The sequence below is a fragment of the Lactuca serriola genome, chromosome 6 (genome assembly GCF_051521515.1).
Source record: "Lactuca serriola cultivar US96UC23 chromosome 6, Lser_US96UC23_V15, whole genome shotgun sequence".
NCBI classification, from domain to species: domain Eukaryota; kingdom Viridiplantae; phylum Streptophyta; class Magnoliopsida; order Asterales; family Asteraceae; genus Lactuca; species Lactuca serriola.
Window position 1 is genome coordinate 19,649,897 of NC_136413.1, and position 72,089 is coordinate 19,721,985.

The following is a 72,089-nucleotide window of genomic DNA, read 5'->3' on the forward strand; positions in this document are numbered from 1 at the left end:
ACGAGTTGTTCATGATCCTAAGAAGATTGCCTTGGACTCGCCGAGTTGTATGAACAACTCGCCGAGTCCCTCCATCACTGAGTCTACCCTCAACTCGCTGAGTCCACTCTCTAACTCACTGGATTCACTCGACACTGATCAAAATGAAGGACTGGGGAACTCGCGACCCAACTCGCCGAGTCGTTCTTCCCGACTCGCCGAGTTGCCGCCATGCAACTGATTTTTACTCGATTTTGTTTGAATCCAACACATACAATTGATAGATCTGAGTCCAATAAGTTGATTTACCACGTAAAGTTTCCAACTTTACGTGCACAACCTCATGAATAAGGGAAATTAGGCTAAAAGATGCATAAAATGGGTAGATCTATGATTAATATGCAAAGTAACTCCAAAAAGACAGTAGATTTGGGCTCTACAACACCCCAACATCCAGATCCAAAGGTATTTCGACTTATTAAGACATTCATGCAAACATAAGGCTTGGAACAAACATCAAATAGCTCTTAGAAGAGCTCTAATGGAAGTTTAAAGCATATAACAAGAAGGGAACTCCGAAAATACCTCAATAAACTCAGATTTGCCCTTGGATCTTTGCACTACAACTCGTTTCCTTGCTTCTTTCTTCTTCTCCTTCTTCACACCTTCACAAAATGGCACCAAATCACTTATAAGCTCTCAAGGGAGGATTAGGGTTTTCTCACTGTGTTCTCAGGGTGAGGGAGGCGAGAATGGGGCTATAAGGTGGTTTAAATAGTGGGCAACCCGGGGATTTAGGGTTTCACCCAGACGGATGGACTCGCCGAGTCCAGGATATGGACTCGCCGAGTCCCCGGCTCACGCGAGCTCGCAGCCGCGACCCTACTCGGCGAGTCAGGCTATGAACTCGCCGAGTTCCTCTTGCAAAACTTACAACAATTACCAAGGAATTAACATACCGGAAACGGGTCGTTACACCTGGTGACCAGTTGAACCCCGGTTTCGCCACGTGTCTCGGTGACTTGCCTCATGCCACGTCGTGGATAATCTTCTACTACGTCATGGGGATTAGATTGTCATGTGTTGCTCTCCGGTTGACACATGTCACCATGACTCACTCATTGCCACGTCGTAGTAAGCATACCACCATGTCGTGGTGATTAAGAGTTGACTGTTGACTTGACTTCTATTGACTTTCTTAAAATAGCAACGTACTTTCATCTCAATCTTCAAACGACCATATCTTTTTAATACGGACTCCGTTTTCGATGATCTTTACTTCCATGGAGACATCTCAACAAGATCTACAAATCTCCTTAACTATCTTTTGTTGAATAGCCTTTCTCATTTTAAAGAAACTCTATGCTTTATTTAATCTACTCATCTCATATAATTCACGTCTCGTGAATACTACTTGTTATAAAAAAAAACTAGGACAATTGGGGGAGATTGGGAATGATTTGCTTGTTGGTATGAGTTTGATGAGGAAAATTAAAGTTCAGAGTAACAAACTTAGTGGTCGGATTCTTAAATCGCTTACACATATAAGCATTCTTGTTGATTTGTAAATGTAGGATAATGAACTTGCATGTGAGATACCTGATTTTGAACATAAAGGCTTAGTGTTGTCATGTTTATGAGCCTGCGACTAAGTGAGGTTGAGAGGGAGTTTGGTAGATTTTTGTTTATATGGTAAAAGAAGATCACAAGTGTGGTGAAAAGAAGATCACAAGCAGCGGTGGGAAATATCACATGTTTGTGTTTGTGTGTTTTTATGAACATGGGGGAAGATTTTTGAAGATGAAGAGAAAAAATAAGGTAGGGCATGGTTGAGGTGGGGTATAGAGCCAATTTTTTTCTTTTTTTAATTTTTAATTAATAAAGTATTAAAATAAATAAAAGGAAATGAGAAGGGTAATATTGGCCTTTCAAGTATATCAGGGACCAAAATTGCCAAAAAAAATCCTAGTTTTGGACTTGCAAACTTTTTGGACCACATCCATAGTTTTTTGACAAAACTGTAAAATTGGTCCTTGTGGTTTGCGAAAAACTTTGGATAAGGTCCAAAAAGTTTTCAACTTCCATGGAAGGTCCAAAATCCAAAACTTCCTGTGTTTTAGGTCCAAAAAAACTTGAAAAGACGGTTATGCCCTTTTGTTTTCTTTTTGTATTTTCTATTATTATTCTAATACTATTATAATACTTTCTTTTTTCTATTTTTTACTTTAGAATTAATAAGAAAAGAAAATTTTATCCCCCACTCCCACCCACCCACCCACCTACCACTCCTTTTCTCTCTCTCTCACTCACTCACTCACTCACTCACTCTCTCTCTCTCTCTCTCTCTCTCTTTCTCTCTCCTTGTAACCCACCTTCAACATCATGGGGAGCTCGAACTCCAAAATCCAAAACCACAAATCATCTGATAAATTTTCTCTAAATTTGAAAACTTGTTATGGGTACCTAATGGGGCTCGGATTTGGTGGTAATTTTGAGTTTAATTTTGGTTTCGGAATGAGGAATAGAGTTAGGGCATTGAAGAATGTTGATGATGGGAATTGGTGGAATTTTCCGATGGTGAATGTTGTGAACATTTCACCACAAGTCACGGCAACAATATTGGCTTCGGGAAAGGTAAATAAAACTACGGTGGAAAAGAAGTAGAAGAAAATGGAGGAATTAATGAAGAGGATGGAATCGGAATTAGAGTAGGGGAATTCGAATCAAGGAGAGGAAAATTCAAGTTCTGAAATTGGGTCGAGATTGCTATTGAAATGGAATTACGAAGAGATGATGAAACCTACAAATCATACCTGCAGATCGGTTTTTGGTAAGATAAGGGAGAACTGGATAATACAACAGACAAGGAGTTAAGAGCAAAACATTGAAGTACAGATGTGGGTTAGTAGCTATCAAAGAGGGATTTGCGAGAGGGTATTCCACCGAACATGCTTTCAAATCCATCTCCACTAAAATCGGACAATGAAATTCCTATTATTGTTCTCCTCTAAACATGGACAGAGGAACCCTAATCAGAGTTGTCCCTGATGCACACCATTGGAGTTGGAATCACCAATTTGATCTTAGTCGATCTTAGAGAAGAAATTCAAGGTGAAGAAACACGATGGGGAAGAAGCGTGAAGTGAACAGATTGAAAATTCTACACAAAGTGAAGTATTTGTGATGTCGTGTCGCCTCTGATTTATGGAAGATAAGCAAGATTGGTTGAAGATGAAGAGTGGGGAAGAATATCTTAATAGAAAAGGTCGTGTGTATGTATGAGAGAGAGAGCGCGCGCGGTGGGGGTGGGTGTGATAAATTCTTATTTTTTGTTTTTTAAAAAAATCAAAATAGCATTAAAATACTTTTCGAGAAATGAAAACGAAATCAAAAGGGCATAACCGTCTTTTCAAGTTTTTTTGGACCAAAAACCTATAAAAACCATGATTTTGGACCTTTCATGCAAGTTGAAAACTTTTTGGACCCTATCCAAAGATTTTTTAATAACACAAGGACCAAATTTGCAGTTTTGTCTAGTTTTTTGAATGTCATATAGACCAATTTTGCATTTTTTGTCTTTAATGAATTAACTGTAAACTATTCCTAGGTGAAATGAGAAGTAATGGGAGAAGTGTTGTGAGTGATGTGTGAATGGCTCGATGTAAAAATGTAACAAGCAACCACACCCGATAACTTATAGTTGCTTTAGTATCTATAAATACTTATAAAAAATATATTTTTACTTGCACCACATGTATTTGAAACCTTCTTGACTTTTCAATTTTATTTAATAATTACTAAATTGTTTAGTAATGTTAAATTAATATAAAAACTAAATTATAATCATAAATTAACTAAAGTACAATATTAAAATATCATATTTTACTTATGTTTATAAAATTATAACTTTAACTTTTTAAGATACTATAGTTAACTTATTAGTTTAAATATGTTGATGTATGTGAGCAATATTCATTTTTAAGTCATAACTTTTGTATAATTTATAATTTTATACAAAATAGTTAAATTATTAATTTCAAGATAATGTTAAACGGTTAACTTAAATCAAAATTTCAGTTAACCTTGAAAAAAAATAGAGAGACTATTTTATAAATATTTAAAAGTTATATAATAGTGTTAAACCTAAACTGTAATCCTAAATTAACAAAAAAAACCATGAAACCATTTTTTTATAATCATTGGGAATTTTCAAATAAATAGCTTATAAAGAACTTACAATAAGAATATTTAAAAATAATATTATATATAAAATTATAATGTTATCTTTAAAAATAAAAACAACATTTTTAGTTTTAAATAATTACAATCAAATAAACTAACAATATTCATCAAATAAATTATAAATAAAAAATTAAATTTCTGAAATCAAATTAAAATATTTAAGAGTTTCCAAATACGTTATTTTAAATAACTTACAACAATAATAGTTAAAAGTAACATTATATACAAAAACTATATTATTACCTTTAAAAACAAAAACAATGTTTGATTCTTTAAATAATTACAATGATACTAATTAAAATCTTAAGCAAATAAATTTTTTAAAACTAATTAATGGGATAATGACTTAAAAGGGTAATATATTTTTCGATTTTTACACATTTAGTCACTGAGTTTTTTTTTCGTCCACATTTACCCCTTCAACTTGTTAAAATGTACACATTCAGTCCTTATGACCGGCTACTCCAGGTTAACCGGTAAAAATGAATTAATAGGGTAATATATTTCTCATTTTCCACACATTTAATCCTTAATATTTTTGTACATATTTAGTCCTTCATATTTTTTTTGTAAAATAATTCATTTTTGTTTTTGTACTCATTCAGTATTTATGAATGATTTCTTTAGGTTTTTCTAACAATATTTTATGTGGAACAATCATTAATAAGGTGTTTGGAGCTTTGATGTTAGTGTCTATCGTGATCTCGACTACTTGGTTGATTAGGTCATGTGTTCTGAACGTCAAAACTTTTACACACGATTTCAGATTTTAACGATCTTTATAACCATGCATTCGTATTTTGGTCTGCTACAACTTTCGTTTAGATTATTTCTGTTAAATAGTATCGTAAGTAAAAATATATTATATTTAACGGTAGTAATCTTAACAAAAGTTATAGTAGACTCAAAAAAACAAAAACATGAATATAAATATCGTTAAAATATTATATCGTATGAAAAAGTTACATTGTTCAGAACACAAGACCTAAGACAAACAATAAGACCTACACAACCAAGCAGTCGAGATCGTGATGGACATAAGAATCAACAATCTCAAACACATCATCAATGATTGTCACACACAAGATGTCGTGAGAAAAAACTTAATGGAATCATTCATAAGTATTGAATAAGTACAAAAACAAAAATGACTTATTTTGAAACAAAAAGTATTAAGGACTAAATATGTACAAAATGAAAAATATATTCCCCTATTAAGTCATTTTTTCCGGCTAACCTAGAATAACTGGTCATAAGGACTGAATATGTACAATTTAACAAGTTGAAGGGGTAATGCGGATAAAATAAAAACTCAGTACCCAAATGTGTACAAATCGAAAAATATATTACCATTTTAAGTCATTATCCCTTAATTAATATAACAACTATAAATATCATTAAACCATATATTATATTTAATTTTATTCATTACTAAATTGCAGATAGAAGTATGGATGAGCATCAGAACCGGGTACCCACTTTAGGAACCGAAACTGTCTCGGAACTGTTGGTTCTGAAATTGGAACCGCCTTAATATATATATATATATATATATATATATATATATATATATATATATATGTAAAGGTTCAAATGAGAACCAAAAAAGGTTAAGAACCATAAGAACCTCAAATTTTAGATGTTTATAAAGGGTTTAGGGTTTAGGGTGTTTATAAAGGGTTTAAGGTTTAGGGTTTAGGGTGTTTATAAAGGGTTTAGGGTTTAGGGTGTTTATAAAGGGTTTAGGGTTTAGGGTGTTTATAAAGGGTTTAGAGTGTTTATAAAGGGTTTAGGGTTACCCTAAACCCTTTATAAACATCTAAAGTTAGAGGTTCTTACGGTTGTTAACCTTTTTTGGTTTTCATTTGAACCACTTTCATATATATATATATATATATATATATATATATATATATATATATATATATATATATATATATATATATATATATATATATATATATATATATATATATATATATATATATATATATAGGAATAAGTTCAAATGAAGATAGTAAATAAAGTGAGGACGCGAAGACATTATATTTATGTTATTATTCTGCCATGAATCTTATATATATTGTCTTATGTCTTTATTCGGTAATGAATATATGAATAATTATATTTTAATATTAACATTATAACTTACTACAAATAAATATATGAATAATCATAGGACAAATATTCACATTAGAATTATAACAATAGAACATATATGTAAAATTCTTAGCAGAATAATAACATAAAAGTAGTGTTTTGACATCCTTACTTTATTTACTGTCTTCATTTGAACCATCATATATATATATATATATATATATATATATATATATATATATGTGTGTGTGTGTGTGTGTGTGTGTGTATGTGTGTGTGTGTGTTATTTAGACCGGTTTATAATATATTTGTTCGATTTTATCCATCTTTGGCCCAAATTTATTCGATTTTGGTCGGACTAAATTGCATTTTTATCGATAAAAGTTAAATATAATCGAGTTATCCGCTCCCAAAACCGGAACTCCGAGACTGGTTCCAAAAATTTAAGAACTGCCTAGAGCAGTTCCGGTTCCGATTCTCGCCTAATGTTGCAGGTACCCGCCTATGCTCATCCATATGTATTGGCCTAATTAGCCATTTGTAATAGTAAAACTTATGGGCTTAAACACACAAGATATTGTAAAATAATAGAAATTAAAATGAAAACTTATGTTATGGGCTTCAAACACACAAGATATTGTAAGATTACAAAATCCTCATTTCAAAACTCTTCAAATTTTAATTTAGACAAACGAATTAAAAACAGGAAATCATCAACTCCAATTACATGCCTTACTACTTTACACAAACCTTGTTGAAAACGATTATAGAACAACAAGCTGTTGAACTTAGCAACAAACTCAGAAACAATACAATCAATCACCGTCGTCATCTCAAGCATAGCAGCTTCTGTTCCTCAGCTTCGTCAGGTTTTTCTCCATTCGCATGGGCTGTGGTCTAGACACAGATAAATTAACCGATGAAGGTTCAGATAAATTGCTGCTATTCGAGTCGACATTACACAGCACCCCTGAGTTTTTAAGAAACTGAAAGTCATCCATGGACTGCCTGTAGATTCTGGGAGATGGGTTTCTTTGCTTAGCCTTCGTTGACTCAGTCAAGCTCATATAGCTTGGCTTACTCTCTTCTGCTCTTTCCATGGAAACTGGAGTTGTGGTCGATGTGCATAAAGATGATGAACCAGAGCTCCCATCATATCGATACTCAGAACTTGGACTAGAAGTTGAACGAGTTCGTTGACCAACAATCTGGGGTGGTTTTGCTGAGATTCTTGTCGTTACATTGTTCCTTCTGATCTTAACCAGATCCGGTTCTGATGATTTTCCGGTGGTTACTTTGTGGTGGTCGGCAGAAATCTTGGATGGTGGCGGAGTTGTTTCCGATGGATCGTTCTGGCCTTGCTCCATTAGACGATTCTCCCATGGCTTTGCTGACATCCATCGTTCTAACCAGCTCCATCCCCAGCTACTTTTGTCAAATTGTTGTGTTTTAAGAGAAGTTAAAGAAACTCTCGTTTTTGAGTCCAGTCCTTGATTCGATTTCCATTGCTAAAAATTCAAAAAGACAAAAACTTAAGCATTTCAATTTGAAATCTGATAAGAACGACGAAACGAAATGGAAAGAAGTTACCTTTTGAGCAAGACCATATGCTAGTGCTCTTTCACGTTTAAACGCTCCCTCCTGCCTCATTTGAATCTTGGCTTTAACTTCTTGTAAAGTTCCTCGATGATCACACCATCCTTCTTCAGCTTCTTTCAAGAGCTCAGCTTGAGTGCGACGCTCATTGAGCATGTTTTGAACAGCTTGACCTTCAATGGACATGCGAACACGACGAGCCCTGACTCTAGCTTGAACACGAACAAGAGCCTGCATGCATCTCAGGGTCACCGCGGCCTGTTTTCTGACCTGCCGCCCTCGGACTAAAGCTTGAATCCTTACCACTGCTTTTAAGGCTCTCAATGCTCTTCTTGCCTACGAAAATCGAACCTTTAGAGATCGTGTAAAGAATCCAACAAGTAGAAGATGAAATCATAGAAAAAAATTACCAAAAACCCACGAAAGGCGGTTTGGATGCGAATGGCGGCCCATTCTTGCCTGACAGCTTTGAAATCTTTGGGTTGAGCTCGAACAACTGTAGCAACAGCAGCGGAGAAAGGATCGGAGCTGATAACAGAGGATGAATCTGATCCATCAGATGCTGTCCCCCTGTAGCTTCCTTTGAAACCCTTCCAACCAACACTCATCTCCCCCGATGAACTCCTAAATAGCTTCCATTTCTTGCTGCTCTTACCTGACTTATCCTACATGAAAACGATAGGATCAAAATCGATTCCGTTACTATAAACGAAAAGCGTCAGAAAACAACAGATCTGAGGAGATGAAGGTAATGACGTGTTACCTGATCAGCTTTTTCTGATTTTTTGAGTATTAGGGCTTTCATCCATTTTCCTGAAGCACCCATTTCTGAAAATCGAGTAGATTAAACCTTCAATTGCGAAAAGGGTTAGATGGTAAGGAGACGATAGTTATCAGATCAGATTCTTGATACAAGAGAGAATCTGAAGTGGGTTGTGCTGAATTGCAATCGCGAAGAACCAGAGAAATGGGATTCGGGAATTGAAGTGGTGGTGGGTGTCTTGGGAGGAGTAGTAGAAGAGGCCAAGAGGGTGGTTTTTTTGTCTTGTAGTATTTGAAATTCAAAAAGAAGCACAACGGGCAAGAAGGGGAGAGTGCGATCGTGATTCCCGCTCGAGGAGAGACAATAAATGTCAGGGGTAAGATAATGCCATTGTGTTTTGGGAAAAATTACAGAAGTGCCACACAGAGAGAGTGGTGTCTGTTCATAAAAAGAAGGGAATGGCCTTGTCGGTATCATGAAAAGGTCCAAACACATGGACCTAAAAGTTTTAAAGCCAACAATCAAAAAGCAAATCCCACATCACAATTTAAACAAGTATCAAGCTTTTGAAACATGGCTTTCACCTTTTCAAATAATATTTATTTTATAAAATTAAAATTAAAAATATTTCATTGATTAAGGAAAATTAAATTACATAACATAAATGTGAATATTTCACCTACTCGGTATCGTTCACCTTTGCTGATTTTGTATATACGTTTCAGACGATAATAGAAATGATTTGTATATAACATGTTTTAGCTGTATATAACAATTTATATTTTATAAAGTTAAAAATTATAATACACATTTTAAACGTAACCTATTGTGTATGGAGAAAAAAAAATTGTACAAATTAGCTCCTACAAAATAATGGTTATTGGTGATTTTTGTATCACCAGGTCATTTTGTGTAATTAGAACTTACATGTGAGCTTAGGGTTTCATAATTTGTACACTAATATATGTGTTGGATATGTACGGAGTGCACGCATGTATAAGATCGAATTAGAAGTCGGTTCGACGACAAGTCACATGTTCGGGGGCAACGGCCCTGGGTTCAGGTTTCCAGAGGGGTAGTGCCCATTTGGCAGGGTCTAGGGGCAGCGCCCCTAGCGGGGTCCAAGGGGCAGAGCCCCTAGTTGGGGTCCTACGGGGTTTGGGGCAACGCCGCAAAAACTCTTCGTATTTTACAAGTGGATACATAATGGAAAAATTGAATTCTTTAGGGGAAATATGGTAAAATTGACTCAGATCATCAGTTTTGGAACCCTTGATTTCCTCATTAATTCGGAATTCCCTTGACTTGTTCCTTAAGGAACACCCATGACGGCCAACCCTAGAAGAAAACCCTACATCTCGTTTTCTATATAAACAACTTTCATCTTGAGGAGAAAGATCACCTTTTAGCTCTCGTTTTTCTTCATACGAACTCAGAATATTCTAGCAATTTGGCTTACATTTTCTGTGTCTAGATTCGTAAGTGCTCCCTTAGGATTATACTAGGCTGAGTTTCTTGTAACCCGGACATAAGGTAGAAATATCAATTCAGAAAGTGTTTACACGATTCATGGGTATCTAAAATCTCTAATATAAAACCTACCTAATTTCTGACAATCGAACTGATATTTCATGTTTCTAGAAATGGGTAAATCAATCCATGAGATGACCACGAAGTTCGCATAACTGGATAAGTTTAAAGGTGTTGATTTCAGGCATTGGAAGAAGAAAATGCACTTCATGTTGACCACTCTGAAGGCAACATACGTGTTAACTACTCCAAGACCACCTGAAGCGGAGGAAGGTGTTGAGGAGACACTTAAAGAAACCAGGAAGAGGAAAAAGTGGGACAACAACGACTACATCTGCAAAGTCACATCTCGAATGGTATATTTGATGCTCTATTTGATATCCATGGAGATTTTTTAACTGCTACGGATTTATGGGACACCCTTAAATTGAAATACATCAATGAGGGTGCTTCTAGCAAGAAGTTTATGGTTAGTGATTTTAATAACTTTAAGATGGTCGATTTAAGGCATGTCACTAAACAATACAACGAACTCCATGGTATTTATGATCAATTTAAACTGCACAACATGAATATGGATGAATCCATTGTTGTATCAAGTGTAATTAACAAACTTCCACCATCTTGGAAGGATTTCAAAAATAACCTAAAACATCAAAAGGAGGAACTGTCATGTAACATCCCAAAATCGGGACCCAAAAAATTTTGTTTGAAAATATATATTACTTATAAAAATATTCATCGAAAACAGCATTACAATTCCTTTTACCAAAAAATCATAAGTCATAAGTTTCAAAAAGATTCCAACGAATAGTATAATATCAGAGTACAAATCTCAGGCTTCTCAAATGTGAAAATCATGTACAAATGTGTGGTGCGCTACTACACTGCCGATTTCTTCCCCTTAGATGAAGAGGTACATGAAACCAAAATTAAAAACCGTAAGCACAAAGCTTAGTGAGTTCCCCCATCATAACCATGCCAAATAATGCATAATCATCGGTATCTTTCAACCGGTAACTGTCAGGCATAGCCGGGAGCTGGACTTCCCCTCGGTATCTTTCAACCAGTAACTGGGAACTAACCTCCCCTTCGGTATCTTTCAACTGGTAACTGGGAGCTAACCTCCCCTTTGGTATCTTTCAACCGATAACCAGGGACTATTTCACCCCTACTACTACTAACACATATTAAGCACAATAATCATATCAAGCACATTAATCATATCAAGCACAGTAAGCATATCACATGTCAATCCTAGATAATTATCACAAAGACAATCATCTATCCAACACTCTCACTTGTGGGCCGGCATTGCGGTCATAGACCCACCCCTACTAGAAGGAAACTCACCTCGAAGTCGTGTAGTGTCTGCACTGATCTCGGTATGGAAATCGACTCTCCCCGATTTCTCAATCCCTACACGAGAACTCTTCTAAGTTATCAACTCATACTCATAACCCTTACAAGGGTCACTTAGTCCAAGTCAAAGTCAAATTCAAATCCATGGTTAAAGTCAACATCTGGTTTACTCGACTCGTCGAGTTGGCCCGTCAACTCGTCGAGTCCCCATATCCACAAAAGTGCCATAATCTCGTCCCTACTTGTCGAGTCTAGCCAGATCTTGACGAGTTCGCCTTCAACAACACATCGGACAATCTTCAACCGACTCGCCGAGTTCGTCCTTGAACTCGCCGAGTTCATCTTCATCCCTAAGAAGATGTGCAGTCTATGACTCGTCGATTTCCCCTTGAACTCGTCTTGTCCGTCTTCATGTGGTTCAGACATTGCCTTGAACTTGCCGAGTCCGTTCATCTACTCGTCGAGTCCTATGATTTCTAGGTCCCTAGTGAACCTAAACAACTGGGGGAACCTTCGATCTTACCAACTGGTACATAAACAAAAAGGATTTGGTGGAGAATACACACCGACTCGCCAAGTCCCTCTATGTCCAAAACTTTACAGTCGATTATAATTGGTCTTAACGCGTCAAAACCATAGATTTGGCCTCCTAAGGTCCATTTCATACGTAAAGCTTCAAACCTGATGTACATGCATGGGGCCTTTGGCTCAAAAAGCCATGAAAAGAGGTATGCAAGATGCATAGGTCTCCCATTGCCATAAAGTTGGCACCTTTATGCTATAGGAACCCTCCATGGTTCCAAATCTTAAGCACAAACCCACTTCTACACCCAATCCCGAATATAACTTCACTAATACTTAGAAAAATATAGAAAATAGCCCCAAATCAAGATCTAAGCAATGAGTAGCCAAGGTTTCAGCTTTATACATCAAATAAGCTGGAAATGTGCCCAAAACTCTGGATCTTCTTGCTTCATTTTGATCTCACAAGCTTCCTTCTCCTTCTCAAACTTCAATCACACAAAAATGGCACCACAAAGCTCAAGAACACTCAAATAAGGCTTAGGGTTTCGTGAACAAGGTATGGAGGTGATGGAGGCTGGGATGGAGTCCTCATAAAGTGTTTAATATATGGTGCAAACCCTCAAATTTAGGGTTTCACTCAAACAACTCTTACTCGCCGAGTCGGTCTCCCGACTCGTCGAGTAGGTCTCCCGACTCGTCGAGTAGGTCACTTAAACCCCCGATAAATGACGAGTCTACTCGACGAGTCGGACCTCCAACTCGTCGAGTCCCAGAGTAAATTGCAACATTTCTTGAATTTAAATACGTACTAGGAATCGGGTATTACAAATCTCCCACACTTATTTTAGACTTCGTCCTCGAAGTCTACTGCTGAATCCGGAAAAAGCTCGGGGTAGTGCTCCCTCATCTCGTCCTCCGGCTCCCAAGTCCATTCCAAGTCCTGTAAAACATGCATGCTTACAAAAGTGACAAAACATCCCTTTCCTTGTGTCACTAAAAATTCGGATATTTTGGAAGTTGTACACAGTGACCTGTGTGATTTTCACTCCACTCCTTCCTTGGGAAATAAAAAGTATGTAGTCACCTTCATTGATGATTGCACTCGGTTTTGCTATGTGTATTTGTTACATTATAAGGAGGAAGCCTTAGATAAATTCAAAATATACAAAATCGAGGTAGAGTTGCGATTGGACAATCTGGTTAAGTGTCTTAAGACTGATAGGGGAGATGAATATATGGATCCCATATACTTCCAATCAACGGGTATAATTAATAAAACTACATTACCTTACTCACCCCAACATAATGGAATTGTTGAAGGCAAAAGTCAAGTTTTAGAGGAAAATGGTAAACTCGATGTTGTCATACTCGGGATTGAGCAATGGATTCTGGGGAGAGGCCATGTTAAGGACCTACTATTTATTAAATAGGGTTCCAAATAAAAAGAACAAATATGTCCCATATGAACTTTGGTTCAAGAAAAAGTTGAATTTAAGTTATTTTCGGGTTCGGGGATGTCAGACAGTTATAAAACTAACTGAGCCTAAAAGAAAAAGTTTGGGAAATAATATGATTACGGATATCATTTAATATACATACAATTATAGATATCATTTAATTTCTATCATTATTTGATTAAATAATAATTTATTTTTTACTACATTCTTATTGATCCATTCTAGCATACAATAGATGTGTGAATCACATGAACACATATATATATATATATATATATATATATATATATATATATATATAATTTTAGTTATTTATAGTTTTTATAATATTTTTTTTATTCAAATAAATGAAAAAAACTTCAATTTAAAATTTTGTAACAACATTTTTTTTGTAGAATCTGACTCTTATTATTTTTTTATTCTTTATTTAGTCTATCATCAACTTAAAAAATACTACATTGAATTTAAACTATTGGATATCCTATATAGAAATAAGATTTAATTTAAAAGTTATATTTTAAAAATATTAGCTAGTTTTCCTATTTTAATAATTATAAATCGCAAATATCATACATTGAAACATTAATTCTCAATAGACAAACCATTTGATTTTTTAATTTTAATTTTTTGTAGTGTATATAAAATAATCACTAAAGAAGAAAATAATATAAAGAAAACAAAGTTGGACAAAAACTACAAATATAAATATAACTTTTTTATTTAGGGTTTAGGTCATTTTTAGTCACTTAACTTTTGGTTTTTTGCTCATTGGTCACTTAATTTTTGGTTTTTTGCTCATTTGGTCACTTAACTCTTTTTAAGTTTTAAAAGGTCATCAAACTTTTGGATTTATGCTCACTTAGTACCCTTAACTTTTAAAAGGTCATCAAACCATTCATGAAAATTGGCAAACCATATTTTACAAACCATATTAACCAATTATGAAATTTTGTCTAAGTAAGACTATTTTTATAGAGCAATGCATCATCGCTAATTCTTGATGTTTTTTCATAGATTTCATGACATACTTGAAATAAAGATCTTACACCCATTTTTATAGTATTTTTGCGTTTGGTTATCATTATTGTTTATTGAAAGCTAGGTGTGAGACTGATGTATTACATAAGTTTATTTTAAAGAAAAACTAAATACAAAACTCTATACATTTGAGAAGTATGAATTTATAAGAAAAAAAAAGAGAAAATATTGAATTATAAAAATTAAAGTGTTTTTTTTCTCTTTTAAATTTAAACAAATAATTTAGATAAATAAATAAAAAATAATAATGAATCTTTAATTTAGTAATTTTGAAATTTGAAAAAATTCATTAATGAAATTGATATACATTTATTATCATATTTAAATACTATCTAGAATTTAATAAAATGAAAAAAACCATAAAATGATATGTGGAATAAACATTAATTTAAAATAACTACAAAATTACATGTGACAAAATAAATAAGAATGTGACATGTGGCAAAAAGATGTTTACTTATTAAGAAGGATTTGAAATAAAGATGTTTACTTATTAAGAAGGATTTGAAATAAAGATAAAAAAAATATCATCTTATTGTTATGCATGTCATCCATTTATGTTTATTTTAGTGAACGTATTGTTTTAGTAAAGAAAAAAAGGAACTCATATTTTTCTAATAATTAAGAGGGAGAGTGAAAGAAAGAGAAACTGGTGAGGCTGGTCTTTTTCAACAATCAACAATTTGGATAATTCAAAAAGAATAAAGTTGATGTATTTGAAAAGCATAAAGCTCAAAGATAATTATATACTTTTTGGATTTGTTTTATTTAAGTTATTATTTTTTATAAATTTAATTATTATACTTTCAGAAATATTCTATTTAAATTATTGGGATAGTAATATAAAATAAGTATCCATATTTTTATATAAGGTCGGACGGTATCATAGCGGGAATCGGAAGCGGGGCTCTTCCCGCACGACGAAACATCGGACCGTCGGTACGGGGAAAGGTGGTGTGGGAACGGGAGAGGAAATCATTTCCCGCGATCTCTCTCCAACGATTATTGGGTGAAATGTTTTTTTACCTTTTTTTTCTGAAGTATCCGTTAAAAAACGGTAATTATTTTTACAAACGGCTATATACATTAATATTCATTTTTTTGATTTTTTACCCTTTAGAACATCTATAAATACTCAACTATTTACCTTCAATCAACATTCAAACAAACCCTCTACTCCCTTGATTTTCTTCAAAAAAAAATAAATCCCGACAATCAAACTCCAACCTCCGATCGAAGGAAAAAAAACTCATTTTCGAGTTTAAGCACCCCCACTCGAAATATTTTGCTATCGATTCATCATCACAAGCAGTTTATCGTCCCCAACTCGATGCTCACATTCAATCTTCACTACAATTTCAATACCAAAATGTTAGACAATATTAACCGGTTCAAGTTCCAAATGTTACTCCGCAAATATTTTCAAACTTTGTTGTTTTTCAAGATCAACATTCTCCAAATCAACCTCAAACCCAAACCCAACCCCAAACTCAAACCCAAACCCAACAACAACGCCAATTTGTCGATGAGTTGGATGATTCAGGAGAAGAAGAGATCGTTCCCGAAACTTAACCCACACCACCCCACAAACGACGTAAAGGGAAAAAACAAGCACGCGAGGGTGTCGCACAACCGGGAAGACAAAAGCTGACAGCATGACTTCCACAAGAAGAGCTAGTTTTGGTAAAAACTTTAGTTGATATTTTTGAGGATTCGATTCATGGATATACACAACCGGGAGAGCATTTTTGGTTTCGCATTTTAGAACGGTTTCGGGAGGAGCTAGAAAAAGGTGACGACTACCGTATGAACTCAAACACCTAAGCTCAAAAGAAGGCCCAACTTGAAGCCTAACATAATTAAGGTTTTCACATAAAATGATGATTAGGGTTAAGTGAGAGCACATAACCCATAAGGGTTTAATCCATTAAGTCCATCACTCTACTAGGTCAATCATATAGTGTGATCAGGCATAAGTCATAACTTTAATCCAATGGTCCAAACACGTTATGTTTATAAGATTAAGCATAATTCTAACACTTCAAAAAGTTTTCAAAGTGTAATAGAACGAATAATAATAATTTGTTAGGCAGAAAGATACAGGATTCTCCAATCTGAAAGGAAAGGATAGTACTTTAATATCATGTTTTATGATCATCTTAATGATTATGGAACCATGTCACAAATGGATCCTTGAAGAATATCTTAGTGCAATTGTTTGACTAAGAAGAGGAAATTGATATTGGTGAAATGGTTTGGTCAAGAGATGGGTCATAATTCGTTTCCAATCAAATTTTAGAGTCATACTCTAGTAACTATAAATCGTATCTTGAAGCTTGTTTCGTAATAAACAAGTTTATAACACCTCAAAAAAATGTGGAGTAATAATGTTTTCTTACTTTGATACATTTTGAATTGGTAGTTGTGATGTTTTTGGATTTAAAAACAAAGGATGAACTAAGACCAATTTAATAAAGTGTTTTCTTGACAAGGTCCACACTAACTTTTGAATATTTGTTTTTCTCTTCAAGGAATGCTCCTTGTGAGAGAAACCTATATATCAAGAATTCAGTGGGAGTCTTATTAATCTTGAAGACTTTCAAGAGTCAGTCAAGAATAAACATTTTAGTTATCACTAGCACACGACCTAAGGTTGATAATCTATCGTGTTCAGTTGACATTCTAGTTTCTATGCACCTTTATATTGTGTTGGCAATGCTTATGAGTTCTATGATTCTCATTCGACTGCAAAAGGTAGAGCACGTTGGTCATTGATAGTACATTGGTCAATATGGGTGAGCTGCTTAACAACACAGAAGCACTGGTAGGCCCCCGTGTTACCAGAGGGAAAGAAATTAAGAACAAGCAAGTTCAGTCAATGAAAGGAAAAACCTAAAATTGATTTTGGTTTTATCCTTAACCTTATCTTATGATTGTAGGTTGTAATTGATAAATTCACATGGACAGGAACACATACACCATGAAATCTAGGTGGCAAAAGGTTTCGTTCTAATTCATGAAAATGATTATGAGGAAACACTTTCGCTAGTAGATTTTAAATCTGATTAATATCATTAAGGTTAGTGATTGTGATAATTGCGTTCTCAAATTCGCAATATGATTACGGCATCCCTTTTCATGGTTTGAATTGTAAGAAATGGAAAGAAATAGTTTGAAGTTCATGACTTATAGCTATAAGTTATGAAATGGTTTAAACGTACACATATGCTATCTAATGAAGGTGCATGAGCTTGAGAAGTCTAGTTGAAGACTTATCGAAGCATTACGTATCATAAATCTACACTTTAGTAAAAAGTCAAAAAGTATTGATTTCTAGAAGTCCATTTGATTTTTGGGTGTATGACAAAGCTAGTGGGATCATAATTGTTATGGTAAGTGTTGCAAGTTGGCAATAATATTTTTAGGAAATAAAGTTTACAAATTTGCAAATTGCAAATTTTGAGAATTGTTTCACTACAAAAAGATTTCTAATTTGCAAATTGCAAAGTTTGGGGGAGAGGACATTCATACTTTATTTCAAATCTAAAAGTTTAGATTGAAGGATTTAATAAAACTTAGTCTTTGACATATATGAATATCATGTTAAAATGATTCAACATAGGAAATTTGATATATGGAAATATTATAGCAAGAGACCGATCATATATCATGCCTTTATGTAAGACATTGTGTATCGAATCACATATGCTTCGGATATAGGATTTATTACATATGCTATAATATTCACTTGTTCTAATTTTACAAATGCCTAGGGAATTGAGACGGAAAAAGGACTAGAACTTGATGTGACTAAAGTTGTTAAACAACTGTCAAGAACACTCTAAGGTTTACTGAAGATTAGTTGCTTGTGGATTGTTGGAAGTATAGTATTAATTTGGATGGACCATGTTGACATAATTCTGAGTGGAGGTAAGTCTTGTTCAGAATTGATGGTCATATGGGAATAATGAAATGTTTCCATGGTGGAAGTTGATGATAAAAATCTATATGTGACTTAGGAACTTTAATGCAAGGAAGGTGTTCAAGGGGTGTATCTTGAATCTGAGACTTCGTTACCATGAAATTATTTTAAGTTATAAAGTTTCAATGGATCCTTTTTGTGGCATCGTTGGCTAAGTCTCGGTGACTTTGATGCCACGTTGTCACAAAAGGATATTGCATGTAAGGTTGGAATCTAACATATTTAGAAGTGACAAGAACTTAGAATTCTTACACGTAAGAATTTGGAATTGTGAAATAAGCATCGTTGGAATAATGTCCATTCAATCTGTTTACAAAGGAAGGACCGTCGATAAACATAGTATGCATGTTTATTACATGGCATGACTGTTGTTTAATTCAAGTGTTCAGGTTATTACTCGAAACATTATACAATAAATAAAGTCTAATTGATATGGTGATTAAATAATAAGAGTTTTATTTATATTCAATAGTTTTGAGACCATAGTTAATTAGGTTATTATTGTGTTTCACTTCGTATGTTTTACTTCCCGAATAATTGGATTATTCAAAGCTCCACAATCGCTCATACTTTTGGAAGTAAGTATCGAATCAAGACTATCATGAATTAAATTGTAGATTGTCAGGGTTTAGACATAGCAATAGTTTTGCTATAATGTTCATGAGTACTTGGAAATAGGGATTTTAAGTATTGGATAAACTCATGCTCAGAGAATTACTTCATGGATTTTATCACGAGTAATTTTGAGACGATAATATATTATATTCTTGAAATGGAGATATATGAGTTGTTGTTTACAAGTCGGTTGTGCATTGATAATACGTAAACGCATCGGTAACTTGATGTTATAAAATGTATTGTTGTGCATGATTTGATGAGTGAATAGTGCAAGCATATAAGTCAAATTTTATCCATTCCTTTTGACCTAACGGTAAAAGCAATATCCGTGCGACCCTCGATGATTTGATGATGACATCTAAAGTGCTAGGCCAAGCCTGGAGTGAATTGATGTGTTCAATTGGTAGTCTTATTTCAGTCGTCATAAATCAGAAATCAGGAAACAAATCTTAGACATGGAGATTGATTATAAATACCTTGTAGAACGCAAGAACATTTGATCACTTATCTTAGGACACGTAACTGACTCGCTCAGAGTTCGACAACGGCTTTTGGTAGCTACAATTTGCTATTCAATTCAGTAGTTATACTAGCAGTTATATTTATTAGACTTATCCAAGTGGGAGACTATTGAATTAGGTGTCTAAGCTCATAATTATAATTGGTATATACTTGAATTGATAGCAACACCGTTCTTTTTGGTTGTCTTCAAATCTAAAAATTGAATAGGATGACTTTTAGAGAGAGAATAATTATTTACTAATTTATTACTTGGTTAATAAGTTAATTAGAAATCAAACTAAATGATTTATTAATGTATTACGGAAATAATATATTAATTAGAAATCATATTGTTTAATTAATATTTAATCAAAAGTTAATTTGGAATTAATTTTGGGGTTAAAGGAATTAATTAAATATGCAGGGACTTGTGGTGACAATGCTCAATAGTTGATCATTAGGCAATTCTAGAACCTCCCTAAAGAGGGGAACGAAATCTAGAGTGTCTCTAGGGTTTCCTTGGGCTCTAAGGGTGCCTTGGATGCCTTAGGGAGGAAATTAAGGGATTAGAGTTATCTGTGAGATACCTGCCTTATCCAATACATTCCTAACACCTATATAAACCCGCCTTAGGGTTGAATTTTGTCTATGCCATATTTCTAAGTGCCTTGGACGAAATCTTGGCTCCTTCTCTCTCTCTCTCTCTCATCCTCCTCCTCTCTCTCTTTATAGCTTTCCTTGGTTGCTAGGGTTTGTTTGTGAACCATTAGAGGCGCGACACTTGTGACGCTTTCTACCAAAGGTCTTTCAACCAAGGATTCAAGATTGTTTACAATAACAATCTTAAAGGTATTTATCATTACCCTTATCATGTCATTTTCTATTATATTATATAGAATTCCTAGGGTTTACCGATTGATGTTCAAATACTTGTATGTTCAATTAGAGAAAACATAGATAAGGACAATTAGAGTTGCATGCACACATAAGATTGTTTGTTTTGCTCATAACCCATCATTAGGGGATTCCATGTTAGGTTCCTTTTTAGGAATTGAAACTGGATCAACATTAACATCACTAGGGTTTGCATGCTTGGTTTAGAAACAAGGGGGTTCAATTATGGTTGTGTCAATCCATTCGAGCCGACCCATCATATCATCAATGTCATCAATTAAGAACAAATCACTGTCGATTAAGTCAGAGCCGAACCAATTGGGGGGGGGGGGGAGCTGCAAGGTAATGACCTAGTGCATCATTGGGCTAGGGGGCATCAATCTTTGAAGAGGTCTAATGGGTATATACAATTTAATTAGGCCAAAAATATGATTCTTAGTCTATTACCAGACGAGAGCTGAACGCGGGAGAAAGATATCCATATTCACATTTTCATGTTTCAATATCAGGAATCACCGAACCAGTAAGTTTTTTTTAGTAATAGTTATCAAAGGCGTTGATTGGAATGAGGATAATTGCTATTAATCTGCCATCGATCACGTCATCATAACCAGTCCTCCAATCGACTTGCAAACTACAATTCGTTAGGCATTAGCGATTCTCCTTTCTCCCTTTATACTTCTCTTCTCTCAATTATCGATCAGGTCCACCTAATCTGCCAACCCTTAAATCGATTTTGGCATATTGATATTTTTTGGAAGATTCTGATACAAAGTCGTCACTAATTTGAACATCTACACCAATCACCGATTGAGACCTGAGATAAAGAAATGTTTTTGTGAAATCATACAATCGAAAACAATTTTTTGAATGAGGTTAGTTTTATTTGAGTTTCTGGCTTGCTGCGTTTCTTTAAGATATTGAGATTTCTTGAAGACTTTTTAATATTTATTGTAATCCATTTATTGATTTATTCACAGATTTTCTGGCCTCTTTCCCTCTTGGCTATGATTTATCACTTCTCAGGTTTTGATTTCTGAAATCTGATGTATATTAGCTATTTAATTTTCTGATTTTTATAAGTAATTACTTTGATATTATGATTGTGAAGTATACAAGCATAAACTAGTGAATTTGTTTTTGAAGACCGGAAAGTATTTTGAAGCAAATTTGATGCCCTAGTCTCCAAATTGAGGTAATTTCTATATAATTGAACTTTTCCTATTTTAATTTCTGATTTCTGCTAGAGTAATTTTTTGTTGATTTCAGTTTTCAAAATGCATCCTTACTAGTACTATCTCAACAGCCTCACAATCTACTACATCACGTTGTATCTTTCATTGTTACATTTTTATTTGTTAAATTTATTTGTTTAATTATGTTTCCATGTAAATAACCATTGGGTGCTCAAAATAGAAAACGAAAAAAAAAAGAATAAGAAATTGTTAAACAAATGCATTGGTCTTTATATAATTATTTTCCTTGAAATGAAAATGTTGTGGAAAATGATAACGAAAACAATTCTAATGATGACTCTGTTGATAATTCTAATGACCCCGTTGATAATTCCAATGAGCCGGTTGATAATTCTAATAATTTTGAAAATGATTTTGTTCAAAAACCAAGTAATTTTAATATTTTTGATCGAACAGTATGGGATGAGTTAGATTTGAAATTGAAGATTTGTTTATAGAAAAATGTCCTATTAGAGAAATTGAACTAACAAAAATTTTCCAAAAGATGCACTCGGTAAACATTTTTCTTGTGAATTTTATGTTTGTAAATTAAGAAATGGTGATACTCGTGACAGAAAATGGTTGGTGTATTCAAAAGAACTTAATAAGGTTTTTTTTGTAAGTTGTTTTAAACTGCTCTGTTTAGAAGTAATTTGGCAAACCGTGGAATTAAAGATTGGAAACATCTTAGTGAAAAATTAGGTGAATATCCTACAATTTATCTTCAACGAGTTCCACGCCCTTCCTTTATGATATTAGACAAACATCTAACAAAATATTTCTTTATATGAAAACAAAATCGAACTTTTAGGCTTATTTTTTTTTTCAATAACCAATTTCTATCATCACGAGGAACCAATTGAGTGCATATCCTACAATTTATCTTCCTCTTCGCAACTTCCATTACTAATACATTTTTTTAGTTATGATATTTCTTCGACGAGTTCCACGCCCTTCCTTTATGATATTAGACAAACATCTAACAAAATATTTCTTTATATGAAAACAAAATCGAACTTTTAGGCTTATTTTTTTTTTCAATAACCAATTTCTATCATCACGAGGAACCAATTGAGTGCATATCCTACAATTTATCACCAATTTCTATCATCATGAGAAACCAATTGAGTGCATATCCTACAATTTATCTTCCTCTTCGCAACTTCAATTACTAATACATTTTTTTAGTTGTGATATTTCTTCGACGAGTTCCACGCCCTTCCTTTATGATATTAGACAAACATCTAACAAAATATTTCTTTATATGAAAACAAAATCGAACTTTTAGGCTTATTTTTTTTTCAATGACCAATTTCTATCATCACGAGGAACCAATTGAGTGCATATCCTACAATTTATCTTCCTCTTCGCAACTTCAATTACTAATACCTTTTTTTGGTTATGATATTTCTTCGACAAGTTCCACGCCCTTCCTTTATGATATTAGTCGGATTCTCAATGTCTACAACATTCGTAACTATAACACACAACATGTTCTCATACCGATTATTTTTGTTGTCCGTTTATCCCGTAGAACTTTCATGATTTATTTCTAAATTATCTTATAAAATTCTTATTAGAATTAAATGCAACTTTTTGTCAAAAAAAAAAAAAACTAAATCATTTTTTATGAAAGAATCAAATGTAATAATTTAACTGTTATACTATGATATTCAAATTTTCAACATTGATATAATGATTAAAATCATGTAACATCTCACGTAATTTATATATCTTATAAATAAATAAAAAATCAATAACTATGACTTTTAATTATTCTAAACAAAAATTCATAATTTTTATTCTCCGAAAATAAAACAAATTAGTTGGTAGTCGAGACTAATAAATAATGAAAAATTAAATTGTCTCATGTATTTTATACTACAAATATTCTTACCACCAAAATTATGATAAGCATTGTCATTTCACCATTTTTTTTAAATTATCTAATTAGGCATGAAGGAATTGGTGGCAAAAAAGCTCGAAATTTGTTTGACATGTCATTCAAACACCACCTCTCAAACATGGCATGACAAAATGATATCTTAGTATCAAATTACCAATGAGAGAGATAAGAGAGAATGTGTATGTAAGTGTGTTTAAATAAAATTAAATTGAATGGTGGAATGATGACACTTGTCATTATTTTAATAAATAGAAATATTTATATGCATAAAAATGTAGGGGTATGGATACTTCAATGACACTCTTAGACTGCTGAGTATTGGCAAAGCGTATCAGGACGTTTTGGGGTGTTTTTAGGCATTATAATGCACAAACACCACCTTCCTTCACCCTTTTTGGGCGTTTATACGCCTTCGTGTTGCTTCTCGTTACCACCACAACCTCCATTTAACGTTGTTTTTTTTTTCTCTAAAAACGTCGGTATGAGTGCTGCACACACCTACCACCCTTACCATAATTAGTGAATTATGATATGGTTAGTAAAGTCGTTTTCATAGATACTCAAATTAAACAAAAAATATGTCCAAGACCAACTAAAAGAGGTGTATTTGTTTTTGCATATATATATATATATATATATATATATATATATATATATATATATATATATATATATATATATATATATATATATATATATATAAAATAGTAGAAAGAAAAGCTAACACATATTAATTGAAAAAACATATAATATGTTGATAAAATTATATTTGAAATTGAATATTGTTTACTTTTTGGTAGTATAATTTAAAAGATTAAAGTGTCTTAGGTCTGACAACTGACATTAAATGTGTAGATTGAAGAAACGGAAGAAATCTACCGTTGACCACAATCTCGGTTTCATTCAAACTAAAAGTATGTTCAAAGCAAGACCATTAATGTCTATTTCAAATACATTCCTTCTTTCTTAAAATATAAAGGGAATATTTAGGATATACAGTATTATATTTTAAATTTAACTCTTTTTACATGTATATATATATATATGATTACTTCTAAAATTTGAATACAAGAAATCACAACATATTTATATTGTTATCGAATTATTTTTTTAACTACTAAAGGGCTTTTAACCCGGCGGTATCCTGTGTTTCCTTTTTCTTTTTTTTTTTTTTTTTTTTTGAGATCGAGGGTCTAAATTTAATCGTGAACATATATGGAATAATTTAATATATTTATCGTTTAAAAAAAATATCAAATTACTTTTTAAACTTTTTTCTTTAATTTAATTTTACACTTAAACAAATATAATCATATATTATGATTAATCGTATGTAAAATAAACCTTCAATATCACCAAATATAAAAATAAACAACTTACTTTTAAAGATTCTTTTGTTATTAACCAAAATTATACTTTATGATATACTCTATATTATATCCATTTATAAAACATGTGAATGATTACATGCAACTCAAATGCGTGGGTGCTGACTGCTGACATACAGTTGAGGCAACAGAACCAAGATTGATTCCATTTCTATGTTAACTTAGAAGGTGCAATTGTTGATAAATTATTATACAATAATTATTTATTTTGTATAGTTTCACCATAAAAGGTTTTTTTTTTTTTTTTTTTTTTTTTTTTTTTTTCATATGTTCCTTAAGTCGGTCGTATAAAAATATATTTGTAAAAAAAATCTCTAAACAAATATACACATATGAAAACTGCATATATACACTAACCTCGTAAGTGCTTATGTTTGTAGAAATTAACTTTCTTATGTGCATATTTTTAAAATTTTTTTTTTTTACGAATACACTTCAAATGACTTATTTAGTGTCTTAAATCACTTTAAAAAAAGTTAAGGTAATGCTAATAAGACACTCCTTAGACACTATTGACTACTTTATAAAAAATTAACTTATAATTAACTACTTATAATCAGTTTTTTGAGAAAACAAATGAAATTTTAACCAATGAAAATATTTCAAAATTTAATTAGGGTGTCTATTATGATAAAATGAGATGTTTTTTTAGCCAACCTAAAAGTTAACATGAAAAAGTTCATGGAGTTCGCAGGAAAATACGAGTTCACAAACAATCATGACTCTCTTTATATATATATATATATATATATATATATATATATATATATATATATATATATATATACACACACACACACACACTCTCAAATACCGAATTTTAAAAGGTACAACTCTTAAAGTATCATATACAACAAATTTATGCATATGAGAATAATAAATCTTATCCAACATACTAGCTCTTATTATATCTCACTCTCTTATTACCAAACGAACTCAATTCGCCCAACTGAAACAATAAAAGTTGAATCGGTCATCCCTTAGCTTTAAAGTTGAATCAGTCATCCCTTGAAGGAAGCTGATTGAATCAGAATCATCTCACTCTTTAAAAGTTAAAACTCTTAAATGTGTCGTTGTCACCACTATCATTTACCACGCCTCACAATTTCAATCTTCTTATTTGATATGCTTCATGCTCTCTGCATCTTTATACCTTCATCCAATAACATCCAACATAGTCAAAGCCTCTACAACTTTGAGTTTCAAGATGCATATTCAGAAGAACACTACCAGAAGGACCCTTCACCAAAACTCCCCAAATCTAACCTAACAATGACCACCACCCACCATTTAATCGTATTTCAAAATCTGAATTCTATGTTTTTGAAATCTTCTTGAAACCCTATCACACTCTCTCCAAAAGTGGTTCCCTTTCTTCGCCTTACTCTCTTACTGATTCCCTAAGCGGTCAAGTACTATTTATCACCTCCCTCATTTATTACTTCCATCGAATTGTCGACCTAATTCTTCCCCTACCGCCGTCTACTGTCTCCGATTATTACTGGCCTCTACCACACCACATATATAAACACAAACACACCCACTCCAAAGTCGTTCTTGGTTCTTTCTGTCTGTCAGATATATCTTTCTTCGATGCCCTTGTGATCCTTATCCATACGATGGTTGAAGGTAAATACTTCATAATACTACTTATGTTATTGTTTTGGGTTTCTATTTTGTTTAATAGGGTTAAATAACCCATGTGATCCTAATCCATACGATTCAGGCACACCAACACCACCTGAATCTGGTATGCATTTTAAAGCAATGTAGATTCACGACTTATGATTTATTTTTCTTTTTTTGTTGTAGGTTATCGAGTAAAAAAATGAGTGTTTTTTTTGCAGGTTATCAGCAAACTCCTTTTTGGTGCCATATCGCGGCCATCACCATTCAATCTTGCCGTCATCACACATGTCAACCCTTTGTAACCTGCACTACCTAAGTTGGTTAGTTCACTTTCAGATCGCAAGACTCTTGCTCTAAGGTATCACATGAATGCTTTGTTTCTCTCTTCTTTTTTCAATTTATTGTTTGATTTTCAATTTGTAATATCCTTTTTCACATAAATCACTTTTTTTTTATTCCCAATGTTTATTGTTACAAGGTCTCGATTTTTACATCCTCTTGGGTTTTTGTAATTTTCGGCCCCTATGAGAAAGTCATCATCTTTAAGGTGTTGAATATGATGACGAACACTTTCAAAACAATAGGAATCTTTAATTCATTTCCTGGTTTTGATTTCCTATTATTTTGGGTTTCTACCTTCTCATATGTAGAAATCCCCTTCCCACTCATTTAGATTTTATTTCGATTTAGTTTTTTTTCCTAATTCTTGATTTTGATTTACATGTGCCTTTTGATTCTGATGCAGGGTTGATGTTGGAAAGGTAATATTTTCTCATTAAAAATGTCAATAGTTTTGTTTTGTACGTTGTTATTTGATTTTATTTGACGATTAATATAATCTGCAGTTTATTCTATTAATCAAAATGAAACAATGTATGAAAGTGGAAATGGATTTTGGTATGAAGGTGGAAACGACTTTTGGTATTTGCTTGGTCTACATTTCAACAATCCTACTAACAACCTCAACAAAGACTAAATGGGTCTAATATACTTTCAAACATTTGTTTATTAGCCAACTACTAATATTTTGTTTTTGATTCCCATATTTGATATCAGGTGGATTCAGTTTGGGGTGTGTACCCAAGATCTGTATTTTCATAGTTGTAATGTGGTGTTTACTTTCTTACAACCTTAATTTATTCATCGATCTTTAGCTAATGTTTTGTGTATGATCGAATCAGAGCTGGGATGGAATGGTTCCTTCCACTAGTATAGGAATGAAAAAAAACTAATGAATGATTTTTTTTATTTGTTTATTTATTTATTTTGTAGATTGGGGACAAAACTAACTCTGGATAGAAAGAATACACCAGAAAGGAAAGGAAAGCATATCACGTCTTGGAAGTTTGTTAGGATTTTTCTTAATTTGAGATTTGACTTGATAAAATATTTTTGCTTAGGATTTTTCATGAGTTTGAGATTGTTCAAATAATTTTTTAATTTATAAAGGATAGTTTAGTCATTATTGGAAATACATGAATTTTGGTTTGTATGAATTCAGGAGTATGTTGAATTGTTGGAGTTTCCTTACTGATGTTAAAAGTCAATTTTTTGAAAGGTTAAATGAGGCTGAGAAGGTTTTGGAGTTGGATTGATAAGAGTATGTTGGTCAAAATCAAGGAAAATTGGATAAAAAAAAATTCATAAAGGTTTTTTCTTACACGTGAGGTATGAGTTATGTTTTTTAATTAGAGCTAGATAAAATTGACATTGGTTTTAGTAATGTCAAAAAGTTAAATTAGTTATGGTTTATGGTGAAAGTATTATAAACTTTGTGAATATTGGCCTTTTTGAATGTCTTTTGTTGCTTCTTACTTTGAATTTTGGAGCAATAAATGTGGTATTCATTATTTAAGCTTAAAAAGAAAATCTTTCAATCATGCTTATTTTGAAGGAACTGGTAGAAACATGTTATTCGGTTTGGTGGTTTCTGATCAAAAAATGACTTACATCTTTCCGGTTCAAAAGGAACTAACCTCCTTCTGGAAAACGATAAATCATTAATACATAGACAATAAAACAATATAAACCCCAAACGCCACCAAAAGGAAATTAGTCATTTTTTGAAACTAATTTCTGAAAAAAAAAAAATAGCCGCACCTGGCGCTTTTGGCGCGGCTAAACGGTTAGAGAGTGTGTGTGTGTGTGTGTGTATATATATATATATATATATATATATATATATATATGAGCTAGGTTCAAATGTGGATTGATAACTATTTTATGGTTGTAGGGACCAATCAAATTTAGCAAACAATAAATCATTAATTAAATCAAAAAGGTTATATTTGTAATATTACATATATATGTTAATTAATATCTAAATTTAAGAATGAAATCCCTTTATTTCAGCAATCGGTTTCTAAATTACCCTATTAAAACCCACCATTCACTACTCAGTCATACAATTATTGCTTCACTTCATCACGATCGCTACATTGCATCTTCACCTCTAACCAACAAAATCACAAACCCATATCATTTAGACAGTTAATCTGGTATGTATGTTACTAGGGTTTAAGATCCACATTCAACCGACTTATTCTTTTGTGCCCCGTGCGATTGAAGAATAGATGGGGGTCGAAGTTGCCCCTTGCACCGACGATGATGGTGTTGGCCAAAGGAGACCTCTACCTATTTGTTGTATGTGCGATCAGACACTCTTAGCTGGCCCTGCTTCTATCGTTCCTACTATTGTGATTAACCTTCATCTTCCTGATTTCCAGATCGATTATCCTGACCATTTTGATTTTGTTTATGGCAGAGCGTCTTCCATTTATGTTTAAATATACATTTACTCCAATCAAGCATAAATTCATCACTAAATCAAGCAAAGTCACAAATTGAGGATGTCAAATTGTTAATCTGATTCGTTATTGAAATCTCGTTTCCCTTATATCTATGTCTTCTACTCCTTCAACGTATGCTGTTCTTTCAAATTTAATTTTCTCCAGGTATGTTTTCTTTCCAATTAGTTTAAGGGATTGATATATGGGATTTAGGTATAAGAATTTACATCTGGAACAGTTCCAGTGATATGAAGGCGATGTCTTATTCCATTTAAGTTCAAAACCCGACTTTTTATGTTTCTTGTTAAATATTTTCATCTAATTGACCATCGACTTGAATAGTAGCAATTGAGAAGGCAGGTTTCTTAGTTAAATTTCATAACTACAAAGTTAGTTCATAAGTCTATATGTCTAGTTAATGGTTTCAAACATTATAATTTTTTTATTTTCACATTGAGTAATGTAATTTATTTGATTTACCTAATACATGTTATTTTAAACCTGCAAATTCTTTCAGAATTTTGGTCAAAAAATATTCTTTCAGAATGAGGAAGACTTCAGAAAGAGGATGACAAATATTCTTTCAAAAGGATGAAGGCAAATATTCTTTTAGAATTAGGAAGGGTGATGTTCTTCACATATAGACCTGCAAATAGATCATACCCAAATGACTAGAAAATGAAGGAAACTTTAGTTTTATTCTTTAAGAATATCTATTATTTTATAATGCTTGTTCTTTAAGAATGAACTCGAATTTTAGATAAAAAGAAGTTACATGGGTGCCACCTTTGATGCTCTTGTTGGTGCTGGATTTAGTGGAGTAGGGGCATGCATGACACTAATGGCCATTAGTAAAGTCTTGTTCTTGTATGTTAATTCTATTAGAATAGATATATTTTTTTTATTGTATGTTGATACTTGTATGTTCATTATTATTGTTGGTTCTTGAAGTTATGTATGATTAATGTTGGTTCTTGAAGTTATGTATATTTATTCTTGTAAGAATGCATAATCAAAAAAAGCTTTGTATGTTCATTCATGAGTAAACTTATGTTATTGTATTTTCATTTTGTTAGAATAGAGATTTTTTTATTGTATGTTCATTCTTTATGTTATATACGTTCATTCTTGCTAGAATACATAATAAAAAGAGTTATGTATGGTTCTTTATCAACTTTTAACTCCATTATCTTGATAATCAATTTTAAATTGTGAATTTATAGAAAGCAAGCGTATTTATTTGGTTAGTAGCAAAAATATCTCACATCCCTTATTTTATTGTTAACCAAATCGACTTAATTACCCTTACAACCATTTTGAGTTTAATATATTATACATGGTACCATATTTTAATATCTTATACCTTCAATCATATCCATTTATTCTTTTAATCTAGTGGTCTAAATTAATACATATATCCACACAATATATATCATCCACAAAATAACCTAACCTATATATATATATATATATATATATATATATATATATATATATATATATATATATATATATATATATCATACATATTTATAAAACCAACATTTTTTATTGAATCTCATGCATTTGAAACCCCCTTTTTTAACTTCCTCAAACCAAATTCATTTGAAACCTTTTTTTTTAACTAATGCAACTCAAAAATTTTCTTAATTGTGATTTAACACTCAAAAGTTTTATAACTTATATTATGTTTAATTAGTATTTAGTGAAAAGTTTACTATAAAAAACAATCTTTTGGGAAGACATACATATAAATCATATACAAATTTCAAAAAGAAAACAAACTTAAAGGTTTTTGTGTTGAGTTGAGGTGTTATAACCGCTTTTGGAGATATGTTATTATATTAGAGCTTTTAATTTGTAAGTTTGTTATAATAATTCGTTTTTATATTTTATTTATTTTTGGATTATTGTAATACAATCGTTGTATATTGTGGTTTAATTTAATCGTTAATATATTGATTATATGTTATATAGGGTGATGTCGAAAATATTTAATTAAATATTTTAAATGTGTTTTTTTTTGTAATTGTAGTGTTTCAAAAAGATAATTAATTAAAACTCATACATATGTTATACTTTTCATCTCTTTTTCTCTCTCTCTCTCTCTCTCTCATATATATATATATATATATATATATATATATATATATATATATATATATATATATATATATATATATGTCAAAACACTTCAACCAAAATTCATTTAAAATCTAATATTTCAAATGCTTTTTAATAATGATTGTAAAAATTTCAACATATATTACTCAATTGATTGAATAATAAAAGTATTCATGTTTTGAAACTCCTAACTCTTAAACTTATATTATTTAATTTGTTAGTTAACTAAAATACTTTCCTACAAAAAGATAACATTTTTATGTTTGGTTACTCATATTTGTTTATCTAATTAGAAAACAGAGTGTACATAGAATGACTACTTCAATTTCACATATGAATTGATACTACTCGAGATGTATGTTGTTTTTAACCGGTGGTAGGAGATCCACATATCCTTTTTAATTATTTATATTAATGCTTAGTAATATCTATTTTATATTTCTATTCACCTTAATTGTTTAGGTACAATTTAAGGAGGATAATTATCGGCACATGCACATCAACATAAAGTCAAATGTACGCTTTGCAAAATATGTAATTAAAATTAAATATCATATTTACTAATCAAATTATTTTAAAACTCTTGATGACATTTATATATAACGATATATTTTGTATGATTTCATTCTTAATTTTAATGTTTAATAATATTTGAAAGTTCATATATGAAACATTGGATGTTTTGGTGTAATACAAATAGTATAATACAAAGTTTATTAGTTCAATATTGTTTATTAATAGCACATTCAAAACAACTTATTTCTTATTTTATCCAAAAAATATTATCGGACATAGAAAAAGTAGATTATATTAATGTTATACAAAAACTTATAATATATATTGGATATTATAAAAGTAAAAGTAAAGTTTATAAGGTATGAACTACATTAGATAGTATCAAAATATAAATTGATAGATTTTTATGTTATTTGATAATTCGGTTAATGCCCAAAACACGACTAAAAACGTAAATTTCAACATATTTCTATTTTTAATCAATTAAAAGCATTATTGCGCAACGTGCGAGGTTACGCATAGTGTGTGTGTGTATATATATATATATATATATATATATATATATATATATATATATATATATTGCAAGTTATTTAGCCTTTGGACTTTACTCTCTCTCTCTCTTTCTCTCTCATAATTATTAAAAAAAATCGTTTTTAATTCCATTTACTCATTATAAATACATCTTTATATCATTTCAAAACCACATTTTTTTTTTCAATTCCATTCCAATTCTTTTAAATTTCATTCACATTTTCTCCGATTTCAATCAAATTTCATTTGAAATGGATGCTACTCTTAAGCCACTCAAAAGATGCATAAGATGGTGTGAAGAGGAAGAAGTGGCATTGATGAAATCTTTCATTGGCACTTTCAAAAATAACAAGGTAAATCCACAAATATTATCATATTTTTGGGAAACAGTTCTAGAACGTTTTAAGCACCAATTTGGGGTCCGGATCGCACAACACATCAAGCCACTTCAAAATGGAAAGATATGCGGACAAAGGTTAAAGAGTTTAATGCTATTTTCAACCACAAGATGAATAACCGGGAGCCCAATAACCGGGAGCCCACAGTTCCTGACGAAGAAGTTTTAAACACACACAAAAAAAAAGTATCGTAAACACAATAACATGAAAGATTTTATTTACAAGGCGACATGAAGTATTTTAAAATACCACTCTTCGTTTTTTAGAATTTAATCAATGTACTTGGCTTTAATTTGTCATTTTGTCTTTTTATTTAGAGTTTGTAGTATTTGATGTGTGTCTTTTCATTTTAATCGTTGTTTTAGGATTTAATTTACCTTTTGTTGTAATATGTTTTTTTAATTCGTTTTTAATAATTCTTTAGTTTTATTTTAGTACAAGTTTAATTTAAAAAATGAAAAATAAATAAAATGAATGTATTAGGATGAATAAAAATGATGAATTTTTATTATATTGTTGAGATAGAATAAATAAAAGTAAAAGAAAAAGGAAAAAAATATATACGACGAAAATATAAAAACTCATCATATGTATTGATTTATGGCATCCACTAATATTAGACCTTCCATCCTCATAAGAGAATATCATATAGTGATACAACAACTTTTTTTTGGTGTTCTAGTGTTTTTTTAAATAATAGCATAAACAAGATGTTTATTTATTTTTAAAAAAAATACTAGCAAAAGCCCACAATGCATTACAAGGAATAAAACAGAAAAGTGGGCTACACACAAATCGCTCGAACTGAAATCTAGTATTCGTATGATGAATTAGATCTATTACTCATATTACAAAAATCCAAATGTAAGAATTGCATGTAATGATATCAAACAAGTTCTCCAGTCCTTAAGCCTAAGGCAATCAAACAGAAGACCATTGAAAGGTACAAAGGATGTCATCATATCCAATGCCTCCCTAATCTAAATTCGTACATGTTAGAATGCCATGTTTCCAATTCTCAATCGCGTGATATTTACTTCGATTGACATCCAAGAATTTCCTAATATAGTATATTTTGCATCAAATCCATTAAATAAAATCTTTAATTTGATGATGTTCCTAAATCCTAAGGGAAAAGTATAAATAAATGATAGAGACAGATTCGAGATGTTCAACCTATTAAGAAACAAAAAATAAACACAAACAATACTTATACTAATTGTCTTCTTCTTTTCCTCTTGGTGATTACAACTATAATAAACAAGAAAGTGAGAATCATGGACCTAAATAAATGAAATAATTAAATATAAAAAACTCTATCGTTTCCATTTGTCTATGTTAATCTCTAGTGATGGCTATTTACGAAAAATTTTCAGTTGATATAAATGTTAAAAGAAAAAACTTTCTGCAGTACAAAATAAGAAGAATCAGTCCTTCATACAAAAGATGTGGAAGAAATTGTTGATCTATTTAACTTTTCGGGAATAGATAAAGATACAATAATGCTCCCACTATTCCCAATAACTTTACAAGGAATGACAAAAAGATGGTCAAAATCTATAACATCAGGAACTATAAATATCTGACAACTATTAAAGGTTGAATTTGTAGAGAAATACCGTCTGCTATGTAGGATAGAAAAACTCAAAAAGAAAATCTATAATTTCCAACAAGAAGAAGAAGAATCACTCTATGAGGTTTCAAATAGATATATGAAAATGCCGATAACATGTCCTCAACATGATTTAAACCAACACTAGATCCTAAACATCTTTTGTAACAGAATAAATATACAAACTTGGAAAATAGTAGACTATAGAGGACCGATTCCAAAGAAAACGCTAGTAGAAGCAAAATGGCACAACATACTTAAGAATGGCACCCTCTTGATCACATATTAAAGAAATCAGAAAAGTTATCTGCAGGTTTTGCAAAATTAGAAGATCTAGGAAGCCATTTAAAATTGATGACTAGTGAACTACAAGAAATAAAAGGGGTATGCGATTATTGTGGGGAAGCTCACCTAATCCACAATTGCCCTTTTGACACAAAATGGAAATAAAAAAGAAGAAATATGCCTATCATTAGGAGACAAGTATGATGATTATAAATTATATGATGAATGGTTAGAACGAAATAAGAAAATTCATTCAAAGGAAATTCCAAAGAAATGGGAATTAGAGGATTTGATTGCCCAGTTCATTGATATCTCTACTCAAAGGCAGAATGAAACAGAAGAGTTAGTTATAAAAATTAAAGAATCTATTGATCTATCTTTACAAGAACATCGAGATTCTATTAGAACCATAGAAAATCAGATAAAATAATTTACAACAAGACAAAAGCCAGAAGTAGAAGCCATTGGGAAAAGAAGCAGAAAATACTAGAACCTTTACCCACAAGACCTAATAAAGGTAAGAAAATAGTAAACAAACAATCAATATACCATAACCACAAGAAAACCATAAAGTTGGATCAAATAGGGAACCATCTAAACTAAAGGAATATAAGCCTACCATTCCATATCCTTAAAGATTAAGAAAACAAAAACAAGAATTAGAATATAAAAAATTCTTGTATCATATAAAAACATTACAAATAAATGTATCATTCATCGAAGGAGTGTAATGAATGCTAAAGTATGCAAAATTTATGAAAGAACTAGTTTCGAATCGAAGAAGGATGGAGGAAGTTTCGAGTGTAATTATAAATGATGAGTGTTTAGCAGCAATGCCAAAATTACCAGAAAAGATGGATGACCTTGGCCGTTTAACCATACCATGTCAATTCAGGAATTTAGAAGTCACGCAAGCCCTCACAGTTTCTGGAGCAAGTATAAAGTTGATGCCTTATTCTTTTTATTTAAAACTTAGTTTATATAAGCAAAGACTAACACGAATGGCAATTAATATGGAAAATAAATATGTTACATTCCCTAAGGGAATGGTCAAAGAATTATTAGTCAAAGTGGATAACTTTCTCATTCCAATAGATTTTGTAGTATTAGACATGAGCAAAGATGGGCAAGTACCAATACTACTCGAGAGACCAGTTTTAAACAACCCTAGGGATTTATTTGACATTTATGAAAAGACAATAACATTAAGAGTTGGAGGAGAAGCAATAACTTTTAGAATAGACAAAGAAATGAAATACTCAAAAGTATGTGACGATTAAGCATACGGTATTGATACGATAGACTTAATTGTAATAGAAGATATATTAGAAATGAAGGATACAAAAGCACACAAAATGTTAACACTAGGGGAAGAAGATTTTGACCTAGAGATATATAGAGGAACTAGAAAGGTTATTAAGAAACATAAAAGACGAAGAATACTCTTAAAATGACCCTTAACAAAAAAAATCAAGAACTAAAAATTGACCAAAATTCTAGCCGTGAATATCAAATATTGTCACGAGAAATGGTCGAAAATTTTAAATTTAATAACTTATATATGAAGAAATCTAACTGGCAGAGAAAGATCAAGAAATTCCTCCAGAAAAGCATGTTAAATTAACCTTAAAACCCCTCCCTAGTTATTTAGATTATACATTTTTAGAAAAGGAACTGAAACTACCTGTTATAATTGCTAGAGACTTAGAGCAACAACAAAAAGATAAACTGATCTAACTTTTAAAGAAAAGAACGAAAGAAATAACATGGAAATTAGCAGATATTAAGGGAATAAATCTAGCATATTGCTCTCATAAAATTCTAATGGAAGAGGATTCAAAACCTAGTGTACAACCTTAATGAAAATTAAATCCTAAATGCAAGAACTTTTTAGAAAGGAAGTAGTAAATTTTTTAGATGATGGACTGATCTACCCCATCTCAGACAACCCTTGGATAAGCCCGATTCATGTGTTACCAAAAAAGGTTGACGATTTAAAGGAATGCAAAGTTTTTTAGGTTGTGCTTGATTTTAGGGCATAAGGTTTCGAAGCTAAGGTTTTTTAGGTCGTGCTTGTGTTAGGGCATAAGGTTTCGAAGTTAGGAATTGAAGTTGATATAGCAAAAATAGAAACTATAGCCAAATTACTACCACCTTCTAATATTAAATGAATGCGAAGTTTTTTAGGCCGTGCTTGATTTTATAGAAGACTTATAAAAGACTTCTAAAAAATCACACAACCTCTAGCATAACTATTACCAGGAGATGCAAAATTTGACTTCACTGAAGAGTTCATAAAAACTTTCAATAAATTGAAGAATATGTTAACTACAACACCAATTATAATAGCACCCCTTTTAAGCTAGTGTGTGATGTAAGTGATTATGTAATTGGAGCAATATTAGGTCAAAGTATTGAAAAAAGTTCAATCATATATATTATGCTAGAAAACCCTAAACCCAACACAAAAAATATATAACTACAGAAAAAGAATTACTAGCCCTAGTTTTCGACTTCGACAAATTTCGATCGTACCTAATTATATCTAAAACTATAGTTTTTACCGACCACGCAGCATTAAAATACCTTTTTCATAAATAAGATTCAAAACTAATATTTATAAGATGAATTTTATTATTACAAGAATTCGATATAAAAATACACGACAAAATTGGAACATAAAATGTAGCAACTGACCATCTTTCTCGATTTGAAACACAAATCTAGATAAAATAGAGGTTGATGATACTTTTCCTAATGAATATCTAATGTCAACTGACAAGGAGACACCTTGGAATGCATATATAATCAATTACTTAGCTGCCGATATATTATTGAAAAATATAACTACCAGCAAAAGAAAAACAATTATTTTCTTACTTAAAATATTATATTTGGGAAGATCCTTATCTCTTTAGAAGCTGTATAGATGGTATAATCAGAAGATGTGTATTTGGAAAAAGAATAAAAAAAATTCTCTAACATTTTCATGGAGGACAAATAGGAGGACATCACGGACCAAATTATACTAGTAAAAAAGTATTTTAAGCAATATTCTTTTGGCCCACAATTTCTAAAGACTCCATACAATTTGTTAAAAAATGTGATGATTGTTAGAGGACTAGGAATATTACAGTGAGGAATGAAATGTACCAATAATGTATTCAAATTTGTGAGATGTTTGATGTATGGGGAATAGACTTTATGGGCCCTTAATAGTCTTCATGAGGAAATAACTACATACTGGTCATAGTGGACTACGTGTCAAAATGGGCCGAAACACAAGCTATCCCAACAAATGATGATAGAGCAATAGTTTGGTTCCTAAAAAAGTTATTCTCTAGATTTGGTGTACCAACAACATTAATAAGTGATAGATGAGCAAATTTATACAATAATCTAATGACTAAAGTATTACAAAGATATGGAGTCATCATATAATATCTATTACTTATCATCCACAAATAATGGTCAACCAAAAATAACCACTAGAGCATTAAAGAGGATTTTGGAAAGGTCAACAAGATTAAATCGAAAAGAATGGTCAGACAAGTTAGATGACACACTTTGGGCATTTAGAACAACTTTTAAAACTCTAATAAGAACAACCCCATTCAAATTAGTTTATGGTAAAACCTGTCACCTTCCTATAGAAAGACAATACAAGGCTTATTGGGCTTTGAAAAATTGTAATTTAGAATCTTCAGACATAGGAACGCATAAACTCTTTCGATTAAATCAACTTGAAGAACTAAGAAACGATGTGTATTCTGACTCTTTAATTTAAAAAGATAAGGTTAAAAAATGGCATGATGCTAAACTAAGGAGTAGACGATAATTCTTTAGTCGTGATAAGGTACTTTGGTATAATTCAAGAATAAAGTTACTTATAGGAAAACTTAAATCTCGATAGGTAAAGATGGTAATAACTTTAAGGTGATTGGGCAAAGACTAAAACGATACGAGAATCATATAGGAGAGATAATCCAGGAGATGAGGAACAAATTCCTCTATCTAAAAATTAAAATAAACACAGGATAAAAAGAGTCTAACTTTCAGCTCTTAAAAGAAGCACTTGTGGGCGGCAACCTAACTTATATATTAGAATAAACAAAATTTTGTGATAACATTCTTTAGATTGTCATATAAAACTAAATCTTTCCTAAATATATAATCTAAACCAGATTATTAAGCCCAAATAATAAAATTCGATCATCATGATTTTCACGCCATGATTTTTATTTCGACAAAAATTAAAACCCAAGCCCCCCCCCTTATATTTTCTCATTCTCTCTACCAAATTTCCCTCTCACTTTCGTGGCAATTCTTCCCGAACAACCTAGAACTCCAAAATTCTTCAATTTTCTTCAACAAGGTAACAATCCAACATCTATATTCCATTAGTCATTGTCAATTTATGTTCAATTCTTGAAAGATTGCCTTAGAACTATTGAATCTTTTATTTCACATGAGGAATTGGTGAAATCATGTATTGCTCATGCCTAAAGCACCATTGTATGTCATAGAACAAACCCTTGATATCTAGGTATTACACTGTGTAACGTCCCAAAAATACGAGCCAGAAATTTCATTTTTAAAACATACCATTTGCAAAACATTATAAATAAAACATTCATGGATCATGACATTTCACAAAAGATGTTGTTTGTCTGGAAACCATTTCGTAAAACATAATACTATCAGAGTACAAAACCCCAGGAGGATCCCATAGTGCGGAATACAAAGCGTGTGTGTGAAGTACCGCTACCGTGTCGGCTCCTTCCCCTTCGAAGAAGAGGTACCTAAAACCAAAACTAAAAACTGTAAGCACGAAGCTTAGTGAGTTCCCCCATATTACCACATACCATACAATTATATATCATACACACTGCCGGGCAATTCTGGGGTGCCCGACCTACCCGGTACGACCATTATGGGGTGCCGACCTACCCGTGTCAAGCCGTTCTGGGGTGCTGACTACCCATGTTAAGCCATTCTGGGGTGCTGACTACCCATCGGTCCTAACAACCGATCCTCGGGGACTATTTCACCCCTACTGCTACTATCACATATAACATATCATGCCAGCACATAAACATATCATCACATACTGCCAAACATATCTGGGGTGTCTGACCTACCATTCGGTCCTAACAACCGATCTCTACTACTATCACATATACATATCATGCCAGCATATAACATATAAGGTAGTAACAAACCTAGATGATATCACAAAGACAATCATCTAACATACAACTCCTACTGGTGGGCCGGCATTGTGGCCGTAGACCCACCGCTATGGGAAGGTAACTCACCTCAAAGTAGTTGCTGATCTGTGTGGGAATTGACTGTCTTCTGCTGCTGCCGCTCCGAAAATCCTCCGGCTATAATTCCCACAAAACCCTTAGTCAAATACTGCTAACCGACCTCAGGGTAAAATGACCATTTACCCCTTACCAATCAAGAGTCAAAGTCAAAGTCAACTGCCAGTTGGCCCGACTTGCCGAGTTGACTTGCCAACTCGCCGGGTCCCTATCCCTTTGTCCGACCATAAACCCGTCTCTACTCGTCGAGTTAAACATTGACTCGACGAGTTCTCCTACTAAACTAAAGGCCAATAGTCCTACATCCTACTTGCCGAGTTGTATGAACAACTCGCCGAGTTCATCTTCATCCGAAGAACACTCTATGCTGAGACTCGCCGAGCTGTATGAACAACTCGCCGAGTCTGTTCTTGAGGCAAGAAGATTGCCTTGAACTCGCCGAGTCATGGCATTGACTCGCCGAGTTACTTCATGAGTGAGTCTGGCTTCCGACCCACTGAGTCACACCCCATGACTCACTACTCCAACCCACAACACGAAAAAAGGGAAAAACTCGGGGACTCGTGACTCGACTCGCCGAGTTAGATGAACGACTCGCCGAGTCTGCCACATGCAAATACTATACACGCGATTCTGCTTGAATCCAGCTCATGTCATTCATAGATCTGGGTTTCTAGGGCCTGATTAACACGTAAAGTTTCAAACTTTACGTGTAAATAATCACCCATGAGGGTTTTAGGGCTCAAAATGCACCAAAAGAGTAGATCTAGGGCTTTCATGCAATATGGCTCCATAATGGCAGTAGATCCAAGCTCCTGGAGCTCAATCATGCCTAGATCTAGAGGCTAAACAACTTATTACGAACCCTAAAACACAAACAAGCTTGGGGAAAGGCTCAAGAAGGACTTTCATGGAGCTACAAGGGACAATAAGCATGAAAACAGAGGGAAACTAAGTTATACCTCAAGGAAATCACTGAGATAACACAAATATGCCTGACCTCCTTCTTCTCTTCTTGATCTACTCTCCTTCCCTCTCCAAATCTTCAAGAAAACACACCAAAATGCTTCAATCTCACAAGGAACAAGGCTTGAACGAAGTATAGAGCTCTGAGGGTGAAGGGGGCGAGCTTGGGGGCAGATAAGAGGGTTTAAAAAGGATGCAAACCCTTGAAATTTAGGGTTTCATCAGACAGCGGGGACTCGCCGAGTCGTCAACTTAAACGTGTTCCGGATCCCGTCTCTACTCGGCGAGTCGGACCTACAACTCGCCGAGTCCAAGGCTAAAAATGAACAACAGTAAGATAAATTTTACGTACCAGGAACCAGGTGCTACACGCTGATTACAGTAGGATCTATTCAAAGTTCCATCTGATATTCGCACCCTGATTTTCTTCTAATAAAATTTTAGTTATCTTTCATCCATACTAATTAACTTTCCTTTTCAGAATAATTTCTAGGGTAGCTCAAAGGGGCGGATGGGCTGCTAGCCAAAGCAATCCAGTCTTACAATTGATAGAATTTACGGACGAAACTGAAAAGGCTACATGCAAAACCATGCAAACTAAATGAGTGCTTTCACTAGCTTTCGCTCCTTCCTACTTAATTTATTATAATATAAGTGAGTGGCCTATTGGGAGCTTTTTAGTCATAGTGGGAGCTTTCGGAAATAACTTTGCAGGTCAAGATCATAGGAAGAGGGAAGAACAAGGGAGAAGATCTTTTTGAAAAGAAGACGATTCCAAAGAAACTCAAAACGGAGAATAGGATGCCTTAAAGGTAAATAAGAAAGATCATAAATAAAAAAGAAAGAAAATAGCTGCCTAGCCCGCGGGAAACAGAAGGTTAGGTTAGGAAGGGAGAAAGGATATTTACCAAGACTACTGAAATAGCACAGATTCGGCTTGGGAGTTCTCACTCGGGCTACTAATCTCCTCTTCTCCTACTCATAAGAACCAGAACAGGTACTCGTAATCGTCCCTAACCTCTGTCTCTAACTTATTCCTTTTCCTCTGTCCTTTTACCCTTTGAACAGCAAGCCGAAACTGGATTACATGTCAATAGAGAAAGCTATCAATGGTCACATTGAGATGGGAACAGATGGGAAGTTCGCCCTCCAGTTCTATTCCTTTGGATGAGACGGCGGTGAGCAATCGATAGAGAGCAAGGGATACTAGCGCTCTTCTACTCATATTCCTTGCTTCAGTTGGTTCAGGAAGCTTTGGCATCGAGACGCATTGGAGTGCAATGGAGCAAGTGGCCCTGTATTAATAACTTGAGGAATATTTAGCGCAATAATATCAAGATAATGATGGCGGAGCTTTCTGATGTCAAGGATGGATAAACCTTTTTTACTTTTATGAAACTACTTACAAGGAATTATGTATGTAGTTTTTCACAGCCTAAAAATATTTAAAAAGTTAGACATCCTTGTATGACATTTAGATTAGGTGGGGTCATAAGAACTTTGAGTTTAGTAGATTTTTCATTTGCCACTGGGATTGACACATGCGAAGAGACTCAGATAGGTGCATTCATAGCTTTCTTCACCAAATCTTACAAATTTGGTCCTCTTGGCTACTTTGTAGAAGAATTATAGGACCAAATTGCAACAAGAACAAGTAAGGCCTCTCAAATCTACAAACCAGCTCATTTCTTACTGCATCGCCTCATTGCCACCTCTCTCCAACAAAGAGCCAAATTTGACAAAGTCAATGAATCGAACATTCCTCCACGATATTGTATGATCTCCAAAGAAAATGCAAACATCCATTTCCTTTTTCCCAACTACCTGATGAAGAAAGGAAGTTAAACCAAATCATTTCAAGGTTGCCACGTTGTTAGTAAACTAGCAAGGCACTTTGGTCTACTTAGAACTGATGTGGTAAGAAGCCTTAACGCCACTTCTAGAAGATTCATGAATGAAAAATACTTGAGAGATATGATGATATTGAAATAAGATCCAAAAAAGTTAGGGAGTTGGATTCTAGCTGTATTTTGTGCAACATGAGAAGATAAGGATAAGGATGAAGAGATATACTTTGAGGAAAAAGGTGATAGTAGAAAAGGTAGGGACCGTTGAAATCATGACCCTGAATATAGATAATGATAAATATCTTTGACATCTATTAGTCAATAGCTGCATATGGTATCTGCCAGTTAGGATACATGGGGAACATTTTGAATCGACAATAAAAACATATGCGGATAAGTGACAATGAGATGCAATGGATGTATGGATATATTATAGGTTCAACCATAAAGAATTTTGGACCATTCCCTGATCCATATGCATTATATCCTTACTATCGTGATTTCTCCTACCAAAATCTAAATGTGCCTCATGCTAGAGATTGATTTGTTTTATTAAGTATTTGATTATGCTTTTGTGTGTTTAACACAACTTTTTTTCTTCGTATTTCTGTTTTCTTGATGCTTGAGAAACTTTCAATTTCTTATGTTGGTATGTAAGATAATCAATAATATGTTATTTTCGTATTAGGCATCATGACTAATTGTTATCTTAATGATTTTTGAATTCATAGAAGTTATTTCTCACATATAATCTCATATAAGTGTGGGGTTCTTGCTCAAATATATAGTATTACTTATAAAAGTGACAAATGATCTCAACAGAAACGCCTAACTTTGAAGAACTATTCATTGGTTTCAGAAAACGAGCAACTATAAACTCACACTATAATAAGAAGACAAGGATTTTGATATGAGAAAAGCTAATAAATAATAGATATCGCCATTACACCAAATGAGAGTATTAATATTTTCTCTACTTTATTTTTACAATTATATAAAACGAGGTCGTTGCATAGTTTAAGTGTAGGAGTAACGAGACAGATAAGATTTAAGATTGATTATAATATGTCAATTAATTAAAAAAATTACGATTATCAACAAATGATAGATAATACAAAACAAATTGGAAAGATATATTTGATAGATATGTTATAGTATATACGTGGCATTATGACTTTAGTAAATTCGTGAAACAAAAATATAAATTTGTCCACTATGAAGAATATTATATATTTTCATAGTTTACTAAAGTGTACCTTCACATAAAAACATTATTCAATCAATAAGGTTTGAGATCAAGTTCCAAGTAGATTAGAAAGGAAGGAAAGAAAGTTCCAATAATGTGAAATGTTCAATAATTAAAATTTTCTAGTTGATCTCTAGAGAAGGTTTCAACATGTGACCTTTGGAATGAACAAAAGATTTATATATATATATATATATATATATATATATATATATATATATATATATATATATATATATTCCATAGAAAGTCATTGTAAGAACTTGAAATTTAGAGACATTTGACTTTTAGTCAAATATTGACCAAAAGGGAAAAATGGTCATTTATGAGAATTTAGCAAGTTTATGAAGTGGCAACTTCATGAAAATGGCTAAATTATGTTTAAGTCAAATAGATTGGGTTAGATAAGTAAGTTCAATGAAAGAAATGCGTTAGAAGATGTATTTTGGCCAAAAGGGTAAAATGGGAAATTTTATGTTTTTAGGCCAACTTTGTAAGTTAACATAATAATACCAATATTAAGTTAGTGATAAACGACTTAACATAGTTGTAGAACATAGCCCTACCTTCACGTGTATATAAATTTAATAGAAAACGAGTTTAAGACGAAGAAGATATGCATGTTAGAAGATTGGAAGAAAGTTGTCCTAAGTTGGAATGGAATCAACTAACGGAGTTACTGTCGACAAACCACTATGGAATGGTGAAGGGATTTCTATGGCACGGTGAGGGTGATGGTGATGCACCACGATGCGGTGGATATCTAACCACGATGCGGTTTCGAGAATAAAACATGGGTTTTAACCTGTTAAAGCCTCATTTCGAACCAAAACACTCTATAGTCGGGAGAGCATATAGGAGGCGATTTTGAGGTTGAGAAAGAGATAGATTGATCTACATATGGGTCCTAACAAGGGTTTAATATCTTTACACTGCTAATTTAATGAATTCTCCATTTTCTTAAGATTTAAGCTTTAATGGTAAATGTGATGTTTGGTTAGAATGGTTGAATTGATCAATCTATAGCTTGATTAAATTTTTGTTAATGGTAATGGTTTCTAGAAGCTTTAATCAAGCTTTGAAACTGATGTTCATGGTGAAATCAATCCATTGAGAGATAGGGTATGAAACCCTATGTATGTATGTGTGTATATATGTTTGTATGTCTAGTTTCAAACGGTATTGTATAGAATAATTATGTAGATGAGATGGAGATAGAGTTAACTACTTAATGAGTTAAGTACTAGATAAGTAGTAAAAGATCTATTGCTGGGATAAAGAGATAGAATGTCCATGAGAAAAGTACTATGTAAGGCTATGGTGTGACCATAACATGTGTAAAGGAGAATTTAAGAAGAGTAGAATGATGGTTTCCTTCAAGAATAAAATTATGATTCCTTTGGGAATGTAGATAGATAATTCATGTGGGAATGAGATTGTGGTGGCTAGAAGAGGTAGAGGAAAAGTTCCATGAGTGGAACAAGATAAGAGAGTTCTTTGAATGAACTTGGATTTAGTCCATGAGGGATTAAGAGTAAGGAATCCACGAGGTATTAAAAGAGAAGGGAGTAAGCCTAGATGCGTGTACCTAATATCATTAGTGGGATGATGTTTCCATTAGATGGTAGGCAAGTCTATCATATGAGATTGGATCGTTAGGTCTAGATGAGAAGTTGAGAATAAATAGATGAAGAGTGAGTTGAGTATAAGATACTCGTGCTAAGATCAAGTGATGTGTGAAGAAAAGAGTAATAATATGAGAAGATCACACATAGAGTATGAGAAGAACAGAGAGAGTATCAGATGAAATAGGAGTACGGGATAAGAAAAGAGATGCAGAAAGAAGAGTATGAGAGAGATAAAGAAAGTGAATGTATAGTTTGTGCAGAGTATGGGATGAGATTGAGAAGAGGATAAGAGTGAGTGCGAGATAAGGCGAAAAGATTATAGAAGATAGAAGGTAGAGTATTAGATAGAAGAGACGAGAAGGCATGAGAAAAGCATATAAGAGATAGACGGAATGAGTAAGAATATTAGAGTATTCTATAAGAAGAAGATATTAGATTGAAAAGTAAGAGAAAGAAGAGAAAAGAAAGTCAGGGTATGTAAAGAAAGAAAGAGTTAGAAGAAGAGTAGAGTAGCATGAAAATATATAGAATAAAACTCATCAGACCACATGTCTAATGTATGTAGATTTTCATGTTTTGCTGGTTCTAGTAGCAGTCATGGTACATGAGAAGACAGAAGCACAAGGACTAGACTAGAAGAATAATTCTATTTCCTTGTATTTTCCTTGTTATTCAGTTATATCTTGATTTTATTATAAACCCTAAATTAACCCCAATATGTAACATGTTTTATTCTGATGAGTTAATGGAATTTGACATATTTTTATATGAAAGAAAACTAGGGTCGTTATAGTCATGGACTTCTTTTACTGGCCTTTAGGAGGAGCAATAACACATATCCAAAAGTCTCCCATAGAAAGTCATGAGCTAAAGTTAGTAAATTTGGTACTATATGCAATAAAGTTATATCAAGAAAGATAGGTACCAAGGAAATGTGGAAAGTCGTAACGAAATAAGAAACATCATTCGGGGAAAGTGTATATATATATATATATATATATATATATATATATATATATATATATATATATATATATATATATATATAAGATCAGGTAGGAACTCAAAAAATAGTAGGAAACACGAGGACAATTTTTGGCCTTAAAATTGAAAAAATAAATGGCCGGGATTTGATTTTATTTATCGTCAAAATCTCATGATATGATATGATATTTTCGTAATTAATTGCGAGATTTTGATAATTTCCAGGGAAGGTTAATTGTTTTGAGGGTACAAGTGAAAAAAGCAAAAAGATTAAAAGAAAAAAGAATAAAAAAGGAAAATTTGGTCATGTGGCTTCTCTAGGAGCTAAAACGTGACCCCACCCAGCATGACAATTGTCTAGCCTTTATTGGCTGGTGGGTTTTTTTTTCCACCCGCTTAGTTTTTCGGCCATAACTTTTTTTTTTCTCTGAAAAAAAATCTGAAAAAATCTAAGTTTTTAAAATTTAATTCTCTACAAAATGAGCACAATCGTGAAAATTTGAAAAAAAAAGATTTATTTTTTATATTTATAAAAAAACTCAGAAAAAAATTCTCCAAAAGTTATAAAATTTAAGGAATACATCTATTCACTTTTATAAAAAGAATTTTTAAAAAATAAGGTGTTTTATGTACCAAACTTATTTTTAAAAGATTAAAAGTTTTTAAAGAAAATGTTGAACATAATATGATGTAAATAGAGATGATTCAAAAACTTTGTGATTCAATAAGTTTATTATCTTTAACTTGTTATGATCTAAATATATTTTGATTCAACTATTTAATGATCTTTAATTATTATTTTTTTTATGATTTAAAATTAAACGAATAAAAAATTATAATGATCCAAATGTTGTATTGAACAAAAACTTTATTTCATTCAATATATTATGATTCAAATTAAAATGATCCAACTTAATATGATCCATAATTGTATGATGCATAATATTGTTATGCTTCAAAATACTATGATTCAAAACTTTATGATCCAAATATAATATGATTAAAAAAAGTATGAATGAAAAATATTATGATCCTTAATATTCTTCTTATTTAAAATTTTATAATTGGTAAAAATTAAAAAGCTAAAATCGATATTTATTTTAAAAAATAAAAAAAAAACCCTACTATCTTCAAGTATGTACTAAAGATATTTAAAAAAAACAAAAGAACGAAAAAAAAGTTTTTTTTTTAAAAAACGAAAAAAAATATAAAAACACTAAAACTGAGCATATGTCCATTTAAGAAAAAAAACTGGATTTTTTTTAAGGAAAAATAAAAAAAATCAAAATAAATGAAAAAGAAAAGGAAAACTCATTTAAATGACGTTCAATGGACGTTCGTTGCGTATGATTATTCCCTTGAGTCTGTATTACGTTCCATGCACGTGTGCCGCGTGCAAACACGTCACGACCAAGTAAATGGGTTTGATGTTTGTGTCCTTGACGAAATGATTGGTGGAGAATAGTCGTCGCGGTTCCTACCAATTTTTGGGTTACTACCGGATCCGAACCCTATATATATATATATATATATATATATATATATATATATATATATATATATATATATATAATAGGTTTTCCCATCTGGCGTATAGTTTACAGACAACTTGACTGTTGACCCTAGATTAGACCTTCTTACCTCCTCACCATAGGACCATAACTTTGCATTATTTTCAATTATGGTACCTTCAACAAGAGACACTATATGTTTCCTAGCTCTCCTACACCGTCTCAAACTTACATATATGCCAAATTTAGTTTTTTCTTCTTCTTTTAGCATCATAACATTGAGTTTCTCATTTTTAAGAACTTCCTTAGGGAAATGACTACCAATCCATCGATAAATAACAACTGACCCTAATTTAAAATTTCTGGCCTAATAATGGTCATTAATATGGGACTTGATTTTGAATGAATGCTCTTCACTTATCGATGAAGCCTAGAGCCTAAATTTGCATTTACCATCACAACACTTAACCAATAATCTTTTACTGTTATTTTTCATAGTACAATTGATACCCATTGGCTACAACATAATTACAAAACAAGAATTTCAATTGTTTAGGATTGGTAAACCTCAAAACTAGAATTGGCAACAGCTTCTTCCAAGGTATGTCTTCATTGAACCTTGATTTACCCTTCACATTTGGGACATTATCATCTTCTAGAATTTTAGCTTCTGTGGCATCCCCATTTCCATTTTCCTGAGTTTACTCCATCATAGGGTACTCCTTCCATGTTGCTCTTCCGTGGACTCATGAACTCAGTTAAGTTGACACCATCTTCCATTTCCATTGACATGTTTGACATAACAGAACAATTGTCCTCAATTTCATTTTCCTTACTTACTCCAGTAGAGAATACTTGTAGATTAGTACCAAAATGGTCCATGTATACAAGCACCTGTACTCTAACTTGGTAAGCAATCTCTATAAACTTTTGATATTCACCTTCATTAGAAATCAATGCTAAACCTTCTGGGATTTCTAAATCCGACATACAATAATAAAGCTTCTTACACTTCTCTTGTGTGAATCGTTCAAGAAAACCAACAAATTCCTTATGCGACATACAATCAATGTCGATATTCTTGAACACATGATGAATACCATCAGAGTAAAAAAAAAGGTTTGTTGATGACCACACCTTGGAAATGAAGTTTGATTGCGACGAATATTGCCATCAAGAGAATCTTTGGTGGGAGAAGGCTTTTTTTGATTCATTATGAACAAAGTGAAAACGGAAGCAGGGCACTCTAATTTAAAGCCTATTAATTTTAATTGAGTAAACGTGGCATTTTAATCAAATAACCTGGACCATTAAGTTCTTACATGGCGTACAAGTTACCAGAAAACCCGGTACCTTGCTAAATAAGGATGTTTTCAACATTAAGATTCATACTTCTGTAACGCCCTGTTCCAAGTCATTTCTTAATACGGGGCAATGACCCGAAGATCGGGTACCATAAGGCTTAGGGCCTTTGGAAAAAATAGATTTAGCCCATTTGGGTGTGGGTAAAGTAATTTAGGTGATCTGGGAGTTCGATTTATGTTTCGGAGCCAAAGGGTACATCATTAAAGTGTCAGCTCGGGCTTTTATGAATATTGGATTTTTGTTCGGGACGTTTTAAGGCAAGGATGAGTTGATAAAAGCTTAGAGCTTCTTGTTACCTTTCTGTAGATATAAGGATTGTCCGAATCGGACTTATAATGGAGAAGTTATGGCTTTCGAGATTTTTGTTCGCGTGTGTTCTTTGGAGTAAGCTGGGCGTACTCTAGTCTGACCCAAACCTTAATTTACGGCCTTGGACCCAATTTAAACCCCTTAACTCACCACCAAAACCTAATATTTTCAGCCTCCATCCCTCTTAACCCTAGAAACGAAAACCTAGCCCCCATTTGAGTAGTTTTGAGCTTTTGGTGGTATTTCATGCTTTTTGGTGTTCATAGAAGAAGAAGGAACTTCTTGGAGAAGTGTGGGATTGCTTGAAGCCTTTGGAACCAGGCTTATTGCATCTTGATCTACCTTTTTTTTAGGTATAAAGTTTCTATCTTGATTAATCTAGGTGTTGGATCTAGTTTAAGGAGTATATTGGGTTCATTTTGGTTCTTAGAGTCATCCTTGTGAGTATGAGCTACTCCAAGAGCTTAGAATGTTGGATCTTGGGCCATGCATGAATTCGGGTGTTTTCTATGGGTTTTATTAAGGTTTTGGTCCCATTAAGCCATGCAAAGGAGTAAATTTGCCAACTTTACGTGTTAAGACATCTCATTAGGACCCTATCTGAGTTTGGAAGTCATTGGCTTAACCATTAAGAGCTTAATGTGGATTTTTGGTCTCAGATGGGTACGTTAGGCATATGTTGGAGTACGCTTAATGTAATGGGTGTTTCGTCCATCAATCGCTTGTACCTTGTGCTTCATTGCTGAGTATGCGGGGCGTACATCTCTGGTATGCAGGGCGTACTCTCCAGAATGGTCATTTTGGGCCTTTTAAGGTTTGGACTTTGTTGGGCCATTGGACTTCTGATTTTGGGCCATGGTTTAGCTATGGGCCTTCTTAGAATTGGTCCTATGATAGTTTTGGGGCCCAATTAGGAATTTTGGCCATACTGGGCTTTGGGTTGTCATTTTGGGCTTTTTGTGCAATTGGGTTGGGCCTTGGTTTTGGGCCAAGTAAGAAAAGGGTAAAACAGTCTTTTACCCTTTACGAAGTTGGTTTATGGAGTGGGCCTCTTGTTTTGGGTTTCAGGATAATTATTGATTAAGTTTTGTATTTATTGTTAGTTGGCATGAGGTTATTCGTTTCAGCGGCCCGAGCAGTCATTTGATAATCAGCGGATCGAGTTGATTTTCTCACTGTGTTTAGCGGGTCAAAGGCACCAATGCCGGCCCATGGTTTATTATGTTAGGATGATAGATGTATTCGTGACTCTTGCATGTGTTATGTGATGGAATGCTTACCGGGCAAGGACCGATATTGGGCGGGGCTCGATGACTGTATTGTATGTTATTGTATTTGTTATTATCGCATGTGTTCGTATGATGATAAGTTGATATGTTTATATGTGTATCGGGTAGGGCTCGATGCCAGGCGGGGCCTGATGACTGACAAATATGTATACCGAAAGGGGCTCGATGTCGGGCATGGTCCGATGTCGGGCGGGACCCGATGCCAGGCGAGGCCCGATGAAGGGCGGGGCCCAGTATGTGATTATTATGTATGGTATGGGGTATTTTAGGGAACTCACTAAGCTTTGTGCTTACCATTTATATAGTTATGGTTTCAGGTACTTCCGGTTCGAAAGGGAAGGGCTCGGCTTGATCGCACTGGATCTACCCATGTTTCTGCATATGATGATTTTGGGAATGTACTCTGATAACTGTTTTCTTATAAATTACTTTTGAATATTTAGAAAAATGATATTGAATGTTGACTTAAATATAATTAATGTTTTGGTTGAATTATAAATGAGTTTTTTACCTCATAATTTGGGACGTTACAAGTTGGTATCAGACCCTTGGTTAGAGGGATTCAAGCACACTCTTGGGTATGTCTAAACTCAATCTGAGGAATTGATAATATTTTAAAAGAAAATAAGTTTCTATAAAGATTTTTCAAAATGGAATAAATTTCTAAAAGGATTTTTTAAAGACAAAGGGGGTGTGATGTGTGTAATCGACCGAGCTCAAGTAAGTGATTCCCAGCATACCCATACATGTTTGTTATTATTATAAGTCATGAGAATTGCATGCTAGGATGAGGCCAGGGATACTTTCAGAAATTGCATGATAGATTAGCCTGATATGTGATGCCTTATATCCTAGGAAGCATTGGATGTTATGCTATATTGGGAATATGTATTGGTATCAGTAATTGCTAAGTGTATGCTTTAAAAATTGTATAAGATTAGGATCATATAACCCTATAATGACTGATTTGGCCTAATTTGATGTTTCTTGTTTGGTTGTGGTCCTAGGGTATAGTCTTTTATTTAACAGTCTATTTGATCATCTATTGTGTATAATTTGCATGCATAAGGCAACTGGGAGCGAGAGTAGAAGTTCCTAGCATGAGTTGTAGTATGTGAGTTTGAGTGTTCTTTGGTTATTCTATAGATTAGAGTGCTACTGCACGAACGTTGCTTGCTTTGTGCTTTGTGGAACTCTGATTTGATGTGAGTTAACTATTAAGTGAATATGTTAAGTGACATGTGATAAAGGTTGAATAATCTCAGAGTGATGGATTTTACCCTATTGCGCAGCTCTCGTTTAAGTCTAACCGTTGTAGGGATGAGTCTTTTACTCGAAGGATTATCTCAGATTTGTTGCATGTGATTGTATTCATGAGGTGGTTAACTGACATTATGGGGGAGTTCTTCGACAGCTGATGGCAAGGTGAGGCCGGAAACCTAGGAAAGCCTAGGAAGTGCTTCAGTGGGTTTAGTCGTGTTGTTTTAGCGAGTGCTTGGAGTATCAATTTGAGAAAGGTGACGTAGAGAATTTTGAATGATTCTTGAGGAAAGTATGTGATGAGATTGAGTGACCTTTAATCTACGAAGATCGATTAGATCTTGAACAAGTATGTAAATATAAAACAGTAAGATCGTGATAATAAGAACAAGACAAGATTGAATCAAACGAGTCGAATGATTAAAACAAAATCCTCAGAAGAGCTCGATTAAGAACATCAACTGTAGAGGATTAGAAGGTTACAAGAACGATTAAAGAAACCTACAATCCTATCGTTAAGCTCTAGAATAATCTCTAAAATCGTTATCAATCCTTAATCTCTCAATCGTTAACCTAATATGCATGCAAGCATATACTTATATATTAAACATAAAAGGCTCTCGGTTGGACAGGCCCAAACCGGAGTGTAAATAAAACAACTAAACTATCGAGCCCAAAAGACGCAATCTTCAAAATAATCTTCAGCCCAACAATCTCCCCCTTTGCGTCAATTTGGAGTGAGACCTTCACTTGTTACTTGGGCCAGCAGCTGAAGCAGGTACCTTCTTCTTCACGGTGTTAAACAGACATTTGGTGATTGAGAGAATGGTCTGTCTAAACCGGATGTACCATTGGATCATGTCATCGAAGTACTTGACATCATTAGCCGAATTCTCTTTACACCGTTTGATAATCGATAGCACATGCTCCAAACAAGCTGTGGTGTAAAGGTGTTTGTCAGCTAAAGCAAAGAGACATTTCTGTCCTTCTGCTCTAGTGAACATAACCGAGTTGCGTCTCGGGTCGATCTTGCCCATTTGCATTTGGTTGAGATCACTGGCCGATCCCACAGGAGCTATCTTTGGTTTCTTCTTGAAGACTGTGGCGACCTCCTGATCCATTAGGGCAACCTCCATGATGTAGCAGGCTAACATCCTTTTGACGTGGTCTATAATGGGACCATATTCGGCTTCATTAGTCAAAAGGATATTATACAGGATAATCCAATCATGAGGATTTAGGTTCGGTAGATCCGCCAAGGAGATAAGATGAGCAGTTCTTGCAGATCCCCGAATGAGCTTGAACCAAACGTTTGTGAACCTCCCTTCGGCGTAAGGCTTCAGTACCCGAACGTTCACAATCTTCTGGGCGCTCCAAGTAAGGTATTGAGGACGAGCAGCCGCCAGATAGAAGTCAATGAGCTCCCTGTCAAGCTCAGCGTTCGGATGAGGGACTTCAAAGATGTTAGAGAAGGCGTGGAAGATGAACGCCTTTCGAGTCAGCGACATGTCGAACTGCGAGTCGACAGTATTGTTGCAGTCGAACGAGATAACCGGCTCGAGCCATAATATGCTGGGAGTTTCTATGGCCTCTTTAATCAAACGTTCCCTAGTCCAGGCAGGGAAGAGAGTCTTCCGGCTCTCAAGGAGATCGTGGGCTTCCTTTTGCTTGCGTTCGGCTTCTTCAGCCTCTCGCGCCACACGACTGGCATCATCGTCAGCATTGCGACTGTTCTTTCGTTTCAACATGTCAGCAATGGTCTCCTTGTCTTCATCTTCATCTTCATCTTCATCCTCATCTATGTTTTTACCTTTGTGCTTCACACCCGAACCCGAAGCATGACCAGTCTGAGGTGGTTCGGTTGTGTGAGTAGCTTTGGAGGAAGAAGGTGGTTTCGATCCTGTCTTCTTCTCATCTCCCCCTTGTTTCGGAATGGACACGAAACTAGGTAGGCCTTCGAGTTTGCTGAGAAGGTCCATGGCCGGAGAGAGCTTTTCAGCGAGGGTTCGCCTCACCGAATGGTTGAGAATAGGATCGTGTGCTTCTAGGATGCTGGATAATGCAGCGTGGACATCCGAAACACACGTTTTGATCACCTCCCTTTCGGATCGAAGAGCTTCCAGTTGTTGTTGGGAGTTGGAAAGTTGCGTGCTCTTGACCTTTAGGGCGGTTGGTTTACTCGCCAGAACGTCCATCAAAGAATTCTCGGCTGCGAGATCCTCCTGCAACTTAGCGAGGCGAGCATCGATGGAGGCACGAAGGGCCGAGTTGTCATCGCTTATGTTTTGGCGAGGAGTAGCGAACGAAGTCAACTCCGTTGAGACAAACTTGGCCAATTGCTGAACAATTGGTTCCAAAGTTGTCTTGGTGGCGTCGGCGCTTTCCTGCAAGGACTTCAGCAGGACAGAAGCGTCAGAGAATAGTTTATCGACTTTTTCGGTCGCAGCCTCACAGGCTCTGGTGGAGGCATCAATGGCAGCAGTTGCTAAGGCCACCGAATCATGTTGAGCCCTGGAGAAGGCGTCAACAATTTTCTGAAGGGCAGCTTCAGAGAGAGAGGACTGCTGGTTGAAAGAGGAGGCGAGAAGTAGGTCAACCTTCTCGTGAAGCTCTTTGAGATGCTTCTTTGTCACTGGAGCATCATCCTCCTCATCACTCTGAACTTGAAACGGACTATAGTAGACCGAATCAAAGTTCATGTGTTCACCACCAAGGTAAGGGTTTTCGCCATCAGAGGCATTTTCTGGAGATGGAGGGGGTGGTGAAGCTGGGGGTGTTGTGGTTGGGGTATGTTGAGGTTGAGTATGGGGTGGGGTAGTTTCGGGTGGTGGTTGAGTGTGGGTAGGTTCGGTAGTATGGGTTTCGGTTTGTGGTGGTTCGGTTACGGGAGGGGTTTCGGTAACTGGTGGTGTTTCGGTTGCAGTGGTGAAAACGGGTGGTGGTATAGGGAAAGATGTTGGTGGAATAGTTGTAGTGGGGATTATGGTCGGAATGGAAGTAGGAAGGGTTGGAGGAGGTGAAGGAATTGGGGAATTATGAAGTTCCATTTCTGGGGTAGGTGACCGAGGTGGTGTGTTGCCTCGTTGAGGAGATTCGTCTCCTTGAGAGCCGTCAGAATCCGAACTCCCGCCCTCAGAGTCACTGGAAGAAGAGGGAATGACAAGCTTGCGCTTCGGTTGTGTCTTCCTCCTCTTCGGCTGTGGGGACTGTGCAACCTTTGTTTGTTTCCTCTTTTTGGGAGAAGGACCCTTTGGAGCTTTGGTCGCTTGCTTCCCTTTGTCAGCCTTCTTGCCCCTGTTCACCGGTTTGTCTGCATCGTGAATAGACCTGAGCATATCCGGTGTCAGTTCCCTAGGACCAGTTGGCCTGAACTCCTTGATCGTCCGAATCAATCTGCTATCAGAGGGCACGCCGCCATACATTGTCTCCGGGATGGAGCCAATGAAGGAAAATTTCGATGCATCTGAGACGATGATCTTCTTGGTATGAAATGTACCAACAGAAGACATCGATGCACCGTCAGCAGTAGGAACTTCAAACTTGTCCATCGCCCATCTTGTAATCAAGATCCAGAACCGGGCCAACGACACCTCAGAGTGTCGGGATGATGAAGAGAGGCTCTGGATGAGCTGTTGCCATAGGACCAACCCATAGTCCAGGTTAATCCCGTTGTAGACCGCGTACATGATCGATAGGAAGAGGCGACTGGCACCGTCGGATCCTGAGCTCCGTTCCGACAGGCTCTTGAAAAGGACTGTAAATAAGCCGTTCCACTGAGTCGGCAGGCAGGACTTTTTGAATTTCGCTACAGAGGTGAGGACCTCTGTGTACCCCATGTTGTAAAACATGTTATACAAATGCCCAACCGGAATAGTCTCCGGATTAATTCTTGATGGGTCAACAGCAAACCCTAGCATTGTGCAGAATCGTTGGTGAGAAACAAATGTCTTGTGTTCAGCAATCTCGAAGAACACCCGGTCAACTGCTTTGTCATAATAAGCAGTCGCATAAACCTGCGATAAGGCCACCATTGGCACAGATTCAATTCTTGAGAGAGCGGTGGCGATTTGGGAGTACTTCAGGCACTCGATGATCGGCGACATGTAGGAGTCGTACGCCAGAGGATTGAGATCGATCACCAGGCATTGTTGCGGACGAATGGGAAGGATTTGTGATGTAGCATGGACGGAAGAAGATTCTGCCATAATTGAAGGTAGTCGAAGAAGAAGATGAACAGTGAAGCTTTTGGGAGGTTTTTGCTCTCTAGAAAATCTGGAAGCAGTAAAAAGGTAAATGGTGTTGTAGACTGCCTTTTATAGTGAGGGATTGGAGAGAGAAAAATCGTTTCATATCTTCTATGCGATGATCACGTAGGAGAGATAGTGTCAGATTCCTAGGATCACGCTACCCAACAAGCGTCGTTTCAGAAGAAAAACGGTTCAAATCCACACGCGCCATTAAATGCCAGAAGGATGTCGCTTGGATTTCGCACACGCGTCCTTAATGTCAGAAAAAGTAAGGCTGTTTCAAATTTACACGCGCCCACTTTTTACCGTCGTTTGAATTTTAATCCTTTGAACTCCCGCCGAGTCAGCAACCTTTTCGTCTTATCCTTTTAAATGACATCTTTTGAATGAAATACCCACGTGGATTGTTTTTGACCACAACTTCATAATTAACCACCAGGTAATAATACAACCTGTAAAAGTTAGTAACGAAATTTTGGAAAATCAAAGATTTTCGTGCAAAGAGTGTAAAAGAAAAAGAACTAAAGCAACTCTTTTAAGGATATTCGGTGATGTCAATAATGACACGAAACTGATGATTCCGGGCACGAATCTCTTCCTTCAAGGTCAAGAGAGACCTTAAAGTGTTAGTGTGGATCCCCATTGAATTACGATCAAACATTTATTAAGAAATGTTGAAAGGCTTCTTTTAATTAGGCTAGCTAAGGGTGGCTTTCGGTTTGATTCATCAATTCTATTCTTGATATAAGAAAGAAAGTGAACAAAGTACTTGTGAGACCGGTGTAGCCTGTTGAACAAGTAGGTAGGAATTTATTTTGTATTGGCTTGGAAAAATATAAAATCTCAGATGAAAATTTAAAATTGGATCCCTTGGGAAGAAATATTATGGTGTGTAACAATTTCATAGGAATCACACAGAATAAAATTTGAGATTTCATGAAGGTACATTCGTCAATTCATTGGTGAAAACTTGAGCAAATTAATTGTTCACCGTCAATTCATTAGGTGTTGAATTTAGGGTTTCACTCAGCTCGTAGTGACACGAAACTAAGATCATAAACACAGATGTTGTGTAACCATAAACCTCAGTGGTAATGTCTGAGAGTCTCAAGGGTTACGTTGATGAAACGAATGTAATGGAGAAGTGTAATAGAGATGGTGTGAGAAAACATAGTACCTCTGCTGCGAAAATAAGGACCAAGCAGTAATCTCTTAACTCGTGTGAGAAGAGAGTGAGGTAGCTCACGATTAGAATAAATGTGTTAGCCTTATTGGGAAGACAAGGTTTGTGTATACCAGGTCATGAAGGCTATTATTCAAAATCTTATGAGGCTTGGGACACATACAGCAGCATGCTTCTAGGGACATTTAAGTAAGTCATCAATTCTCTCCCCATAAACGAACAAACACACAAGAAAAGAATAAAAGAGAAAAACATATTTTTGGTGTTTTTAGGATTTATTAAAAAAATAAGACTTAAAAAAAACTTTGGAAAAAAAAATATGAAAAACCGAACCCGAACGTTCGGTTGGTTTCGGTTAGGAACAAGTTGAAAAACCGAACCCGAGCGTTCGGTTGGTTTCGGTTCCTGAAAATTTTGAAAAACCGAACCCGAGCGTTCGGTTGGTTTCGGTTCAACAGAATTTTGAAAAACCGAACCCGAACCTTCGGTTGGTTTCGGTTCAACAAAATTTTGAAAAACCGAACCCGAACCTTCGGTAGGTGTCGGTTTTGGAAAGTTTTGAGAAACCAAGGAATTTAGACATGTAATTGGAAAATACTTTTAACACAAAGAAACACAATTTTGTACAAGAAATATACAACGGAGAAAAACTACCTTTGAAGTAATGAGCGAGTCATATGGTTGAACCGAACCCGAACGTTCGGTTGGTTTTGCTTCTTATGTTTGAGGTTGAGAGGTAGTGTGAGGTACTGACTCTGATTCCATCATACCTAGCCCTTGCAATATTTTATTGAATGATGCTTCAGGAAGAGCTTTGGTAAAGACGTCAGCCAGTTGATCAGTGGTTCTTACGAAGTGAACTTCGACGTTTCCATCTTCCACGTGATCTTTGATGAAGTGATACCTCAGTGCTATGTGATTGGTTTTAGAGTGTTGCACTGGGTTATGACAGATCCTAATTGCACTTTCAGAGTCACAATATAGAGGGATCTTCTTCATATTGAGTCCATAGTCTCGAAGTTGACTCTGGATCCAAATCACTTGTGATGTGCAGGATGCAGCGGCAATGTATTCCGCTTCGGCAGTAGACAACGACACGCAGGTTTGTTTCTTGGACTGCCAGCTGACCAACTTCCTATCAAGGAATTGACAGCCACCAGTTGTGCTTTTTCGGTCGAGTCCACATCCTCCAAGGTCAGCATCAGAATAGGCTTGAACAAAGAAGCCTGAGTTGGATGGATACCATAGACCTAAGGAGGTGGTTCGCTTGAGATAGCGTAAGATGTTCTTCACTGCAAGCATGTGAGGTTCGCGTGGGTTTGCCTGAAATCGAGCACAATAACACACAGAAAACATGATATCAAGCCTGCTAGCAGTTAGATACATCAGTGAGCCTATCATTTGACGATAGAGCGTGATGTTGACAGTCGGTTTTTCTAGAGATGGGGTAAGCTTGGTGCCGAATGCCATTGGGACTTTGACTTTTGAGTCTCCCATCATGCCAAACTTTGCTAGGAGAGTCTTCGTGTAAGCTTCCTGATTTATAAAGATGCCTTCGGGTCCCTGTCTTATATTTAAACCAAGGAAAAAGTTAATAGGACCCATTGAGCTCATTTCAAACTTAGTCTCCATCAGCTTTCTGAATTCAGCTTTTAAACTAGGATTCGTGGAGCCAAAGATGATGTCATCGACATAAATTTGAACTATCATAAGGTGGTTACCTTCCTTTTTGCGAAAGAAGGTTGGGTCAACCGAACCTTGTTTGAATTTAGACATCTTTAAAAATTTAGTCAGCGTTTCATACCAGGCCCTCGGAGCTTGTTTGAGGCCGTAAACAGCTTTATCCAGAATATAGCAATGAATTGGATATTTTTCGTTCACGAACCCTGGAGGTTGCTCCATATACACAGTTTCTTCGAGTTCTCCATTGAGAAATGCACACTTGACGTCCATTTGGAAAACTTCAAAGTTTTTGTGGGCAGCATAAGCCAGAAATATTCTAACAGATTCTAGCCTAGCTACTGGAGCGAAAGTCTCTTCATAGTCTATCCCTTCCTCCTGACAGTATCCCTTTACTACCAGACAAGCCTTGTTCCTTATTACATTACCTTCCTTGTCCATTTTGTTCCTGAAGACCCATTTGAGACCAACAACCGAAGCATCTGGAGGAGTTGGAATGAGGCGCCAGACTTTGTTCCTTTCAAATTCGTTCAGCTCGTCTTGCATTGCTTGAACCCAATCAGAGTGATCGAGGGCAGTGTTAACTGTCTTCGGTTCAACTTTTGATACAAATGAGTTAAACATACAAAACTCAACCTTTGAAAATAAGGATGTCTGTTTTGCCTTCAGTTGTGATCGGGTCAGAACCTTTTCAGATACATCACCAACTATTTGAGAGATAGGATGATCTCTGGTCCATTTGGTAAGAGGAGGGTAATTCGGATCAAAAGTTGGGTCTAGTTCAGCATTGATCATTTCTTCTGGCTCAGATTGGCTATCATAATCAAGCGTCATATCATCATGCTCCCCCTCGATTGATGAGCTTTGAGAAACATGAGGTTCAGGGGTTTCTTGTGGTGCTGGACTTTCAGGCGTTGAAGCACCTTCGGTTGATGAGGTACCTTCGTTTGATGAGGCACCTTCGGTTGGAGAGACATCTTCGATTGGAGTTGTAGAACTTGGCTCCCCCTGGACTTGTGAGCTTGGCTCCCCCTCGACTGAAGCATTGTTGGATGGAGAGTCATCAGTAGTCGATCCTCCTTCATGCATTCTCCTTGCAGCATCTTCGACAATCTGCTTCATGTGATCAACCTTGTTGTCTGCTGCACCTGCTTCTGAGAGAGAAGCTTTCTCTGGTTCGTCAAAGAGTTCCAGAAATTTATCATATAAGTTAGCAATCGAGACTGTGACTTGGCCAGTTTGAGGAAAGATTTCCCCTGCGATATCTTCTTTGGCTTGTAGCTTTTTGACATAGCCATCGTCAAAGGTCACGTAGTATGTCTCTTCAATTCTTCTCGAACGCTTGTTTAGAACCCTGTATGCCTTGGATGTGAGAGAGTAGCCAAGAAAGATTCCCTCGTCGGCTTTGACATCAAACTTGTTGCGGTGTTCTTTAGAGTTAAAGATGAAACACCGAGAGCCGAACACATGGAAAAATTTCACATTGGGCTTTCTGTTGTTTAGTATCTCATAAGGTGTGAGCGTGAATCTCTTGTTGAGATAAGACCTGTTCTGTGTAAAACAAGCAGCAGAAATAGCGTCAGCCCAAAAATAAAGAGGTAAGGAAGCGAAACTTAGCATAGTTCGGGCAGCTTCACACAAAGATCGGTTTCGTCTTTCGACAATTCCGTTCTGTTGTGGTGTGTAGGGAGCTGAGAAGTTGTGACTAATTCCCTTTTCTGCTAGAAATTCTTCAAATTCTCTGTTCTTGAATTCCAGACCATTGTCGCTTCTGATGTTGCGAACGACGTTCTTGAGTTGTACTTCAATCTGCTTGATGAACACTTTCAGCTTATGAGTCGCTTCAGATTTGAGCTTTAGAAAGAACACCCATGTAAATCGTGAAAAGTCATCAACAATAACAAGAATATACTTGCTACCACCGATGCTTTCGATAGATGAAGGACCACACAAATCGATATGAAGTAATTCGAGTGGTTCAACAACTTTTGTGTTGATTATAGATGGGTGACTTTGACGACTCTGCTTCCCCATTTCGCATGCAGCACACAAATGATCTCTGTCGAACTTGAGCAATGGAAGACCCCTAACATGACCTCCAGTGACAAGTCGGTTGATATCTTTAAAATTAAGATGAGAGAGTCTTCAGTGCCACAACCAGCTTTCGTCAGATTGAGCTTTTGATAACAGGCATATAGCTGGGTTTCCTTTGATGGGTTTAAGGTTCAGAGGAAACATTTCACCCTTTCGCTCCGACTTGAGAATCACTTTCTTTGTCTTTTTCTCTATAATTTCAGAACCTTCATCATCGAATGAGACTTTGAGACCTGTACCTCCAACAAGCTGAGATACACTGATGAGGTTGTGTTGGAGTCCTTCCACATAAGCCACCTTCCTTATAGTAAAGTCCCCATTTGTTATCATCCCGTATCCCTTTATGGTGCCGAAAGAATTATTTCCAAACTTGACGTTGCCACCATTTGCAAGAGATCTGTATTCCCTGAGCTCCTCTTTCCTCCCTGTCATGTGACGTGAGCAGCCACTATCGATGTACCATTCTTCGTCGAACTGCTCGTCACTTATAACCTGCAAAAATTAAGCAGATTTAGGAACCCAAAGTTTCTTGGGTCCACGTGAGCTTTTCATGGGAACAGGAACAGTAAGAGAGATGTCAACTAGATATGTTCGTTTTATAAGTGTTGATTCATCTTTCTTTTTAATGGTAAAAACTTTTATCTTATTAGGATTGGGTGCGTTCGGTTTGGACTCTGTTTTGGATTCATTGACCTTCTGCTTACCCTTTTGTTCAGCTGACGGATGAGTTTTTTGAGAATGAACAGAATCAGCTTTAGAGCTAGATGGAGATGAATTGGTAGAAGAATTAGAAGAAGTAGAAGAAGTAGGTTTAGATGAAGAAGACTTCTTGGCTGGAGACTTTAGGTGACCCTTTTGCTTTTGATCATTGGAGGGACTAACCTTAGAGTTTTGATCTCTTTTGACTTCAGAACCGAACCTTTGCTTTCGGTTGGAATCGTCTTGTGAACCGAACCTTTGGTTTCGGTTGAAGTCTTTCTCAGAACCGAACCTTTTCTTTCGGTTGGTATTTTCTTGTGAACCGAACCTTGGCTTTCGGTTGTTGTGACTTTCAGACCTTTTGACAGGATTGTTTTCATACTTCAGATTCTTGTCTTGATGTGAGAAGTATGCATTCTGGGATTGCCAGAATTGTTTCCTTTCAGAAAGATTCTTCCTGTATCTTAGGTTCCTTTCTCTCTTCTTATTCCTCATCTGCTTTGGTTGATGATGAACATTCGCTTTCGTTTTCGGTCTTTCCTTGGCTGGTTCCTTTTGAACTGAAGGAATTTTACTTTGAGCTGAGGGAGTAGAGGGAATGTCTTCTTTTGCTGAACCTTCATCCTCCTGAGGAATGTCTTTCGTACCACTGGTGCTAGGCTCATCGAAATTATCCGGCTTATTCAAGGGTTCAGGTATGTATCTACCTTTACTCATCCAGGAGGTTCTTTCAGATAAACCAACCGTTTCATTTGCATTATCTATTGGAGCAGACCAGAAGAACTCATCACAGCCATCAGCATTGTCTTCGTTTACAATAGCTGTGAGTTCTGCTGTTTGATGTTCGGTTACTCCAGTCACCTTGTATACTTGATTCGGAGTGGTCCTGACCTTTTGATACACAACTGCTTTCTCTGTTAATATCGGGGACTTTTGTTGGGACAATCGAGCGAACTCCACTGAATTTTCAGAAATAAGATTCTTGTGGTTTTCAGGTTCGCTTTTAACAAATTCTGAGCAGTCAACCGTGTCCTCTACAGAAATTTCACTCATGTTATCGTCCTCGTTAAGCTCAGATGCATTTTCAACATCAATTTTGTTTTCTGAGCTTACGTTGGTGTTTAAAGAGTCAAATTTTTGTATGGTTTCGGTTCTCAGTTTAAGTCTATCATTTTCATCCAAAAGATTTTTAAGCATGTCCTTGTGGTCCTTGGATTTAATGAAGGACTCAATTTTGTCCAGTCCATACATGTAGGTCGGATTGACATCATCAGACGATATCACACTTTCACAATTGTAGGCTTCGGCATCGATTTCTTCCTCCTTAAATTCTAGGAAGGGCAAAATCATGCGATGGATCTTTTGGCCTATTTCACAGTCTAAGTGAAGCTGAGTAATATTAGAATATAAACGTTTAGCAATTAAACAAAAAACATTCCGCTGTTTTAACAATTTTAAATTGTCTCTTTGCAAATAAATGTTTTCGTCTTTAACTTTAACTAATTCCGACTCCTTTAACTCGATCCACATTCTCCGCTCCTCACTCTTCGAGGCCACCCTGCTTAATTGATCAGTTAGGTTAGAATTGGTGACTCGAGTTTGAGTTAAGCTATTATCTAGATGAGAAATTCTTGTATTAACGTTTTTTAGTTCTTTCTCATATGAGGATGTTGGTACTTTAGATGAAATGAAAACCGATTGTACCTTCTTTATCAGTTCATCGAGCTCATTGAACTGCTAGCTGAGTGGTTTGGCCGTAAAGCACATGTCCTCCTGCACCTTCGGTCCATCGCTTCCACCATCAGTGTTGTATCCCCTCATTTGAGATACGTCAGACACCATGAAGCATCTTCCTCCACTGTTCTCCTCCTTGGCCACATAAGCCTTTCCATGGGTAGGCTTTCTTACTTCATCGTCTTCTGAGTCGGTAGACCAAACTTCCGTGCTACCGAACTCGTCATCATTAACCGAACCCTGCACAATAAGAGCATTAATAGAAGGGTTAGCGGTAGACTTTTTCTTTCTCAACTCATCTAGTCTCTTCTACAACACAGCTTCCTCATCCTTTCCGTCATCCTTTTCAGCCATCTTCTTAAGAACACAATCCTTAGCATAGTGGTTTTTCCCACCACAGTAGTAACAGCTTACTCCGGAATCGCCATCCACCATTGGTTCCTTCTTGGGCTCCTCAACCTTCGGTTCATTGTTCACCTTTTCTGAGCTGTAACTCCCCTGCCAGTTTCGGTTTTTATTGCTGGGGAATCTCTTCTTTATGAACCTCTTGGGATTGGATACCATCATGGCATAATCCTCAGACGTGAGGTCATACTCCTCCAAGATGAGGTCTTCATCCTCCATCACAGCTTTACTTTTTGATAGGAGGGCCAACGAACCAAGGCTTGAAACGACGTTCTTCTCTTGCACCACAATCTTCTCTTGGGATTTGAGAATACCCACCAGTTTCGCCAAAGAGTATGATTTAAACTGCTCATGGGCTTTGACTGTAGAAACCACTGCTCTCCATTCAGACCTCAGACCATTTAAGAAAGTAACCTTCTGCTCGATAAGCTTCCTTTCAATATCGTGTTTGATCATCTTGCTGAGAAGATGATTGAAGCGATCGAACGTCTGGGTCACTGATTCTTCGGCTCCTTGCCTGAATTCTCCAAACTCAGATAAGAGCAAGGTTTGGATAGAATGTTCAAGATCCTCGTCTGTAGAATACAGTTCGCGAAGTCTATCCCAAACTTCCTTTGCCGTCGTGCATGAGCTGACCAACCTGAATGTGTCGGACTGAAGGGCGAATCTGATCAACCTTAACGCCTTGATATTGCACTGGAATTTGTCCTTTTCATCTTGTGCAATATCCTTCACATCCTTTAGCAGATCATTGTACTCCTTTTGTGTCTTAATAGTCCTGGACGTTGCAGAATGAGAAAACGGTCCATTAACGATAGCTTCCCATATGAGGTATCCATTATCCTCAGATCCAATCACGTAGTCTTCGAAGTGATGCGCCCATACTTCATAGTCATGGGTGTATAAGATTGGAATCTTTGTCGTCGAACCGATGCTGTTGGAAATATTAATAGGATTTGATTGCGACTCGTCCATTATGATCGTAAAAACCTGTTCAAAGATCAGACTTGTAATAAAGCAGATTAGGGCAAAACAATAAATATCAAGATACGTCAATAATGAGATGACGGCTCAATAAATATCAGTAATTGCGGAAAAACCCTAATTGAAACCTTTTCACAGAAAAGATGTGTATTGATTACACAGCCTCCTGCTCTGATACCAATTGATGAGATTGAATGACCTTTAATCTACGAAGATCGATTAGATCTTGAACAAGTATGTAAATATAAAACAGTAAGATCGTAATAATAAGAACAAGACAAGATTGAATCAAACGAGTCGAATGATTAAAACAAAATCCTCAGAAGAGCTCGATTAAGAACATCAACTGTAGAGGATTAGAAGGTTACAAGAACAATTAAAGAAACCTGCAATCCTATCGTTAAGCTCTAGAATAATCTCTAAAATCGTTATCAATCCTTAATCTCTCAATCGTTAACCTAATATGCATGCAAGCATATACTTATATATTAAACATAAAAGGCTCTCGGTTGGACAGGCCCAAACCGGAGTGTAAATAAAACAACTAAACTATCGAGCCCAAAAGACGCAATCTTCAAAATAATCTTCAGCCCAACAGTATGGATAGGTGTGGAAGTTTAACAACCCAAAAATACGACCCAAAAATTTCAACTTTTATTATAACAAAAATCATGAAACTGAGTATCGCATAATAAAACCATACGTTGCGTGTTTCGAAAACCATAATAGAATACTGTGAGAAGAACTGTATCACAACTGTAACCAAACATATCAAGAAACTGAATCAACTCCCAGGACAAAAACTGAAGTTGTGGTGTGTGCGATGCCATCATCCCGAGCTCTTCCCTTTGCTTGCGGAAGTACCTGAAACCAAAACTGAAACTGTCAGCACGAAGCTTAGTGAGCTCCCCCAAACTACCACATACCATACAATACATATAAAGCACATACTGGGCCTTGCCCACTGACTGGGACCCCGTCCCCTGCATCGGACCGAAGTCTGGACTAACTATCTGGGACCCCATCCCCTGCATCGGACCGAAGTCCGAAAACTGACTGGGACCCCGTCCCCTACATCGGACCGAAGTCCGAAACTGACTGGGACCCCGTCCCCTGCATCGGACCGAAGTCCGGACTAACTGAACACAACATAGCATAACATATCAACTAGCATAAACACATAAATCCTGTCTGAGCCACGGAGGCGTCAAACATACTAACTACTGCATTGGACCGAAGTCTAGAAACTACTGCTGACTGAACGGGCCGGCGTTGTGGCCTTAGACCCGTTCCTACTGGAAGGAAACTCACCTCGTGAACTGGCTGCTGTGTGTATGGCTCTGGAAGCTAACTGCTGCAGCTCTGGTATCTCCCCGGTTACAAATCCATACACACTCAATCAGATGCTAATCACTGCATTGGGTAAATGACTCTTTTACCCCTGGTCAAAGTCAACTCTCCCGGTCAAAGTCAACCTACAGTTGACCTGACTCGCGGAGTTGGGCCGCCAACTCGCCGAGTCCCTAGTCTCACTTCTCAACCTTACTCGTGGCTACTCGTCGAGCATGGCATTGACTCGACGAGTACCCTCTTCATTCAAAAGCTCAGGCAATCTGTATCCGACTCGTCGAGTCATATGAACAACTCGACGAGTTGTTCTTCGATCTAAGAAGATTGTCTTGGACTCGCCAAGTTGTATGAACAACTCGTCGAGTCCCTCCATTACTGAGTCTAACCTCCGACTCACTGAGTCCATCCTACTGCTCACTGGCCTCCACTCGGAATCACTCAAAGGGTAAAGATCGGGGACTCGCGGCTTGACTCGCCGAATCCGAAGAACGACTCGCCGAGTCACATGCATGCAGATCCTAAAAACTCGATTTTGATAAAAACTACCGCATACAATTTATAGATCTGAGTTTCTAAGGCTGATTTACCACGTAAAGTTTCCAACTTTACGTGTACATACGCATGAAAAGGGATATAAAGGCTAAAAAGGCACTTAGAAGAGTAGATCTAGGGCTATCATGCAAAATGGCTCTATAAAGGTGATAGATCTACGATTTTGGAACTGAAGCATGGCTAGATCCGAAGGCTAATCAATCTAATGTGATCTCTCTACTAAGAACAAGCTAAGAAATGGCTAAAAGAGGCTAAATATGCTTGTGAAAGAGAAATAAATCATAGAAACAGAAGGGAATCGGGTGATACCTCAATAAACTTTGAAATGGGTGCAAGACCTTGGATCTTCTTCTTCTCCTTTGGATCTAGCCTCCTTCTTCTCTTCAAAACTTCAAGATTCACACAAGAAATGCTCAATTACTCAAGGGAATGATTAGGGTTTGCTAAATGATGCTCTGAGGGTGAAGGGAACGAGTTTGGGGCTCATAAGGTGGTTTAAATAGGGTGCAAACCCGGGGATTTAGGGTTTGTACCTGGTAGGCAGACTTGCCGACTAACACGTGCTCGAAATCTCGTCCCTACTCGACGAGTCGGGCCATAGACTCGCCGAGTCCCTCTCGAAAACTTCTAAATAAAACCCACGGAAGCAACATACCAGGAATGGGGCGTTACAATTCTCCCCCACTTGTCTCAGACTTCGTCCTCGAAGTCTGCTACGGCTGAATCTGCAAATAACTCCGGGTAGTGCTCTCTCATTTCTTCCTCAGCCTCCCACGTCCACTCAGACCCCTTCCGGTGCTGCCACTGCACCTTCACTAACTGAATTGCCTTGTTCCTCAAGGTCTTTGTCTTCCGGTCCAGAATCGCGACCGGCCTCTCAATATAATTCAGGCTGCTATCAACCTGAATATCTTCTAAGGGAACCAGTGCTGACTCATCCACCAAACACTTCCTCAACTGAGACACATGGAAAGTGTTGTGTATCTGGCTAAGCTCTACTGGAAGATCCAACTGATAAGCAACCCGACCCACTCGGGCCAAAACCCTGAAAGGACCAATGAATCTGGGGCCCAACTTGCCCCTCTTCCGAAACCTGATGACACCCTTCCAGGGTGAGACCTTCAGAAGGACCATATCGCCCACCCGGAACTCCAAGTCTGAACGCCTCCTGTCGGCGTAGCTCTTCTGCCGACTCTGCGCAGTCTGCAGTCTACTACGGACCTGCTGAATCAACTCGTTCGTCTTGAGCACCACTTCTGTGCTCCCAACGACCTGCTGACCGACCTCGCCCCAACAAATCGGGGTCCTACACTTCCTCCCATAAAGCATCTCAAAGGGAGGTCGATCAATGCTCGCATGATAACTGTTGTTATACGAAAATTCCGCTAATGGAAGATACGTATCCCAACTGCCACTGAAGTCTAGAACACATGCCCTGAGCATGTCCTCAAGAGTCTGAATCGTCCTCTCGCTCTGCCCGTCCGTCTGAGGGTGGAAAGCGGTGCTGAAATGGAGACAAGTACCCATCTCATCGTGAAACCGCTTCCAGAATCTGGATGTGAAACGGACATCTCGGTCTGACACCACCGATACCGGCACTCCATGACGTGCCACTACCTCACGCACATAGATATCGGCTAACTTTTCTGCCGATATGCTCTCCTGGATCGGGATAAAATGAGCACTCTTCGTCAACCGATCCACTACTACCCATATCGAATCTACCCCTCGTGCGGTCCTGAGAAGCTTGGTGATAAAATCCATGGTAATGTCCTCCCATTTCCACACGGGAATGTCTAACGGCTGCATCTTGCCGTGAGGCCTCTGGTGCTCTGCCTTGACCTTCCTGCAGGTCAGGCATCTCTTAACATACCAAGCGACATCCCGCTTCATGCAGGGCCACCAACAATCGGGTCGAAGATCTCTATACATCTTCGTCGCCCCTGGGTGGATAGAAAATCGTGACTTATGGGCCTCGTCCATCAACACCTGTCGTACCCCACCCCAGTACGGTACCCACACTCTCCCATGAAGTGTCAGCAATCCCCAACTGTCGTAATCAAACGAAGCTACTCGGCCCACTATCCTCTCACACTTTTGCCTCTCCTCCTTGAGGCCCTCAACCTGAGCCTCCCTAATCCGTTCCAACAACGGAGTAATCACTGTCATCCTCAAACACAAATCTCTGATAGGGGCTGCCGACACCTTGCGGCTTAGGGCGTCGGCCACCACGTTGACCTTCCCTGGATGGTAAAGGATCTCACAGTCATAATCTTTCAGCACATCCAACCACCTCCTCTGCCTCATGTTCAGACTCGGCTGATCCATAAGGTACCTCAAACTCTTGTGATCCGTGTAGATAGTACAACGGACCCCATAAAGATAATGTCTCCAAATCTTGAGGGCAAACACAACCGCCCCCAGCTCTAAATCATGGGTAGGATAGTTAGCCTCGTGAGGCTTCAACTGCCTCGAGGCGTAATTTATTACATGGCCTCGCTGCATCAACACTGCTCCCATACTTGTGATTGAGGCATCACAGTAGACTACAAAGTCCTCTACCCCCTCTGGCAAGGTAAGGATCGGAGCCTCGCACAATCTCTGCCTGAGGGTCTCGAACGCTGCCTGCTGCTCAGGCCCCCAACGAAATACCACCAACTTCTTGGTCAGTCGGGTGAGCGGCACTGCTATCTTGGAGAAATCCTGAATGAATCTCCGGTAATACCTTGCCAACCCTAGGAAGCTCCGAATCTCGGATGGAGACTTCGGGAACTCCCACTGCATCACGACCTCTATCTTTGCCGGATCCACCAAAATACCCTTCTGGTTGACGAGGTGACCAAGGAACTGCGCCTCGCGCAACCAGAACTCGCACTTGGAGAACTTTGCGAAAAGTCTCTCCCTCCTCAAAACTTCCAGCACCTCCCTCAGGTGCTCCTCGTGCTGCTCCTACGTCTTGGAATACACCAAGATATCATCTATGAATACTATCACTGACCGATCCAGCATCGGTCTACACACGCGATTCATGAGATCCATGAACGCGGCTGGAGCATTGGTGAGCCCAAATGGCATCACCACAAACTCATAATGACCATACCTAGTCCTGAAAGTAGTCTTATGCACATCCTCATCCCTAACCCGCATCTGATGATATTCGGAGCGTAGATCGATCTTGGAGAACCAAGACGCTCCCTGAAGCTGCTCAAACAAATCATCTATCCTCGAGAGTGGGTAACGGTTCTTCACCGTTACCTTATTCAACTCCTGGTAATCTATACACATATGGTGTGACCCATCCTTCTTCCTCACAAACACGATCGGCGCTCCCCAAGGCGAACTGCTCAACCGAATGAAACCCTTGTCTAGCAGCTCCTGCAGCTGCGTAGACAACTCCTGCATCTCAAGGGGAGCTAGACGGTACGGTGCCTTGGCTATCGGAGTCGCACCAGGAATCAGGTCGATCCTAAACTCGACCTGCCTCTCAGGAGATATTCCCGGTAAATCCTCAGGAAATACATCCGGGAAGTCTCGCACAACCGGAACATCATCAACTGTCGTCTTGCCCTTCTCCCGGGCATCCAAGACATAAGCTACATAACCAGCGCAACCCTGCTGAAAATAGCATCTCGCTCTTGCGGCAGAACAAAAGGTTGGTCCGCGCTGTGGCCTCTCGCCCTGAATCACTAACTCTCCCCCACTGGGAGTGCGAACCCTCACTAGTTGCAGCTCACAATCAATCACCACCCTATTGGGACTCAGCCAATCCATGCCTACTATAACCCTATTCCCTCGCAGGGGAATAGGAACCAAGTCCACCGAAAACTGCTCGTCAAACAACTGAAGAGAACACCCTCTATGCACTATGGCGACCCTCACAGTCCTGTCATCTGCTATCTCAACCTCTAGTGGACAATCCAGCTCCCCTGGAGCATTACTAAATCTCTTGCTAAGCGCTAGCGATACAAACGATCGGGTGGCCCCCGAATCAAATAATACCATAGCAGAAATGCCGTTCACAGAGAACGACCCTATAAAAACATATAATCATAAGCAATAATCAATCAATAATAATAAGGAGATGAAGGGAAAATACATACCCGTCACCACATCAGGAGTCGCTCGCGCCTCCTCTGTTGTCATCTGAAAAGCCCTACTCTTCACCACTGGCGCCTCGGCTCAGCCCTGCTGGCCATCTGTAATCCTCAAAGTAGCAGGGGCAGGTGCAACCACCTTTCCTACTGCGGCAAAACTCGGGCACTAAGACTTTTTATGTCCCCTCTGATTGCACTGAAAGCAAATTAGATCTGATGCTGCGATGGCAGTAGCAGGGGTCGTACAATCCCTGCTCAAATGTCCAGTCCGACCGCACTTGAAGCAGTCGGAACTCCCTGCCTTGGACACTCCATCGTGCATCCTCCCACAC

The 72,089-nt window shown here is 36.0% G+C and overlaps 1 protein-coding gene and 1 non-coding gene across 2 annotated transcripts; both read right to left on the reverse strand.

The window, feature by feature from the left end:
- Positions 1 to 6,980: 6,980 nt before the first annotated feature.
- IQD6 (IQ-domain 6) lies at positions 6,981 to 9,122 on the reverse strand. Its single transcript, XM_079006701.1, has 4 exons — positions 8,681 to 9,122; positions 8,328 to 8,582; positions 7,912 to 8,253; positions 6,981 to 7,829 (listed from the first exon to the last, which is right to left on the reverse strand). The coding sequence occupies exons 1-4, from the start codon at positions 8,741 to 8,743 to the stop codon at positions 7,155 to 7,157; spliced, it is 1,335 nt and encodes a 444-aa protein (XP_078862827.1). The 5' UTR covers positions 8,744 to 9,122; the 3' UTR covers positions 6,981 to 7,154.
- Positions 9,123 to 34,746: 25,624 nt separating this feature from the next.
- On the reverse strand, positions 34,747 to 34,853 carry LOC145060622 (small nucleolar RNA R71). The gene has a single exon (XR_013686839.1). It is a non-coding gene; the product is annotated as a small nucleolar RNA R71 (small nucleolar RNA).
- Between the last annotated feature and the right edge of the window lie 37,236 nt (positions 34,854 to 72,089).

Excerpts from the sequence above, each read along its gene's own strand:
- IQD6 (XM_079006701.1), bottom strand. The coding sequence starts at position 8,743 with ATGGGTGCTTCAGGAAAATGGATGAAAGCCCTAATACTCAAAAAATCA. Across the intron at positions 8,583-8,680 it reads AATCAGAAAAAGCTGATCAG|GATAAGTCAGGTAAGAGCAG; the intron begins GTAACACGTCAT and ends GTTTTCATGTAG. Across the intron at positions 7,830-7,911 it reads CATATGGTCTTGCTCAAAAG|CAATGGAAATCGAATCAAGG; the intron begins GTAACTTCTTTC and ends TTGAATTTTTAG.